This window comes from Mesoplodon mirus (genome assembly GCF_964341445.2).
Source record: "Mesoplodon mirus genome assembly, contig: HAP1_SCAFFOLD_968, whole genome shotgun sequence".
NCBI classification, from domain to species: Eukaryota; Metazoa; Chordata; class Mammalia; order Artiodactyla; family Ziphiidae; genus Mesoplodon; species Mesoplodon mirus.
The window spans coordinates 96,759-168,847 of NW_028295080.1; the positions used below are offsets into that span (position 1 = coordinate 96,759).

Here is a 72,089-nt window from a genome sequence, read left to right on the forward strand (position 1 = left end):
GACAGAGGCCAAACGGCAAGAACCGTTTTACATTGATAAACAGCATTTTAACTATGGAGAAGCAGAAAATGAAAAGAAAGAACTTTGCATTACATTTCATAAAAGTTTAGAGAGATCTTTGTGGTATATTAGTGAACTTATTTGTGGAAATTTAGCCATGTACATTGTGTTGGAGAGGCACCAAGAGTTCAAGAATTCTCACAATTTGAGTACACAGTTGCCTTAAATGTAGGCATGGTAGCATCCATTTACATAACAATGATTTGGAGGATGTTGTGTTAGTCAGCTCTTGCTGTGATAATGCTTTGGAACAAATCACACCAAAGTCAGTTACATAAACAAGAATTTATTTCTCTTGGACCTATGGGCTAGCTGCAGTGGCTCTCTTTTAGACCTCTAGATGGCTAGTTTTGCTCCGTGTTTTGGGTCAGTTTGAGGTCTGTCACACACCTCTTCGTCTGGAGCCCAACTGTGAGGCCGCAGCTCCCAGGCCCTGTCTTCTCTAAAAGTTCACTGAAACATAAGAGGTGAGCCCAACCGCACAAGCCCATTTAAGGCCTCTTCTGCTCTTTTAAGGCCATCATGTCTGCTCATACTTCAGTGGCCAAAACATGTCACAGATCTAAGCTGTATTTAGAATATGTGTATTTGTTTAAAGTTGGGTGCTCTCACAGAAGAATATTGCATTTTGGACAGTGTTAGCTTAGCATTTCCATTGGCATTTGCAAACGTGATAAACGTCGTGTGCACTTTTTCACCTTTGAGAACTTTTTGAAATTGTGGGACAATTTCTATGGGAAAAGAGGAAGGTACATTTTAGAACTCAACTCTAGTTATAGCAGTGTTGGGAGAAGAATTAATGAGATAAGGTCAATACAAATGAAAGATTTGGGATTCACATATTCATAATTAACATTAGCATTCTTCAGAACATTCCTGGAGAATTGTGATGCTTGCTTTACGTGATTTTATCATAAATCATTATAATCTGACCAAGCCACTTCAGTAAAACATACATCATACAGTACATCGCATTTTAGTTTTTCCTACCACTGCACAACTTCTCAGGTTCCATTTATGCCAGATGTCCAGCAGTGGCAGATCCATACGCACGGCAAATATTATACATTAGTGGTTGCCAGGGGTTTGGAACAGAGGGAAATAGGGAATGACTCCTTAAAATGGGTGTAGGTTTCCTCTTGGGGTGATGAAAATGTTTTTCAGCTGGATAGCGGTGATAGTTGCACAACATTGTGACAGTACTAAATTCCACTGAATGGTACAGTGAACTGTAAAATGATCAAAATGGTGAATTTTGTGTTCTGTTCATTTTGCTACAATAAGAAGGAGAAAGAATTAGGGAAAGACTTAGAGTTTGGGAAAGTAAGGTGAACTGGTCAAGAAAAAGACAGCTCTACTGTTCAGTTCTCTCTCAGCTCTCCCAGTGCATTAATCCTCAGCAAGAAGTAGCCTGAACTTGTAGATGATAGTCATTCAACACAGTGCAGGGAAAAGTAAATAAAATAAAAGCCAACTCTTCTTCTTTAGCACATCTGTGAAAGGTTAACTTCCTGCTCAGCCACATGGACATTCATGAAGACGTTTCACTTCAGGTGTCCTCTACTTCAGTACTTTACTCACAGCTCATTCACACATGTAGGCAACAGCATTCCTGGTTGTGATCAGCAGTGCTGGTTGTGATCAGTCTCATGAAAAGAAAAGGGAAAGAGGAAAAAGCCTCCACATTGACTTGGTGGTCTTGACAAAATGGATGCAGAAGACAGCTTGAGTGTCAAACTGGAAACTTATTTTCCTTTTCCTTTTCTTTTTATCTTTCCTATCAGGTCTTCTGCCCACTTCCCACCCCCTTCTTTCAAACAAGAGAGACACTAATTAGCTGCTTTTTTTTGTTTGTGCTAAAACAACTATTGTTTTGGGTTTCTTGTTGTTCGGTGAACATTTTTGTTTTTACTGCCAAATGAGCTTCGGTGGTTGGTGTAGGGCGTCTCTTGGGAACTTAACTTTTTCCAGTTTAAGTGGGAAAGCTTTTTTGTTTGAATGGGCTTTTACTGGGTGCTTCAAGGTTTGCTCTTGGCTCTTTGATGGGGGACTGGATAGCACTGTGTTTCCTTTGAGTCTCCGATAAATAAAGGATCCTATGTCCTCCTGGGCACTTTGTGTTGATTTTGCTGTGTGTCCTCTCTAATAGCCAGATGCAGATTCCAGGAAAATGACATATAAATGAATATAAGTAATCTAATATTTTTAGAATTTGCTTTGGCCATACTCCTGGTCTTATTCTACTTGTAGCAGATGGCTTTAAAGAGCATTAGCTATGTATATATTAGATATAATATAAATATACCAATATTAAATATTATATTGATATATAAATTTAATATACTAATATTTATATTAATGTATAACAATTATGTATTATATTAATATATATTTTTGCCTAGCATATATTATATACAAAATATATGGGTAACGAAATGTATTTATATGGTTAATATGTTCGTAATATTAATAGGATATATCCTGTAATATTGATTATAAAACAATTATATCATAATATATAAATTATAAATATATATATTTATATATATTATAAATATATAATTATTATTATCTGATATAATACACTATAGTTAATATATTCTATATAACACAATACATAATGTATGAGTATAAGACAATTATATTATGTAATATAAATATAATACATCTATAAAACTATATATATTTTAATTATACATTACACATACAAGTATGTATAGCTATTTATAATTTTATTTACATAGGAATCTGTTCATCCTAACAATTGATGTAAAAATATGCAATATTTTCAATCAAATGGGCCTTAACCTCACTACCTACACATAACTACTTTTATAATCATGAACCCTGTCTAACTCATGCTTCCATATCTCTCAACCTGCTTTTCTACACATGCACATAAACGACACACATTTATACACGATATATATGTATACTACCAGTTTTCAGTTCAATGTATATAACTATATAATTTATATAACTATATTCCTGTGTATGTATACAAATATAAATCAAAGGTATGTGTATAGGTATGTATTTCGTATGTTTATATAACTATATCATACAAATAATGTATGTGTATATAAATACATGACTATATACATACATACACAGAAATATACTTATTTAAACAAAAGGGACCTAAATAAACATAGTTCTCTAAGAATAAAACTAGTTATGTCTCACTGTTTCAATAAGAGTTTATAGTTTTCTACTGTATGTGCTTCTATAATTGTTATGAACAATTCCCATTTGTTGAATGTTAAGTTGTTTTAATTTTTTGCCATTATTAATGAAGCTCTAAAGAATACGGTGGGCAAGATTACTTGAAAAACTCTCCTAAAGGAAAAAGGTTAGGTATGCTAGGTTAAATGTACACAACTTATTTTTAAGTGCGTGGTTGATTTTTGAAGTATGCAGTAGAAATTTCCAGGACCCATGAAAGAAGGGTGGTACATGTATGAGAGTTATAGCTATATTAGGAGTGGATTGAAGATCTTGATAGCTTAGAACAGAAGCTGGAAATCCTGTTTTTATGGAGCCAAGTGGCAAATATTTTAGGCTTTGTAGACCAAAGAGCAAAATTGAGGATATTATTTAGGTACTTAGGTAACCATTTAAAATGTTACCAGTTAAAATGTGAAAATTATTCATAGCTCACAGGCCATAGAAATAGGCATCTGTCTGGATTTGTAATACAGGCCATAGTTTAATGACACACCTGACATAGAGACTTGTTTATAAATGGCCATAACCACGTGAGAGGCAGGAGGTAAGACTCCATCCCTACTAGATGGGAAGTTAGAACTAAACCTATCTCTCCCTAGCTTCACCTTCAATGAAAGGGTGTGCCAGGAGAAAAAATATCTGCTGGCAAAGGGAGACTAAGACCAAATTCTCTTGGCCTCTGCTCTGGGTAGGAAACAGGTAGGAAATCTTGAGAATTCTGAACCCCAGATCTGTGTTCCCAGTGTTTGGGTTGCAAATTTATGTGCGGTCTTGCAAACAGAAGCTAAGAAATTAACTTAAAATGCTCCCAAATCGGTGGTATTCCAAACACAAAACTAAACCCTTTCTGGAGAGGTAGACCTTCAACACAGGCCTATAGCATTCCCACAGAGAAAGTTTAGCTAAACATGAGCTCATGATCTAAATTTACACAATAATGAAGAAATCAGCTAGAAGTGGAGAGAATCAGCAAAAAAACAATCAATACCAGAATTATATTCCCAAGGCCATCCATCAGATGTTGGAATAATCAGGTGCAAGGCAGAAAATACACATAAAACTAGAACTGAAACAAGGAACAAGGATGTTTTAAAAGACTGGGTAGGATCTTTAAAACATTTTTCAAGTACATGTCATTGATAAAGCTAAAAACTCGAAGGTTGTGTAATACAGCAGATTAATCATGGAGAAGTGTGAATTTATGCTGTTTTTAAAAATATGGCAGGTCAGATTTTCTGCCTAATTATATAAGTAGATTTAGCTTTAAAAAATACACATTATTTTAAAGACTTATTGGCTGTAAAATAAGTTAAGGTTATTTCAAAGGGCTTCTCTCCAAAGAAAAGTGAGAAGTAGCAAAACACAGAAAGTCGAGGGGAAAAAATGTCAATATATCCATTGCGGTAGGGTGAACTAAGCCTTAGGCTAGCAACAGTGTGGACGAGCTGACCCTTAGATACTTACAACTAAGCTGGAATCTTCAAAAAGTTCAACTATTTATAACTAAAAAGATTTCTTAAAATTAATAACCAAGTGTTTTAATTGACATCAGAAGAGTAAAACAATAAACCCTGAGAACATAGAAAAATAGATAATAAATATATGAGCAGAACTTAATAAAACAGAAAAAAGTATAAAATTGAGGTGATTTAGTAAGTCAAAAGAATATTCTTTGAAAAGATTTTAAAAACACACTTTGATTAAGCAAAACAAAAACATAAGTAAATAATATACAGAAAGAATCAGGACAATGTTAGAGCAGAGAATATATGAAATGCCCGTAAATTTGAACATTTCTGTAAAGTGGACAATTTCCTAGCTCCTAAAGTTTACCAAAACTGACACAAGAGGAAATTTATAGCTGGAGCTCTTTCACCAGTAAAGGAATTATGTCAATAGTTTACGATCTTTCACCAAGAAAATACCAGACCCAGCCAGATCATTTGGGAGGTGAATTCTATGGAACTTCTATTAAACAGATAACATCAATATGAACAAAGAAAAAGTTCTAGAGATAGCGAAGGAAGAATGCTCCTTTATTCATCTTATGAAGTCTATATAATCCTAATACTGAAAATAGATTAGGACTGTAAGGAAAAAGAAACTTACAGGTCAAACTTACTTGTAAATGTAAAAGCAAAAATGTTAAACTATGATATTAGCTACCCAAGTTCACTAGAGTAAGAAAAAGCATGAGCAACTTAGGTAATCCAATGAATGAAAAGGTAGTTTAATGTCAAGGATATATATCAATAGATTGAAAACACCACATTTTATTTCTTTCATCTGTCTCTTTAAAAAATGATAAGTACTTATATTGATCTCTCTTGTACTAGGCACTGTGCTAAGTCACATATTTACTCCTTTAAACCTTCTATCATCCCTGCAGGAAAGTTCTATTTTGCTTCCATTTCTTAGCTGAGACTCTAACCCCCAGGAAAGTGAAGCAACATTTGTAAGTTTTTGTGGATGGTCAGTGATGGGACCAGTACAGGAACATCCAAAGTCTGTGCTTGGAAACAGCGCCCCATGTTGACACTCACATTACAGATGAAAGGAAAGGAACCATGCACTTACCATATAGATTAAGTCTCACATTACAGGTTAAAGGAAAGGAACCATGCACTTACATTATAGATTAATACCCCCATAACAGGTTAAAGGAAAAAGAAACATGTGCTTCCTCAAAAGTTGTAAAGAAAGCATATCCATTTCTTAATATATTTCCCAATTTCTTTTGCTTGTTTTCTGACCTTTGTAGTGCATTTTGCCATGAGGCAAATTTTATTTCTTATATAATTAAATGTATCCTTTTTTCTTTGTATCTGAGAAAGGTATTCCTCATGAATACTTTATTTCATGTCTCCCAGGTTTCTGATACTTTTACAGTTTCATTGTTTTTTAACTTTTAACTACTTGCTGTATCTAGAATTTACTAATGATAGCCATATTTTCCCACTTTTGTTGAATAATTTTTGCTACTGATCCAAAATGTGAATTTTATTTTAAACTCAATTCCCTTATGCTCTTGCATCTAATTTTAAGATGCTTCCTATTCCACTGGTTGTTTTGTCTATCTAAAACAAAATGCTACCTTAGTTATAATGTAATTATAATATAATAAATGTAATTAGTAAACATAATACGATATATAATAAATAGCATATATAAAATAACAAAATATAATTTACCATATAACAAGGTCCAAGGAGAGCAATACTATACAATCACTTGAAATATCCCGCAAAAGATAGTTTATAAAATTCAATATTCATTTGTAATTTAAAAGAAAGAGTAAAATAGGGATTGATGAATGCTTCCAAAATAAGAAGAAATTATATGTCTACAAGAGAAAGAGGTAAATGATAAACTTTAGTAACACTGGCAATAAATGCAGGACAAGAAGAGGATGCCTGATATAATGTTAAAGAAAAAGTATTATGTAACATTGTTTTTGCAGCACTGATGAGTTCAGTGAAAAGAGAATCTCATAGAAAAGAGTATCTCGTTCTTCTTAATGTCTGTACACTTGTCCATTGCATGAACATAACAGCTTATTTAGCCAATATGTTACTGATCTGCATCTGGATTTCTAGGTTTTCATAGAATTTTTTATTATGCACAATTGTTTCAAACACTAGGACTTCCTCTTATGTTTATATCTTTTGAAAGAAACAATATCTCCACAGATGATTCATCTGTGCTGGCTGCTAGCTGACTTTGGGTACTTCTCAGTTCTTCCCTTTACCTTCCTTGTCAATATGAAAACGGAAGGCAAGAAGGTCTCCTGTTTAGAGACTGTCAAGATAGATCTTGGTGATAAAGTCTTGGTGGTAAAGGCTAAAAGTATCAACCCAGAACAAACGTTTTTCCAGCTGTAACTATGTGTGATTCCCTTGGCTTGATTCCGTAGAGGATGTCAGACAAGACTGTAGAATCTGCCGTCAAAGTGCTTCCAGTAGGATGAGCTAAGTCAAGTATGGTGGCATATGTAATTCAAGACAAAATATAATGTCTCCTTTTCTCTCCTAGCAAAACTTGGTAGAGTGAATGTAGAAGTCACTGTATGCTTTGAATTAAAGGAACACAATAAATCTTGTTTTGGAAGGTAAGTATTCTGGTCTCTTTGTGGAGATGAATTGGAAATTGTCTAGAAGAAGGAAAATGAGGTTAACCAAAGTTAAACTCATAAATAATTGGGCATTAATTAAATATCTGTGGTCTATGTTTGTCTTTGATCATAATTTCTCCCAATTTATAGACCTCTTTGATACTTGATGAGTCCTTGTCAAAGATGCACTTAACAATGGTTATCACTTGTGTATTGGGTTTTGCCTGGGCCCTGAAGAAACTATCCTAAATTACCAGCTATGTATGATTGTCACTTGATTTCCTCACAGAGAACAATCAGAACTCCTTGTCTTAAGTGGCTTGGAATGTGAAACTAGTTAGTCTCTTAGATATTGTTAGAGGACCCTACAGAGCCCATTGGTGAAAGTTTGGAAAACATGGGGCTTCTTAAAATTGATTCTTGTAGTGCTATAGGAAAGATCACTGAACCAAAAGGATAACGGTGTTTCTGGTTCTGTTGTTAGCGTTCTCCATGGAAACATTGCTGAAGCTTCTGGACTCAATTTCCTTCCCCATGTGTGAATGTCACTGAAAATATCCAACTCCATTCTATCCCCATATAACTTCAGGAACTAAGCAAAATGAAGACTCAAAATTCATTTCAAATAGTGAAATGAATATATAACGTAGAATGGAACTGGGAAAATACCTGGTTTAAATTCTGGAAAGTACCAACTACACAATTCTGGATAAGTTGCTTACTCTTGCTTAGTCTAATTTAATGCCCATCTCACAGGATGTTATGATGATTAATTTAATATCTTTGTATAACACACAGTGTTATGTAATTTCTTCTTGTTTTTCTTGAGTAAATACACATCCTTAAGCAACTCACTGTAAACAATAGTTACTTACTTGCTTAAATGACTCTTATCTTCTATTATCACCTGAACTGTGTCCTGCTCAAGTTAATATGTGGAAGTCTTAACCCCCAATACCTCGTAATCTGACTGTATTTGGAGATAAGGCCCTTAAATAGGTAACTGAGGTCAAATGAGGTCAAATGGGTGGGCTCTAATTCAATATGACTGGTGTCCTTATAAAAAGAACATATTAGGACACAGACATGCACAGAGAGAAGACCATGTGAAGACCAAAGGAAAACATGGCATCTACAAACCAAGAAGAGATACCTCAGAAGAAATCAATCCTGTTGACACCTTATCTCAGATTCCTAGCCTCTACACCCGTGAGTGAGTAAATTTCTGTTGTTTAACCTCCTCAGTCTCTGGGACTTTGTCATGGCAGCTCTAGGAAACTAATACAACTTTTTATGGCCTCCTTGTCTCAAGTTGAAAGTTCAATATTTGGCATCATAGCTAAGAAACAAAAATATCATCTACATTCCTTGTTGTAGTCTTTCTTCCCCATTCTCATCGCTAGTAATTTCCATATTTGGGTCTGTTTTCTGTATCTTGTAAACAGAGCGTTACGCTCACTTCTTGTCTTACTGCTAAGATACAATAAATGTGCAGATACTGAATAGATTTTGGAGAAGTGCAACATATAGTTGATACATGTGTGATATGTGTGTATTCATATAATTTATACTTTTTCTCTATTTTCTTCCTTTGGTGTGAGCTAAGATTCTCTGCTTTTGTGACTAGCGCTCCTGAATACTAATCCCTGAATTTAATTCACCAAAAATTGTCAAAAATAATAATCATATGGGGAAAGAGAGAGTGATAGAGGGAGAAGAACAAATAATCAGGCAAAGGCAGTACTGTGAATTATTAGGGTCTTATTAATAAGATTATGTTAGTCTAGAGGAAATGACCGTAAGTACCATCAGTGAGCCCAGTTGGTCTTTACTGAGTGCTAGACACATCCCTGAGTTCTGTTCTTAGTCTCCAACTGTATGATGACTACTGTCTGGAAGTATTATCTGAACAACTAAAGTCACTTAATGGAAAAGGAATATGTCTTTAGAGAAGCAACAGTAATTTTTCTATCTGATTAAAAAGCAATGTTGACTGTCTGGAAACCTCAGTCATATTTGTAAGCAGAAAAGCATTGGCTATTAAAAGTGGATGATGTAAAGAGATGAGCAGAAACTTTGGCGATAGGTATACCTGGATTTAATTCTCACTTCTACCACTTGGCAGCTGGATAGCCTTAGGCAAGTTTCATACCTCCCTGAAATTCACTTAATTCAGCCTGTAAAATGGCATAATAACTTATTATAGCATCCTTTTAGGAATTTTAAATCAGTTATTGAAATAAAAGTACACACCATATAGACAAGTATGGATTCCTCAATAGGTGTTTGACCTTTCATTTCTCCAGTATCCCACCCCCATCAAATAAAGAAAAATACTTTTTAAAATTTACGAATATTTCATTATTCCAAAGTTAAAGCCATAAAAATAAAAATAATCAACTGGCCTACGATCATACCATTAGAAGAACAAAAAAATAGGTGTTCATGAGAGTTCCAAATTAGAATACAAGTTTTCATTAGGCACCTGTTTATGTATGCTATTCTACTCTTTAAAATAAATAATTAAATTTGAAAGACTTATTTCCTCACTTTTAAGACTTTATTAGTTCACAAATTACATATCGACCTATGCTAAATATTATACCGACCCATGCTAATGAATTCAGTACAGAAAACAAAAAACACTGCACTCAAGCAAACTACATATATATGTGTGTGTGTGTGTGTGTGTGTGTGTGTATCTATATATATATATATATAGATATAGATATATATATATATATAACTTAAATGCATTTATATCCTAGCATGTCCCATAAAGCATTGTGGTAACTCACCGGAATACATACAATCAAATATAATGGCAAAAGCACTTAATATAAACAGGGCCAAGGAAACATAGACAGAAGATGAAGAAAAGATGAGGGAAATGTGAACAGGAGGAAGTGTAGTTAATCGAGTTGTATGTTTTGACCTTAAGAGTCTCTGTGTGGGGACTTCCCACAGTGGTTGGGAATCCGCCTGCCAGTGCAGGGGACATGGGTTCGAGCCCTGGTCCGGGAAGATCCCACATGCCACGGAGCAAATAAGCCTGTGTGCCACAACTACTGAGCCTGTGCTCTTGGGCCCATGAGCCACAACTACTGAAGCCCGCGTGCCACAACTACTGAAGCCCCAGCGCCTAGAGCCCGTGCTCCGCAACAAGAGAAGCCACAGCAATGAGGAGCCTGCACACCACAATGAAGAGTAGCCCCCGCTCGCCCCAACTAGAGACAGCCTGTGTGCAGCAACAAAGACCCAACATGGCCAAAAATAAATAATAAATAAATTTATTTTAAAAAAAGATTCTCCGTGGATAAAACAACATGTAAATAATTGGTTACAAAGCCACATTATTTGAAGGTGCCAGACTGCACATTAACAGTCTGACACAAAGGGACAGCACAGGAAAACTATTCAAAGATAGAGATTTTTAACTATTTGCAGTTTGAAACCTTTTAGAGCACGTATAATGAGCTCGACACACATTTCAACACTCAACATGTTAATCACATGTTCAAAGTATGTCTCAAAGTCATTGGAAATAGCTGTTGTCTCTGTCCCTGATATCCAAAACTGATCTGTGATGTGTAAAACTCAGGAGGTATTGATATCCACTTTTTGGCATCTGAACAGGAAACAAAGTTGTTTCGCAGTGATAATAAAGAATGAAGTAAATGCAAAAGGATACAAAAGACAAAGTACTGAGGGAATGTATTAACAGAACGAGTCAAACTAAATTCTGGTGAGCTGGGGCCTACGATTGTACACACTCCATGGAAATACCCCAGCCTAAATACTGGCATAGGAGGAAGGGTACTGCGAAGCCCATCACAGTATAATCCTTTAAAATGTCCCTTTCAAGGTTGGCTCCACTCAACACTGAGTATAGGAAATCTTCCCATCAGGCAGAAACACTGGCTGCCCAATGATTGACCAAGAAATTAACACACTAATGAATAAATGATGCTAATTTCTTTCTATCCCTGACAATGGGAAACAGCACACACTCTGTGTCAATGGTATGTCCTCCTTCCCACTTTTCTAAGTGGGAAATTATGTTTTTCCCTTCATTGCTTTATATCATGTGTGGCAGGCATGATGGGAAATGGCTATCAATGATTCTGTTATTGATTTCTACCTTCATTTCACTGTGGCTAAAGAGGATACTTTGTATGATTTCAATTTCTTAAAAATGTATTGGTACTTGTATTGTGGCCTAACATATGGTCTTTCCCAGAGAGTGTTCCATGTGTACTTGAGAAAAATGTGTATCCTGCTGTTGTTGAGTGGAGTGATCTATATACGGCTGTTAGGTTTAGTTGGTTAAATGTGTTATTCAGTCCCCCTACCTCTCTACTGATCTTCTGTCTAGATATGTTTTCCACTATTGAAAGCAAGGTATTGATCTCCAACTATTATTTTAGAACTATCTATTTCTTCCTTCAATTCTGTCAATGTTTGCTTCACATATTTGGGGGTTGTTTGGTACATATATGTTTATAGGTGTTCTATCTTCTTGATAGATTGAACTTGTTATCAACATATAGTGGCCTCCTTTTCCTCTTGTGATAGTTTTTGATTTAAAGTTTATTTTGTGTGATAGTAACATAGCCATCCCAGATCTATCTTCCTTCCTTCCTTCCTTCCTTTCTTTTTCTGCCTCTCTTTCCTTCTTTTTTGTTACTATTTGCATGGGATATTTTATTCTATGCTTTAACTTTCAAGCAACTTGTGTCTTTTGAAATCAAGTGAGTTTTTTGCGGACAGCATATACTTGGATTATGGTTGTTTTTAAAGTCCATTCTGCCAATGTTTATCTTTTTATTGGAGAGCTTAATCCACTTACTTTTTCAAAAATTACTGATGAGGAAGAACTTAATTCTGTCTATTTCCTGCTTGTTTTCTGTATGTCTTATGCATTTTTTGCCCCTCATTTACTCCATTACTGACTTCTGTGCTTAGCCGATTTTCTTGTGGTGAACTCTTGATTCCCTTTTCATTTCTTTTTGCATATGGTCTATTGATATTTTCTTTGTGGTTATCAAGAAGATGACATTTACCATTCTAAAGTTAAAGCAATATAATTTCAATTGAAACCAACTTCAGTAGCACACAGAAACTCTGTTCCTCTACAGTTCCGTTCCTCCTCTTTACATTATTATTGTCACAAATTACACCTTTTTACTTTGTGAGCCCAATAACATGGATTTATGATTATTTTATATGTTTGTTTTTTCAATCATGTAAGAAATAAAAAGTAGAGCTACAAGCCAATAACACAATACTGGCTTTAGTATTTGCCCATGTATTTATCTTTACTGGAGATTTCTATTTCTTTCTACAGCTTCGAGATGCTGTCTAGTGTCCTTTCATTTCAACCTGAAGGTTCAATTTAGCATTTCTCATAGGGCAGTGGTAGGAAGTTGTAAAATAAATGCCCTCAGCCTTTGTTCATCTGGGAATGCGTTAATTTCTCCCTACATTTTGAAACCAGTTTGGCCAAATATAGAATTCTTGGTGGACAATTTTTTTTCTTTCAGCACTTTAAATATGTCTGGCCTCTTGCTTCCATGGTTTCATATAGGAACTTAGCTCTAATCTTTTTGAGGATCCCTGCTTTGTAACAAATTTCTTTTTTCTTTCTCCTTTGGGAGAAAAGATTCTTTCTGTGTCGTTTGGCTTCTGAGAGTTTGATTATACTGGTTTTTGCTGTGGGGTTCTTTGAGTTTCTCTTAGTCCTGAAATCAGCCAAAGATTTATAGCAACCAAACACATAGTGAACCAGGGAAGAGGCAATTTGAAAATGGCAGGAAAGCTTTGTGGCATTTTTACTTGCCCTTGCCCCATCCACTGTTAGTGTAGTGATGGTGTTAAAGTGGTGGAGTCTTAATGCAGTGATAGTCTTAAAGTAACAGCAGACCATTCCTAGTATGGGACCCTCAATCCTGCTTCAGGAGGGAGCAGAAGAGACCGTACTCTCAGATTATTATGTGTATCTGTTCTAACCTGTCTGGGAGCTACCTGAAGGACTGACACAAGATGCTTATCTCTGTCTTAGCTAACTTGGAACACAGTCTGGAAAAGCAGTGGTCAATGCTCAAAAAAAGTGCAAGGTGAACTAACAAAGCACAGATGGCTGGGGCAGAAGACTGTGCATTGAAATACAATAGACCACAGAAGATGCAGGAGACAAAGTTGGGGGAGATTCTTTGGGAAATTAGAACCTACAAGAAGTACACATGTGTCCAGAGAAATTAGGAAAGCCACACGCATACTCGAGATAAGATGCATGTTCTGAAAACACCAGAGGAGTCTCTAAGCTTTTACCATGGGCTGAGCCCTGAACTCAATGCAGGTCAGCTAAATGTTGAAGGAGTGATCCAGCAGTCTGCACAATGGGCAGGGGTGTGTGGTTTTGAGTGTGCATGTGGATGTGCTTGTGTGTATTTATTTTTGTTTGTTTTAGGTGCAGGAATTCAAGGAAATCTCTGTCAAAACATTAGCTAAACATGAACTAAAGGAACAGAGACTTCAGTGCGTACATACGATAAGGAAAACAGTCATTGCAAAAATAGTTTGGAAAGGTCCCTAAACAAACAGACTACTACAGCCTCCAACAATCAAAAGCCCAGGAAACCCTGGGAAAGTGGGAGAATCTGATTTCCATAGATACCACATTATAATATTTGAAAGACAAATTTTCAACCAAAAAAATCACAAGGTATACAAAGACATGGAAAAGTATGGTCCATTTAAGAAAACAAATTAATTGATGAAACCATCCCTAAGGAAGCCCAGACACTTCTCCACTGCATATTCTGGCCTCCTTTGTCATAGATTCATTGACCATAAGTGCATGGGTTTCTTTCTGGGCTCTCTATTCTGTTCCAGTGATCGATGTTTTTGTGCCAGTACCATACTGTTTTGATTACTGTAGATTTGTAGCACAGTCTGAAGCCAGGGAGCGTGATTCCTCCAGTTGTGTTCTTCTTTCTCAAGACTGTTTTAACTATTCAGGATCTTTTGTGTTTCCATACAAACTTTAAAATTATTTGTTCTAGGTCTGTGGAAAATGCCCTTGATATGTTGATACAGACTGCATTGAATCCGTCGATTTCCTTGGGTATGATGATCACTTTAACAATATTAATTCTTCCAATCCGTGACCATGGTATATCTTTCCAGCTGTTTGTGTCATCTTTAATTTCTTGTATCAGTGTCATATAGTTCCCTGGGTACAGGTCTTTTACCTCCTTAGGCAGATTTATTCTTCTGTATTTTATTCTTTTTTACGCGATTGTAAATGGGATTGTTTCCTTAATTTCTCTTTCTGATAGTTCACTGTTAGTGTATAGAAATACAGTAGATTTCTAGATATAAATTTTGTATCCTGCAAATTTACCAAGTTCATTTTTGAGCTCTAATAATTTTTGGATGGTGTCTTTCAGATTTTCTATGTATCATGCCATCTGCAAACAGTGACAGTTTTACTTTTTCCTTTCCATTTTGGAGTCCTTTTATTTATTGACTTTTCTTGTCTGATTGCTGTGGCTAGGACTTCCAAAAGCACCTTCAATAAAAGTGGTGAGAGTGGGCATCCTTGTCTTGTTCGTGAACTTAGGGGAAATGCTTTCAGCTTTTCACCATTGAGTATGTTAGCTATGAGCTTGTCGTATATGGCCTTTATTATGTTGAGGTATGTTCCCTCTATGCCCACTTTCTGGAGAGTGTTTACCATGAATGGATATTGAATTTTTTTCAAAAGCTTTTTCTTCATCTATTGAGATGATCATATGGTTTTTAGTCTTCAATTTGTTACTGTGATGATAAGAGACCTAAGAGAGCTACAGAGGCTAAGTGACCTTTCCTTCCCTGAATGGGTAGGTATCCTTGTTCTGCCTTCTAATTGAGTTAGTATCTGCGTAAAGAACTGCCAGGTGTCATTAATACAATACAATACACTGTTGTGGCAATATAGAAATGAATTTGCCTAAATCGTTTGGCTTTTCTAAATTATAGTCAATGAATATACTGAATGAATACTTCAACTTAAGGAAATGTTCTTAAAAATATATTAATGTAGGCACTTCAGCGGAGAATTGAAAACAAAACAAATAATTCAGGTAAAATTAAAGTACACTCAGTTGTATCCAGTTTCCTCTTGTAAATCTCTCTTTTTCATTTGAGTGGACAGTCACTGGAGAATATCTGACTTGGGGCTAAGGAAATCTAAGCCTTCTTGGCCACACTGTATTCTCTTATGTCGTTTAATAAAGACACCAGTTGGGTTGCTGAAAAAATAGTGGGAAAAATCAATGCCTCACATCCAAAGGGCAGCTCTTGAAAATATGTGGATTGTTGTAGTCATTTTGCTCTTCTGGCCTCAGAAGTTCTAATCTTAACCTTAGCCCCTCATGCAGAGAGACTTTTGAAACCAATTCGCACATTACTCATTATGTGACTGTTGAATAAGAGAAACCCAGCTCTTTTCCTGTGCTTTCAAGCAGTTATCTTCTTCAAAACTTTGTTTGGATTGTTATACTTTAATCTTGCCTGGCAAGGGACTTATGGGAAGGTTGTTATTGTTTGAAAGTTTGGTGCCAGTATCTGCAAAGAAAGAAGAAAGTAAAGAAGGAAAGGTGTGTTTATCAAACATCCCAATAGTGAAGGTGTGTGAAAGCAACTTTTGAAAAAGTGAATCTGTCAGAGTTTAGCCATATTATTACATTTTATATTATTCATTGAACATAAATAATTATCAGTGAATCCTTTCTAGATTTTCTAGTTTCCCAAAGTTCCCTGTATTCACATTCTAAGGTGAAAAATGGTATTTTAAGTCACTGCTCTCCACCTTATATTATGTATAATCACTCCTCATGACCTCTTCCTTCAAAGAAACGTGATCCTGAGAAGTGTCCTTTGTTTGTCTTTGTGGAATAAGTGATGGGGATGCATCCTGGAGACCTGTGAGATGTTTAAATTGTGGCCTAATGAAACTAGGATGGAGAGTTCTGGAAAGATCTGGAAAGATGGCTGGTAGAGTGTGGCCAGATGTGGGAGAAGAGACGCGTACAGAGAGAGGGAGAGGAAATTTTCAGAGGGAGGTAAACAAATAATTCAATAAGTTTTGTTGTGTGGTGTGGGATGCAAGCCTTTCTCTCCCCCTTTCCTTCACAATCTCTTTGTTAAAGACTGTGTTTTTCATTAGTTTTACTAAGATAGGGTTTGCCGTTTTCTTTGGATACTGAGAATGGACCCATAGAAACAGTTACATTTGGGTTATCTCTGACTATCTTTAATGAAGAATATAAATATTGGCCACACTATCTATGCACATGCTATCACCATGCCTTTTTTGTTCTCTGTTCATATATCTAAGTCCTCTTCTTTGAGGTCAATCTCAAACCTCATCTGAAATGTACATTTATTGATAGATTCAACCCATAATGAACTGTCCCTTCTTTGTGCTCCTTAGGCTCTGATTATTTATAAAAACTCATTTTTGAACTTAGACACTGTCCAATATGATATATTAGTTATTTCATCCGCATATGTTATATCCTCAACACAGTTATAAGCTTTTGTGGGGCTGGGATCATACATTCTGTAATTTTTCTCAGTACTTACACTTACTTTGATAGAAAGCGCATTCATTCATCTAAACATCATTTATTGAGTGTTAATTAAATGTCTCAACTCAGTCAATATTGTTTGAATGAATGCATGCATGAATGAGGGAGTATGCAATAGGTAGCCTAATGTACCGCCTGATGTGAAAAAACCAAAAGCATAAACACAAAAGCAAGCCGAAAAGTGGCCCAGGACTTTCTGTAAAATATCCTGCTTTTGTTGGATGAGGCCATGAAAATCAAAATGCTCCTGAAAGGTCTTAAGAGCTGACCAAGAATAGTAAACAATTGAAATTCTCTCAGGCTTATTCAACCCTATCACTGGACACATTTATACCTCTCAGGAATGTTATTAAAAGAAGAGATTAATAAAGCTTTTATAGATGAGTTGATAAATCTCTAAATATTTAAATCTTCATTTCCTCCTAGGTTTCTCTAGTTTGGGTTTCCAAAAGATTTCAAGAAACCACAAGATAATTAAAAAATTAGACATTATCTTTCTTACCTTCATGTTTTTTGATGGTAAACACATTTTATTTTCTCCATAGTGCTGCCCAATTTCCACCAGTACAGTTCTTAAGTGAATTTTGCTCTGGATGGTGGGATATATAAGATGTAAATGAATTGTTTGTATATGTTTTAGAATTCTTCAAAAGGGCCTGGCCATGGGAATGCATTGAATCTTACTTAAATAAGTAAAGTAACTTCCTCAGAATTATTATTTTGTTCTGGTTAGGATACTCTCTGCCCTGGTTTGTTAAAATTTCCCTCTAGAGTGGTTTTAATTTTGTTTCTGATAGGGTCCTAGGATTTATTGCCACACCCATCCTGCATCTGGTTTTCTTTGAATTACTCTCCTTGCAGTTTCTGATTCATACAGGGCCTTACAGGTTAGTGACAACCTGGCCATCACAACTCTGGGAAGGACAGGCCTACTTTTCAGAGGTGTTGATGTTTTCTGTACCTGAAGGATTTCAAGAAATATCAATCTTCCTCACCACCTCCCTTGGCCCTCTTAATGGACTAAGCAGTTCCTCATGAAAGTTCTGTAGGATATCTGTACTAACTTCTCCATATTGTTCCATCCTGAGTCTAAATTCCTGGCCTCAAGGTAATGTTAGATTTCTAGCTCCAGCCCCTATGTACATAAGGCCTATACTAAGGAACGGAACCCATACACATCAGTCTGCTCTTATTTCTCTGGATTTAATTTCTCTGTTACTTTCTGAAACATGCAGGTGTTCCTTTCTTTCTTTTAATCTCAGCTATGTGCTTTTAACATTTTCAAAACTGACCCAGAATTTACATGTGTCTCCAGTAAGAGTACATTAAATTGAGCTTAGTCTGCTCTTCTACTGGCATATTTGAGATCCAAATAATTTGCTACTTAACTGGATTCAGTTACCTGTATATTTCAGGCACCTAAAACTCACCATGTTCCAAATTTCCCCCTTTATAGTTAGTCATTTTCTTGGGAATCTGGATAACATTAGATGGAATAAAGTTAGTGAGTGGCCCAGGATTGCCTGAAATTTTGTTTGTCAGAGTGGCCAGGGAAAGTTAAGCAAAGAAGAAAACCAAATGAAAAACAGAATCACATTATTATGGCTGAGACAAGATTCCATGCAGAACTCTCTGTAGAGCTGGGTTGGGTCATAACTTATGCCAGAGCTCTAGGTGGGGTTGACACCATCTCATGCCAAGCTCTCAGTTCTGGGCTAACGTCATCTCTGGTCCACTCTATGGAGTGGAAACTTTGGAGGAATGGCCAATGTGTTCCACAGTGTAGGAAGAGGGAAACTGTGAACGTTACTTTCTAAATTGTGGAGGAACTAACCACTGTAAATGTGCCTTGAACTATGGTGTTTAATTTGACCAGTCAGATCAATGACTTTCCCCTTGAATGAAATGCTGCTACATATATGAGCAGAAAAACAAAACTGGTATAAGGAATAGATAGCTAGTGGGAAGCAGCCACATAGCCCAGGAAGATCAGCTCTGTGCTTTGCGACCACCTAGAGGGGTGAGATAGGGAGGGTGGGAGGGAGGGAGATGCAAGAGGGAAGAGATATGGGGACATATGTATATGTATAACTGATTTACTTTGTTTTAAAGCGGAAACTAACACACCATTGTAAAGCAATTATACTCCAATAAAGATGTTTAAAAAAAAACTAGTATAAGGAGATGGAGAGACTGGGAGTGTTATTTTCCCAGCAATTAACTTTTCCTCGACCATGACCTTCCCTTTCAGTCTCCTAGACCTTGGGGATGATCGCAACCCCTTGGGTTGGGTGATGGCAACCCCATCTTCACTAGAACCTCTATAGTTAACTTTGATTTTTCCCACTCCGTCTATCCATCCCATGTATGCAGTCAGACATTTGATCTTGGACTTTTACTGACAAAATATCCTTGAATATAACCATTTCTTTTCACTGCCACTGCTACTGCTTTTGTCACTGCCTTAACTAGGGCTTTATCTTTAAGTTCTTTATATAAATATATAAATATCTATATATAAATAAAATATACAAATAAATAAAATGTAATATTAATTCTGATGATTTTAAAGTCTTTTCTTGATAAAGACTTTTCCTGATAAATATACACAATATCTTATATAAATATTTGTGTATTATCTGTTCTTTTCTTAGAATTTTAGTCATATGATTCTATCTCTTGGTATGTCTAGAACTTTTTGATTGAATGCTGACTATTTTATTTGGCTTTTTAAATTTTTCTCAGTGGAAATGTTGTTTTGCTTCAAAATATTTTACTCTACCTGGAAGTAGCAAATCTTCAAAGTACAATTTTTTAAATGCTTTCAAATATCAATACTATAGGTGTCACAAAATCTAGAAAAATGACATTTGAAAATTAACTACTGCCAGATGTGTCTCTATAAAACTTTTTCCCCACTCTTGTAGCTATATATTCTTTAACTGCCTCCTCATATGACAGTTTATGTGTTTTAGAAATAAAATTTTAAGAAATAAACTTTGTAGTTTATAGACATAGATTTCTTTTCACATGGTTGATTAGAGTTTGCTTTTAGTTATTAATAGTTTAGAAAAGTTTATTTCAGCGTCACAATTTATTATTGATAATGTCGCATTAATGTTCAATGTTAACTTTGAGAAAACCTCTATGGATTACTTCCTCATAAGTATTTACTATTATAAATGCATTACTGATTTCAGTACTGCTATAGGTTTGTGCATTACAGGAATTCTGATAAACTACTCATTGACACCATTCCATTACACACATTATTGATGGGGTATATTCTTTTATTTCTTTCTTTATTTATTTTTGACTGTGTTGTGTCTTCGTTGCTGTGCGCAGGCTTTCTCTAGTTGCAGCGACCGGGGGATACTCTTTGTTGCGGTGTGCAGGCTTCTTATTGCGGTGGCTTCTCTTGTTGCAAAGCACAGGCTCTAGGCACACAAGCTTCAGTAGTTGTGGCTCGCAGGCTCAGTAGTTGTGGCTCACGGGCTCTAGAGCAAAGGCTCTATAGTCGTGGCACACGGTCTTAGTTGCTCTGCACCATGTGGGATCTTCCCGGACCAGGGCTCGAACCCGTGTCCCCTGCATTGGCAGGTGGCTTCCTAACCACTGTGCCATCAGGGAAGCCCCTGGAGTATATTGGGGTTTTTTTTTTTTGCAGTATGCTGGCCTCTCACTGTTGTGGCCTCTCCCCGTTGTGGGTCAAAGGCTCCGGACATGCAGGCTCAGTGGCCATGGCTCACGGGCCTAGCCGCTACGTGGCATTTGGGATCTTCCCAGACTGGGGCACGAACCCATGTCCCCTGCATCGGCAGGCAGACTCTCAACCACTACACCACCAGGGAAGCCCTGGAGTATATTCTTGACAGAAGGAAATTTCCGTTTTGACTAAGCATTGAAGAAAACTGAATCTTTGACTTATCTTTCACATGCCTGATGATTGAAATAATTTTCCACAGAATAACTTCTGGTTTTATACTTTTCAGTTCTTTTTTCTTCTTCACACGCACATGCTTTGAGAGCTGTGAAGTGCAAGACATGGCTATATTGTAAGGTGGTTTTTGTCCTTATGCTTCTGTGTCTTGTGCTAGTTAAGTCAGTAGAGTAGTCAGTAAGAGTACTGAAAGTTATTCCTGTAATGGGATATTATATAGTCAATTACATATGGTGGTGTCTGAAAATCACATAATAGCCTCACTTAAAACATCTCCTTATCCAGATTTCAAAAAAGCCTGTGACCAATCCAATATGATCCAACATAGCAGAATATGATAGAAGGAAAATTGACAAAGAAATAGACGCTGGACTTACCTGATGGAAATTAAAATATCTCACTTTTGACAATTTTGCAAAAACCTATAATTACATGAACTAATTTCTAGGGTTCTTCGTAGGACCTCAAAAGGAACCCATAGAGTTGTGGAACAACAATAGTAGCTACTGTGATGAGAAGCCCGGGCACCGCAACAAGGAGTAGCCCCCGCTCACCGCAACTAGAGAAAGCCTTCACGCAGCACTGAAGACCCAACGCAACCAAGATAAAAATAAATAAATAAAAATAAATAAATTTATCTTTTTTTTTTTTAATTTCTTTTATTTTTTTGCTTTATAACAAATTTAATCAGTTATACATATACATATGTTTCCAAATCCCCTCCCTTTTGCGTCTCCCTCCCACCCTCCCTATCCCACCCCTCCAGGCGGTCACAAAGTACCGAGCTGATCTCCCTGTGCTATGCGGCTGCTTCCCACTAGCTATCTACCTCACGTTTGGTAGTGTATATATGTCCATGCCGCTCTTTCACTTTGTCACAGCTTACCCTTCCCCCTCCCCATATCCTCAAGTCCATTCTCTAGTAGGTCTGTGTCTTTATTCCTGTCTTACCCCTATGTTCTTCATGACATTTTTTTTTTCTTAAATTCCATATATATGTGTTAGCATACAGTATTTGTCTTTCTCTTTCTGACTTACTTCACTCTGTATGACAGACTCTAGGTCTATCCACCTCATTACAAATAGCTCAATTTCATTTCTTTTTATGGCTGAGTAATATTCCATTGTATATATGTGCCACATCTTCTTTATCCATTCATCCGATGATGGACACTTAGGTTGTTTCCATCTCCGGGCTATTGTAAATAGGGCTGCTATGAACATTTTGGTACATGTCTCTTTTTGAATTATGGTTTTCTCAGGGTATATGCCCAGTAGTGGGATTGCTGGGTCATATGGTAGTTCTATTTGTAATTTTTTAAGGAACCTCCATACCGTTCTCCATAGGGGCTGTACCAATTCACATTCCCACCAGCAGTGCAAGAGTGTTCCCTTTTTTCCACACCCTCTCCAGCATTTATTGTTTCTAGATTTTTTGATGATGGCCATTCTGACTGGTGTGAGATGATATCTCATTGTAGTTTTGATTTGCATTTCTCTAATGAGTAAAGATGTTGAGCATCCTTTCATGTGTTTGTTGGCAGTCTGTATATCTTCTGTGGAGAAATGTCTATTTAGGTCTTCTGCCCATTTTTGGATTGGGTTGTTTGTTTTTTTGTTATTGAGCTGCATGAGCTGCTTATAAATTTTGGAGATTAATCCTTTGTCAGTTGCTTCATTTGCAAATATTTTCTCCCATTCTGAGGGTTGTCTTTTGGTCTTGTTTATGGTTTCCTTTGCTGTGCAAAAGCTTTTAAGTTTCATTAGGTCCCATGTGTTTATTTTTGTCTTTATTTCCATTTCTCTAGGAGGTGGGTCAAAAAGGATCTTGCTGTGATTTATGTCATAGAGTGTTCTGCCTATGTTTTCCTCTAAGAGTTTGATAGTGTCTGGCCTTACATTTAGGTCTTTAATCCATTTTGAGCTTATTTTTGTGTATGGTGTTAGGGAGTGATCTAATCTCATACTTTTACATGTCCCTATCCAGTTTTCCCAGCACCACTTATTGAAGAGACTGTCCTTTCTCCACTGTACATTCCTGCCTCCTTTATCAAAGATAAGGTGACCATATGTCCGTGCGTTTAACTCTGGGCTTTCTATCCTGTTCCATTGATCTATCTTTCTGTTTTTGTGCCAGTACCATACTGTCTTGATTACTGTAGCTTTGTAGTAGAGTCTGAAGTCAGGGAGCCTGATTCCTCCAGCTCCATTTTTCGTTCTCAAGATTGCTTTGGCTATTCGGGGTCTTTTGTGTTTCCATACAAATTGTGAAATTTTTTGTTCTAGTTCTGTGAAAAATGCCAGTGGTAGTTTGATAGGGATTGCATTGAACCTGTAGATTGCTTTGGGTAGTAGAGTCATTTTCACAATGTTGATTCTTCCAATCCAAGAACATGGTACATCTCTCCATCTATTTGTATCATCTTTAATTTCTTTCATCAGTGTCTTATAATTTTCTGCATACAGGTCTTTTGTCTCCTTAGGTAGGTTTATTCCTAGATATTTTATTCTTTTTGTTGCAGTGGTAAATGGGAGTGTTTCCTTGATTTCACTTTCAGATTTTTCATCATCAGTATATAGGAATGCCAGAGATTTCTGTGCATTAATTTTGTATCCTGCAACTTTACCAAATTCATTGATTAACTCTAGTAGTTTTCTGGTAGCATCTTTAGGATTCTCTATGTATAGTATCATGTCATCTGCAAACAGTGACAGCTTTACTTCTTCTTTTCCAATTTGGATTCCTTTTATTTCCTTTTCTTCTCTGATTGCTGTGGCTAAAACTTCCAAAACTAGGTTGAATAAGAGTGGTGAAAGTGGGCAACCTTGTCTAGTTCCTGATCTTAGTGGAAATGGTTTCAGTTTTTCACCATTGAGGACGATGCTGGCTGTGGGTTTGTCATATATGGCCTTTATTATGTTGAGGAAAGTTCCCTCTATGCCTACTTTCTGCAGGGTTTTTATCATAAATGGGTGTTGAATTTTGTCGAAAGCTTTCTCTGCATCTATTGAGATGATCATATGGTTTTTCTCCTTCAGTTTGTTAATATGGTGTATCACGTTGATTGATTTGCGTATATTGAAGAATCCTTGCGTTCCTGGAATAAACCCCACTTGATCATGGTGTATGATCCTTTTAATGTGCTGTTGGATTCTGTTTGCTAGTATTTTGTTGAGGATTTTTGCATCTATGTTCATCAGTGAGATTGGCCTGTAGTTTTCTTTCTTTGTGACATCCTTGCCTGGTTTTGGTATCAAGGTGATGGTGGCCTCGTAGAATGAGTTTGGGAGTGTTCCTCCCTCTGCTATATTTTGGAAGAGTTTCAGAAGGATAGGTGTTAGCTCTTCTCTAAATGCTTGATAGAATTCGCCTGTGAAGCCATCTGGTCCTGGGCTTTTGTTTGTTGGAAGATTTTTTATCACAGTTTCAATTTCAGTGCTTGTGATTGGTCTGTTCATATTTTCTATTTCTTCCTGATTCAGTCTTGGCAGGTTGTGCATTTCTAAGAATTTGTCCATTTCTTCCAGGTTGTCCATTTTATTGGCATAGAGTTGCTTATAGTAATCTCTCATGATCTTTTGTATTTCTGTAGTGTCAGTTGTTACTTCTCCTTTTTCATTTCTAATTCTATTGATTTGAGTCTTCTCCCTTTTTTTCTTGATGAGTCTGGCTAATGGTTTATCAATTTTGTTTATCTTCTCAAAGAACCAGCTTTTAGTTTTATTGATCTTTGCTATCATTTCCTTCATTTCTTTTTCATTTATTTCTGATCTGATTTTTATGATTTCTTTCCTTCTGCTAACTTTGGGATGTTTTTGTTCTTCTTTCTCTAATTGCTTTAGGTGCAAGGTTAGGTTGTTTATTCGAGATGTTTCCTGTTTCTTAATGTGGGATTGTATTGCTATAAACTTCCCTCTTAGAACTGCTTTTGCTGCATCCCATAGGTTTTGGGTCGTCGTGTCTCCGTTGTAATTTGTTTCTAGGTATTTTTTAATTTCCTCTTTGATTTCTTCAGTGATCACTTCGTTATTAAGTAGTGTATTGTTTAGCCTCCATGTGTTTGTATTTTTTACAGCTCTTTTCCTGTAATTGATATCTAGTCTCATAGCATTGTGGTCGGAAAAGATACTTGATACAATTTCAATTTTCTTAAATTTACCAAGGCTTGATTTGTGACCCAAGATATGATCTATCCTGGAGAATGTTCCATGAGCACTTGAGAAAAATGTGTATTCTGTTGTTTTTGGATGGAATGTCCTATAAATATCAATTAAGTCCATCTTGTTTAATGTATCATTTAAAGCTTGTGTTTCCTTATTTATTTTCATTTTGGATGATCTGTCCATTGGTGAAAGTGGGGTGTTAAAGTCCCCTACTATGATTGTGTTACTGTCGATTTCCCCTTTTATGGCTGTTAGTATTTGCCTTATGTATTGAGGTGCTCCTATGTTGGGTGCATAAATATTTACAATTGTTATATCTTCTTCTTGGATCGATCCCTTGATCATTATGTAGTGTCCTTCTTTGTCTCTTCTAGTAGTCCTTATTTTAAAGTCTATTTTGTCTGATATGAGAATTGCTACTCCAGCTTTCTTTTGGTTTCCATTTGCATGGAATATCTTTTTCCATCCCCTTACTTTCAGTCTGTATGTGTCTCTAGGTCTGAAGTGGGTCTCTTGTAGACAGCATATAGATGGGTCTTGTTTTTGTATCCATTCAGCCACTCTGTGTCTTTTGGTGGGAGCATTTAGTCCATTTACATTTAAGGTAATTATCGATATGTATGTTCCTATTCCCATTTTCTTAATTGTTTTGGGTTCATTATTGTAGGTCTTTTACTTCTGTTGTGTTTCTTGCCTAGAGAAGTTCCTTTAGCATTTGTTGTAAAGCTGGTTTGGTGGTGCTGAACTCTCTCAGCTTTTGCTTGTCTGTAAACGTTTTAATTTCTCCATCAAATCTGAATGAGATCCTTGCTGGGTAGAGTAATCTTGGTTGCAGGTTTTTCTCCTTCATCACTTTAAGTATGTCCTGCCACTCCCTTCTGGCTTGTAGAGTTTCTGCTGAGAGATCAGCTGTTATCCTGATGGGGATTCCCTTGTGTGTTATTTGTTGTTTTTGCCTTGCTGCTTTTAATAGGATTTCTTTGTGTTTAATTTTTGACAGTTTGATTAATATGTGTCTTGGCGTATTTCTCCTTGGATTTATTCTGTATGGGACTCTCTGTGCCTCCTGGACTTGATTAACTATTTTCTTTCCCATATTAGGGAAGTTTTCAACTATAATCTCTTCAAATATTTTCTCAGTCCCTTTCTTTTTCTCTTCTTCTTCTGGAACCCCTATAATTCGAATGTTGGTGCGTTTAATGTTGTCCCAGAGGTCTCTGAGACTGTCCTCTGTTCTTTTCATTCTTTTTTCTTTATTTTGCTCTGCAGCAGTTATTTCCACTATTTTATCTTCCACCTCACTTATCCGTTCTTCTGCCTCAGTTATTCTGCTATTGATCCCATCTAGAGTATTTTTCATTTCACCTATTGTGTTTTTAATCGATGCTTGATTCATCTTTAGTTCTTCTAGGTCCTTGTTAACTGTTTCTTGCATTTTGTCTATTCTATTTCCAAGATTTTGGATCTGGGAAATAGAATCTTGGATCATCTTTACCATCATTATTCTGAATTCTTTTTCAGGTAGACTGCCTATTACCTCTTCATTTGTTAGGTCTGGTGGGTTTTTATCTTGCTCCTTCTCCTGCTGTGTGTTTTTCTGTCTTCTCATTTTGCTTATGTTACTGTGTTTGGGGTCTCCTTTTTGCAGGCTGCAGGTTCGTAGTTCCTGTTGTTTTTGGTGTCTGTCCCCAGTGGCTAAGGTTGGTTTAGTGGGTTGTGTAGGCTTCCTGGTGGAGGGGACTAGTGCCTGTGTTCTGGTGGATGAGGCTGGATCTTGTCTTTCTGGTGGGCAGGTCCACGTCTGGTGGTGTGTTTTGGGGTGTCTGTGGACTTTTTATGATTTTAGGCCACCTCTCTGCTAATGGGTGGCGTTGTGTTCCTGTCTTGCTAGTTGTTTGGCTCAGGGTGTCCAGCACTGTAGCCTGCTGGTCGTTGAGTGAAGCTGGGTGCTGGTGTTGAGATGGAGATCTCTGGAAGATTTTCGCCGTTTGATATTATGTGGAGCTGGGAGGTCTCTTGTGGACCAGTGTCCTGAAGTTGGCTCTCCCACCTCAGAGGCACAGCACTGACTCCGGGCTCCTCAATTTGGGATGTTGTGTTGTCTATTCATGTATTCCGCAGATGCAGGGTACATCAAGTTGATTGTGGAGCTTTAATCCGCTGCTTCTGAGGCTGCTGGGAGAGGTTTCCCTTTCTCTTCTTTGTTCTCACAGCTCCTGGGTCTCAGCTTTGGATTTGGCCCCGCCTCTGCGTGTAGGTCGCCGGAGGGCGTCTGTTCTTCGCTTAGATAGGACAGGGTTAAAGGAGAAGCCTCTTCGGGGACTCTGGCTCACTCAGGCCGGGCGGGAGGGAGGGGCACGGAGTGCGGGGCAAGCCTGCAGCGGCAGAGGTCGGCGTGACGTTGCACCAGCCCGAGGCGCGCCGTGCGTTCTCCCAGGGAAGCCGCCCCTGGATCCCGGGACCCCGGCAGTGGCGGGCTGCACAGGCTCCCGGAAGGGCGGTGTGGGCAGTGACCTGCGCTCGCACACAGGCTTCTTGGCGGCGGCAGCAGCAGCCCCAGCGTCCCACGCCTGTCACTGGGCTCCGCGCTTTCAGTCGCGACTCGCGCCCGTCCGTGGAGCCCCTTTAAGCAGCGCTCTTAATCCCCTCTCCTCGCGCACCAGGAAACCAAGAGGGAAGAAAAAGTCTCTTGCCTCTTCAGCTGCTCCAGAGTTTTCCCGGACTCCCTCCCGGCTAGCTGTGGCACATTAGCCCCCTTCAGGCTGAGTTCTCGCCGCCAGCCCCAGTCCTCTCCCTGCGCTCTGACCGAAGCCCGAGCCTCAGCTTCCAGCGCTGCGCGCCCCGGCGGGCGAGCAGACAAGCCTTTCGGGCTGGTGAGTGCCGCTCGGCACCGATCCTCTGTGTGCGGATCTCTCCGCTTTGCCCTACCCAGGTATGTGGGGAGTTTCTTGCCTTTTGGGAGGTCTGGGGTCTTCTGCCAGCGTTCAGTAGGTGTTCTGTAGGAGTTGTTCCACGTGTAGCTGTATTTCTGGTGTATCCGTGGGGAGGAAGGTGATCTCCGCGTCTTACTCTTCCGCCATCTTACCCGGAAGTCCCATCTGACGAATAAATTTATCTTTTAAAAAGTAATACTCAGGTTTGAGGCATGAGAAGTTTGATGAGGAGAAATTAGCTAATGTTTGCAGAACTTTTAAAATATCAAACTCAGTCTCTAAGATTTTAGCATTCTATACAACATCGGTTACTTATTAGTGGTTTGGGAAGGCCAATTTAAAATTTTCTCATCTTACTGTATTGAAATTCACGGCCCTAATGTTTTCCACGTTGACTATATGAATGATGAAGAAAAGTCAATCATGTATTTCATTTCCAACTGGACAGAAAACAATATTTTAAAAAGTGTTTGGCCTACTGACTTTTGATTTCTTCTAAGGCAAATGGATAGGTAATTTTTATTCCCTGATTAGGAGAAAAATGGTGGAAGAGGGCAGGGTTAAGAATTAAGATTTCAAGAGCATGAGAGGTAGATGGCCAACCATAGTTCCTAAGGTTCGGTGCCTGTAACTGTTGCCGCCGCTTACGCGTGCCAAAGCAGTGGTACGGCTGCTGCGCTCGTGTTTGCTACCACTAGAAACATTCTTGCCAGTAGTGGCGGCAGCGGGACTCCATTACCCCCTTTTTTCACTCTCTCCAGAAGCTCCAGATGGCGTCTTCCGTGGGCAACGTGGCCGACAGCACAGAACCAACGAAACGTATGCTTTCCTTCCAAGGGTTAGCTGAGCTGGCACATCGAGAATATCAGGCAGGAGATTTTGAGACATCTGAGAGACACTGCATGCAGCTCTGGAGACAAGAGCCAGGCAATACTGGTGTACTTTTATTACTTTCATCTATACACTTCCAGTGTCGAAGGCTGGACAGATCTGCCCCCTTTAGTACTCTGGCAATTAAACAGAACCCTCTTCTAGCAGAAGCCTATTCGAATTTGGGGAATGTGTACAAGGAAAGAGGGCAGTTGCAGGAAGCAACTGAGCATTACCGGCATGCATTGCATCTCAAACCAGATTTCATCGATGGTTATATTAACCTGGCAGCCACTTTGGTAGCAGCAGGTGACATGGAAGGGGCAGTACAAGCTTATGTCTCTGCTCTTCAGTACAGTCCTTCTTTGTACTGTGTTCGCAGTGACCTGGGGAACCTGCTCAAAGCCCTGGGTGGCTTAGAAGAAGCCAAGGCATGTTATTTGAAAGCAATTGAGATGCAACCGAACTTTGCAGTAGCTTGGAGTAATCTTGGCTGTGTTTTCAATGCACAAGGGGAGATTTGGCTTGCAATTCATCACTTTGAAAAGGCTGTCACCCTTGACCCCAATTTTCTGGATGCTTATATCAATTTAGGAAATGTCTTCAATGAGGCACGGATTTTTGACAGAGCTGTGGCAGCTTACCTTCGTGCCCTAAGCTTGAGTCCAAATCATGCAGTGGTACATGGCAACCTGGCTTGTGTATACTACGAGCAAGGCCTGATGGATCTGGCAATAGACACCTACAGGCGAGCTATTGAATTGCAACCACATTTCCCTGATGCTTACTGCAACCTAGCCAACGCTCTCAAAGAGAAGGGCAGTGTTGCTGGAGCAGAAGATTGTTATCATACAGCTCTCCGGCTGTGTCCCACCCATGCAGACTCTCTGAATAACCTAGCCAATATCAAAGGAGAACAGGGAAACAGTGAAGAGGCAGCTCGCTTGTATCGTAAAGCATTAGAGCTCTGCCCAGACTTTGCTGATGCCCATTCAAATTTAGCAAGTGTATTGAAGCAGCAGGGAAAACTGCACGAAGCTCTGATGCATTATAAGGAGGCTATTCGGATCAGTCCTACCTTTGCTGATGAGTACTGTAATATGGGAAACACTCTATGGGAGATGCAGGATGTTCAGGGAGCCTTGCAGTGTTATACTCGTGCCGTTCAGATCAACCCTGCATTTGCGGATGCCCACAGCAATCTGGCTTCCATTCACCAGGATTCAGGGAATATTCCAGAAGCAATTGCTTCTTATCGCACTGTTCTGAAGCTTCAACCTGATTTTCCTGACGCTTATTGTAATTTGGCTCATTGCCTGCAGGTTGTCTGTGATTGGACAGACTATGATGAGCGAATGAAGAAGTTGGTCAGCATTGTGGCTGACCAGTTGGAGAAGAATAGGTTGCCTTCTGTGCAGCCTCATCATAGTATGCTCTATCCTCTTCCTCATGGCTTCAGAAAGGCTATTGCTGAGAGGCATGGGAACCTCTGCTTGGCTAATATAAGTGCCCTTCATAAACCACCGTATGAACATCCAAAAGACTTGAAGTTCAGTGACGGTCGACTGCATGTAGGATACGTGAGTTCTGACTTTGGGAACCATCCTACTTCTCACCTTATGCAGTCTATTCCAGGCATGCACAATTCTGATAAATTTGAGATATTCTGTTATGCCCTGAGCCCACATGATGGCACAAACTTCCGAGCGAAGGTGATGGCAGAAGCCAATCATTTCACTGATCTTTCTCAGATTCCATGCAATGGGAAAGCAGCTGATCGCATCCATCAAGATGGTATACACATCCTTGTAAATATGAATGGTTATAGCAGGTGTGCTCGAAATGAACTCTTTGCTCTCAGGCCAGCTCCTATTCAGGCAATGTGGATGGGGTACCCTGGTACTAGTGGCATGCTTTTCATGGATTATATCATCACTGATCAGGAAACGTCACCTGCTGAAGTTGCTGAGCAGTATTCTGAGAAACTGGCTTATATGCCCCATACGTTCTTTATTGGTGATCATGCTAATATGTTCCCTCACCTGAAGAAAAAAGCCGTCATCGATTTTAAGTCCAATGGGCACATTTATGACAATCGGATTGTGCTGAATGGCATCGGCCTCCAAGCATTTCTTGATAGTCTATCAGATGTGCAAATAGTCAAGATGAAATGTCCTGATGGAGAAGACAACGCAGACAGCAGTAATACAACTCTTCCCAATAGTGTACTGTGGCTGTTGCATTTTCCAGCAGCAGGAGAAGCTAATATTCAACAGTACACACAAAATATGGGCCTTCCCCCGAACCGTATCATTTTTTCCCCTGTTGCTCCTAAAGAGGAACATGTTCGGAGAGGCCAGCTGGCTGATGTCTGCTTGGACACTCCACTCTGTAATGGCCACACCACAGGGATGGATGTCCTTTGGGCAGGGACCCCCATGGTGACTATGCCAGGAGAGACTCTTGCTTCCCGAGTTGCAGGTTCCCAGCTCACTTGTTTAGGCTGTCTTGAGTTGATTGCTAAAAATAGGCAAGAATATGAAGAGATAGCTGTGAAACTGGGAACTGATCTCGAATACCTGAAGAAAATTCGTGGCAAAGTCTGGAAGCAGAGAACATCTAGCCCTCTGTTCAACACCAAACAATACACAATGGAACTAGAGCGGCTCTATCTACACATGTGGGAGCATTATGCAGCTGGCAACAAACCTGATCACATGATTAAGCCTGTTGAAGTCACTGAGTCGGCCTAAATAATGACTGTGTGCCCAGGAGAATTACCCCTGTAGCTGAGCCTCAACCTTCTGGGGGAAAGGGAACTACTTTTTCCATATCATGGTGCAGATGGGTGACAGACAATGATAAGAAATAGCACAGCCAGACTTGCTTCCTGCATGATCACGATAGGGAGAGACCCAAGAGATGCGAAACTGCTGTTCCACAAGGAGTCTCCATCGAATTTTGCAGCAGCCAGGTGTCTGGAGGGTCTGGAAGGTAAGTCTGGAAGGTCTGATCTCCCTTGGTCTCCCAGGGGATGGATGGTTAGTGTGGAAGGGAGATAGAGATTGCCCAGCCGTTTTGTGATTATCACGGATTGATTGAGTCTTCTGAATTAAGTTTTTTCTTTATATTTTGGGTATTGGAGCTTTTAAAAATGTTTGGTTTCAGGTATTTTTATTCATGTGAAGTGTATATGATTCTCTTGAGATAAGGTTTTAAGCTAAAATATTCCTTGTTTTAGTTTCTGAACTCTACCGATAAATGGGGACTTTGCTGGTGTAGTCTTTTTATAGGTTTTATAAACCACTTGAGCCTCTATCAGTCACTTTAGTGTCTGACATAATGTTTGGAACTCTCAGTGCTTTGTTGGTCTGTAGATGATGGCTTCAATTCTTTTTCTGGTCCGTTTCCTTCTTCCCTTCCCCCCACTTTAAAAATTCTCCTGTAACTTGGCTAACAAAATACCAAGTGTGATTCACAACCTCCCAGAGTGTTTCTCTTCAACACATCATCTGGTGCCAAATGAAGATTCTTAGGAGTGCTTATTAATTATGAAGGGCAGAGTTGTGGTACTGTCACTGACGATAATAATAATGGATTTTTGGCCTAGAGTTTTGACCTATTTCACCAGTGTTTTACCGTTGACTGCCCCTCTATGCTGCTTCCAAAAGTGAGAGTGTGTGATAAGATTTTTACTTTCATTTCTAAAGATTGTTTTTTTTTAGGTGAGTCCTGTTCTTCCTTTTTCTTTCAGCAGAAATGAAATCCCAGGTAAGTATAAGTATTCAAATATTTGATCAGTAAGTCACAGTTATCTCCAGTACATTAAATAACTTTCATCAAAAAACATGTTATAGGTGAAAAGCTCTGAAGGACCAGCTATGTATATGATAATTATGTTTCAGGCCTTCTAGGGTATTATATATAATAACTTGTCTTCTGGTCGTGGTCTTGAAGTCTTTATGGATTCAGCCTCAGTAGTAGCGAACTGCACTGCTACTTGGTTTGGAGTACAAATTAGACTTTAGCCCTCCTGGAGGTTGAGTTTTTGGTATTGAAAACCATAGGAATGAAATTATTGTATTTCCTCAAAGGATCGAGGGCTTGAGGCTTAAACAAGCCAACATATGTGTGGGAAGCAGTCAGCCTTGAGAGCAGGCTATGGACATGCCAGGCATGCCGCCGCTGCTCGAAGGGACTGTCCCTACTTGTTCCCCTCCTTGTTCCATTCCATGGGAGATAAATCACCAGGGCCCAGAAATCAGAAAGAATGGAAAATGAGACAAGCCAATCTGTCTCCACCCTGCACGTGCAGGTTATTTTGGATGATTCTGGGTTTATGGGTTTTCTCCCAGGGAAGTTAACCTTGAGCCGAGACAGTCATTAGATAATGTAAACCACCGTCTGGCAACCTTCCCTTTTCTAGTCTATATAATCTGCAACTGTAGCATAATAAAACTTGCCTTGCAACCATCAGTTGTCTTGGTCCTTCTGACCCCATTCGTCGGTGCTACTTCAGTTCCTTACCCCGTCCCTTCTGACCCTGGGCGGTGAAATCCTCTTTCTGAGGCTGGTCCGTGGCAAGTGGCGCCCGAACAGGGACCTGAAGCGTGAAGCCAATGAAAAGAGAAAGAAAGTGCAGGTAAGAGAACCCTTATGCAAAATATGTGTGGACACGAGTAAAAGTGAAACTAATAGAGGCATAAGGCAACAGTCAGAAGTAAAATAAGATGGGGCAAAAGGGCTCAAAGGAGCGTGAATTATTTGCTCCGGTTTTACTTTTGATGCTTCAAGCTCGGGGTAATAAAGTTTCTACCTCACAGTTGACTGAATTTTTGCAGCATATCCATGATGTATCTCCCTGGTTTCCTGATGGCGGCTCTGTGACATAGAAATCTGGCAGAAAGTTGGAGAAGATTTAAAAACTTATTATGAGTCTCGAGGGCCTACTCATACTGCCGTTGTTACATTTAGTTTGTGGAATCTGATAAAAATATGTTTAGGTTCTTCTCATGATAGTGTTGATTTGAATGTAAAGTTAGAAAAACATAAGCCTCTGACAGAAGAAAAGACTGTATTATCAGCTACTGTGTGGCCACTTCCTAAACCGAAAGAGCTAATCAATTTAAATATTTCAGATGAAGAGGAATATTTTGACTTAACAGATGAGGCTTTTAAACATAAAAGAGAGAAATATCCTGAGGATGATTTTCTAATGGCTATAATAGATAAGTCAGTGCAAAAGCTGCAAATTAGTAAGGACTGTCTTCCTCAAAATTCTCCATCTTTAAAAATGCTCAGTCCCTTGCAACGTGCTGTACAAGCAGCAATAAAACGAGGAGAAGATCCTATTTTCTGTTGTCCTGTCACGGAAAGACCTGATCCTAATAATCCTCAACAGGCTATTAGGGAGCATCAGGCTCTTCCTTTTAAAGTTTTGAAAGATTTAAAATCTGCTTGTGCTCAATATGGGCCCACTGCTCCTTTTACTACTGCTATGGTTGACACTATTACAGGAGAAGCTCTTCCCCCTGCTGATTGGCAGTCTATTGCACGAGCTTGTTTAAATGGTGGAGATTATTTAATATGGAAGTTTGATTTTTATGAACGGGCTGCTGAACAAGCAGAAAAGAATGCTACCCATGATATTCCAGTTGATTATCATCTGCTGATTGGGGAAGGACCATATATTTCTTTACAAGATCGATTAACTTATCCCTTTGTTGCTTATCCTCAAATAAATCATTTGGCATTACAAGCCTGGAGGAAGTTATCTTCTACACACAAAACTGAGGATCTTTCAAAAATTAGACAGGGACCTGATGAACCATATGCTGATTTTGTAGATAGATTGTTACAGCCGGTGGGGAGGCTCATTGTGGATGGACTCACTGGTACAATTGTAGTTAAGCAACTTGCTTTTGAAAACGCTAATAATGCATGTCAGGCTGCGATTCGACCTTGGAGAAAACGGGGAACATTGGAGGATTACATTCACCTTTGTGCAGACATTGGGCCTGCTTATATACAGGGTGCTGCTATGGCTGCAGCATTAACTAAAGTGGGGTTTAAAAACAATCCAAAGAGAACAAAGACTAGTTTTAAATGCGGAAAGGCAGGTCATTTTGCTGGAGAATGTAGATCTTTTCACTGTAACCCTGGTCCTTCCTTCCCTACTCAAAACCCTCCAGATGGTCAGAAAATCCCTGGTTTATGCCCTAAATGCAATAGGGGAAAACGTTGGGCATGAGATTGTCGCTCAGTGGCCCACAAGGATGGAACACCACTGTTGGGAAACTCCTCCCGGGGCCTTCCCCGGCCCCAACAGATAATAGGGGCAATGTCTGTGTATCCTCCTCAAACTATCAATCAGACATTAACCAAAAACAAAAACATTCCATATATTTGCTCTCCAGAGAAACAGCAGGAAGCGCAGGACTGGACCACAGTACCTCTGCCTGATATGTATTAACTCCTGAAATGGGTCCTCAGGCCTTCTCTACGGGCATCTATGGACCTTTACCCAAGGGTTTGATGGGACTATTATTGGGAAGAAGTAGTGTCACCATGAAGGGTTTAACTATTATGCCAGGAGTCATAGATTGTGACTACAAAGGAGAAATAAAAATCATGGCACAAACTATTAAAAATATAATAATGATTTCTCCTGGGGATAAAATTGCACAATTGCTACTTTTGCCCTTTGTACCTCATGGACAAATTTTACAACATCAAAAGAGAGACACAAAGGCTTTTGGATCATCTAATGCTGCCTACTGGATTCAGAAGGTAGGGAAAGAACGTCCAGAAAGGAAATGAACCATTAATGGAAAGGTTTTTTCAGGTTTGTTAGACACTGGAGCTGATGTCTCTGTTATGACACAGATTCACTGGCATAAACATTGGCCCGTTAGTCCTACTATTACAGAACTTCAAGGAATAGGACAGAGTTCTTCTCCTATGCAAAGTAGTCAGTTATTATTATGGCAAGATAGTGAGGGCCATTCAGGATACTTCCAGCCTTATGTTTTGCCTAGGCTGCCTTTAAACCTCTGGGGCCGAGATATATTAAAAGAAATGGGAGTATTACTTTATAGTCCAAATTCTCAAGTCTCTAATATGATGTTGGATCAAGGATTTCTTCCCACAAAAGGGCTGGGAACAAATCAACAAGGAACTGTCTATCCTATTGATGTGAAAATAAAAAATGATAGACAAGGTTTGTGTTTTTCTTAGGGGCCTTGGATTCTCCTCCACTCACTGCTGATCCAATTACTTGGCTGAGTGATGACCCTGTATGGGTGGGCCAATGGCCCCTCACAAAGGAGAAATTAGAAGCTGCAGAACAATTAGTACTGGAACAATTAGGGCATTTAGAAATTTCCAATAGTCCTTGGAATACTCCTATTTTTATTACCAAGAAAAAATCTGGAAAATATAGGTTATTACCGGATCTAAGAGCTGTTAATAAAACTATGCTAATAATGGGAGCTCCTCAAGCAGGCCTACCCTCTCCAACAGCCATACCACACAATTATCATCTTTTAGTTATAGATTTAAAAGATTGTTTTTTTCACTATTCCTTTGTTTCCTGAAGATAGAAAACATTTTGCTTTTAGCTTGCCTTCCTTAAATTTTAAGGAACCCATGAGGAGATTTCAATGGAAAGTATTGCCTCAGGGCATGGCAAATAGTCCTACATTATGCCAAAACTATGTGGCTCAGGCCTTAACTCCTGTGAGAAAAAGGTTTCCAACGTTATATCTCATACATTATATGGATGATATACTTTTAGCCACAGATAATATTTCTTTATTAGAGACTGCTTTTCAATTTTTACAACAATCCTTACAATCATTTGGCTTGGTCATTGCCTCAGAAAAAATTCAAAGACAATCTCCATTTTTCTATTTGGGAAAATATATTGATAACACTACCATTAGGCCTCAAAAACTGCAAATTCGAGTTGATAATTTAAAAACATTAAAGGATTTTCAAAAATTACTTGGAGATATTAATTGGCCAAGGCCTTCCTTAAAACTTACTACTGCTCAATTAGAGCCTTTGTTTGATATTCTTAAAGGTGACTCAGATCCTTCTACTTCATGCTCTATGACTCCAGAAGCACTTCAAGCTTTACAAATAGTTAATAGAGCTATCAGCTCTGCACAATTAACTCGAATGCATACTCACCTGCCAATTTCTTTAATTGCTTGTCCAACACCTCATGTGCCTACTGCCATCTTATGGCAAACTGTTGGAATTATTGAATGGATTCATATGAAAACTACATCCTCTAAGGTTATTAACCCTTATTTTGAACTTAGTAGTAAGCTAATAATGCAAGGTAGAACTAGATGCTTACAACTTCTGGGTATAGAACCTTCTCAAATTATTATCCCTTATTCAGTTAGTCAACAAAATTGGCTTTTTCAACATAGTAATGAATGGGGTCTTGCTCTTGCAGGATTTTCAGGTACCTTGGAATGCCATTACCCTGCTGATAAATTGATCCAATTCGACAAAGTTAACTGTTATATCTTTCCTTCTATAATTAGGCAACAGCCTATTCCTCATGTACCTTTGGTTTTTACAGACGGTTCTTCTTCAGGAGTGGCTACTGTAATCATTGACGACGGAACCAAACTCATTAAACAAACTTCCTTGACTTCAGCTCAACGTGTTGAACTGTATGCTGTCATTATGGCTTTTAAACATTTGCCTTCTATATCTTTTAATTTGTTTTCTGATAGTAACTATCTTATCAGCTTATTATTTCTTCTGGAGACTGCGACCAGAGGACATACTAATGACCCTGAATTATCATCCTCTTTTCGTTTGCTTCAACAGCTTATTCGTTCCCACGATGGTCGTGTTGCAGCTCTGCATATCCGTGCTCATTCTAACTTGACTGGTCCATTGTCTAAACTTAATGCGACTGCAGATGTTTTAACTCGATCTACACGTGATCTTTATCCTGTGTGTTTGCCTCCCAAAAATAAAGTTAAAGTTCCTCTTCCTCCTCAATCTCTTTTCCCTAAAGCAGGACATATCCCAATTTACCGTCCTCCTCCTTTCCGTTCGTCATGCTGTCAAGAATGGCTACGGTATTGCATTCATTATCTTCATACTGTTGATACTCATGGTCCATGTCCTGGACACCCTCATATCATGGTAAGTTATGATCAAACTGCTTCACAAGCAGCACAGCAATCGCATGCTTTACACCATCAGTCGGCGGCTACGTTACGCAAAGAATTTTCCCTTACTCGTGAAGCCGCCCGACAAATTGTTAAGCAATGCCCACAGTGCTTACCTCACCTTCCTGTTCCACATTATGGTGTTAATCCTCGTGGATTATCACCTAGTCATTTATGGCAAATGGATGTTACTCATATCCCGTCTTTTGGGAAATTACAATTTGTTCATGTCACTATTGATACTTATTCTGGTTTCCTCTGTGCTACAGCACAGACCCGAGAAGCTACTAAACATGTTATCACTCATTTATTACACTGTTTTGCTTTCATGAACCTTCATTTTACAGGAACCAACATGACTCTTACAGGCCCGGCTACCAGCCGACGAGAGGATCTTAAGGATACCATCATTCGGTATAAAAATGGGCAAGCTATTAATATTAGAGGTCGAATCTCATATGCCTCACCACTTCGGGATTCCGCTATTACTATAGCCAAGGTTCCAGGTGAAGATTCAGGAAATTATTTCTGTATGAAGCATTTACTTGGAGGACAAGGGATACTTATAGTTGGACATAAGGTTACTATTCTTAACAGAAAATCAAAACCTCAATTTCCTCCTTTTATGACCATTAACTTTGCTGGATCCAATTTTGAATGTTGCAATGCATCTTGGAATAATAACCAAATATGGTGTACTACAGATCATACCAAGGGGTCAATTCTTCTCTCTTCTATTCCCATCATAGATAGGTTTATCACATTTCAAAAGAACTGGGATATATGGAAACTAGCTCTAACTTATTCCAATACACCTGTTATAACTTGTGTTGCTCCTCCATATACACTTTTGATTGGTTCTATTAACATTGGTAATTCTTCCAAAGGAGGATATAATATTAGCTGTGTTCATTGTATTTTTAGCAGTTGTATGTTCCCTTCTGCAGGAACACAATCTGTGCTTATACTAAGGCAACCCATATATGTTATGGTGCCTGTACATCTGAGAGAACCTTGGTATGAAGATACGGGAGTACAGGCATGGGTGGAACTCTCCAAAGCCTTGCAGAGAAGGAGACGCTTTATTGGGTGGCTAATAGTAAGTTTACTTGCCTTGGCTGCTCTGTCTGCTACCGCGGCTACTGCCCGTCTTGCTCTTTCACAGAGTATTAATCATGCTCACTTTGCTAATCAATTATCTCAAAATACCAGTCTTGCTTAATCTTTACAAAGTCACATAGATTTACAGATTAATAACAAGTTAGATGAATTTAAAAATGCAATTTTGAGGATTGGAGATCAGATGGCAGCATTAAAATTGAGGATGCGTTTAGCTTGTCATGCAAAGTATACGTGGATTTGTGTTATTTCTTACAAGTACAATGACTGTGTTTGGGAATGGGAAGAAGTAAAAATGCATCTGCTGAGTGTTTGGTCAGATAATATTAGTCTTGATCTTAAGAAATTAAATGCTGAAATTCAGGATATACAAAATGCACATCTTGATGATATTTCACCAGAAGATGTAATTCAAACTTTACTGGATCATTTAAAGTGGTTAAACCCTTAGTCGTGGATTACTAGAGGATTGTCAGGATTTATTACCCTGGCCATAATTTGCCTATTATTGATAATAATCTTCTCATGTCTGTTTCGTATCCTCATGCAACAGTATACTACTCTCGGCACTAAGGTTCATGGAATTATTTTGCAGCAAAACTTCAAAAATAAAAAAGGAGGACCTGTGGGAAGCAGTCAGCCTTGAGAGCAGGCTATGGACATGCCAGGCATGCCGCCGCTGCTCGAAGGGACTGTCCCTACTTGTTCCCCTCCTTGTTCCATTCCATGGGAGATAAATCACCAGGGCCCAGAAATCAGAAAGAATGGAAAATGAGACAAGCCAATCTGTCTCCACCCTGCACGTGCAGGTTATTTTGGATGATTCTGGGTTTATGGGTTTTCTCCCAGGGAAGTTAACCTTGAGCCGAGACAGTCATTAGATAATGTAAACCACCGTCTGGCAACCTTCCCTTTTCTAGTCTATATAATCTGCAACTGTAGCATAATAAAACTTGCCTTGCAACCATCAGTTGTCTTGGTCCTTCTGACCCCATTCGTCGGTGCTACTTCAGTTCCTTACCCCGTCCCTTCTGACCCTGGGCGGTGAAATCCTCTTTCTGAGGCTGGTCCGCGGCACATATGAATATGTTTCTGTCTTGCTGTCCTGCACACATGCTGTCTAGTAACAGATATTTTGTCTGCTATTAGTGTTTTAGATTATGTCTTTCCAAAGCGCTGAGGCAGTGCACCTATTTTGAAGTTGCAGCTGATGCCTGAACGTATCCTAGCTGACAAATTATTGATTAATAAAAACATGAATTTCTGAAAGATTTGTACTGTTAACCAAAATCTGGGCAAGGAGTCTCAAATGTAATTCTTAGCCAGAATTACATGTTAATGAACCATTTAACAGTGTAAATCAAGGAACATCAATGTAGGGATTTCTTTTCATTTATTTCTTACCTGCTTGAAATAGCAGTTAAAGGTTGCCAGCTTGGTTGCAGATGAACGGACGTTTGAAGTTCCCTGAACTACTTAATGTGGAATAGGATACTAGACTTCCAACGCCCTCAAGGCTGTGACCTTGCAGCCATTTTACATAGCACATCATCCTCCTATAGGGATGAACCTTTCCCTGGCCCGAAAAGTAGCCACTCCGTTGAAGCTTTGCTTATTGTAACAGGCTTTTGTTTCCAGGTTACATGTCTGTGGAAGACTTAATTCTGAATAGAGATATAGATATTACTGGAAACTAATTGTTTTTGCTATTATACTCTGCTTATACTCTGTTTTACTCTGTAAAACATTTAAATTGTGCTACAAAAATTCAGATGTTGTCTTGCAATCTTTAAACAATAAATGAATGAATTGCCCTTAAAAAAAAAGAATTAAGCAGTTAGTTAAGCTGTTGGTCCCACATCAGACAAATTATCCTTATACCTCCTGTCAATATTGTTAACAGAGACTGTTATTTTATTAATCCTTATGATCCCGTGATTCTTTCTTTCATGTTTCAGGGCACAGCAGGTGAGAGAGTGGGTTTGTTAAGCTGGGTGGGTTTATCCTTCTTTTATGCGTTCATTCAATTTTCTGTTCATTTACTTATTGTATACATATGGCAATAGAAGCTGCTAAGGCAATCATTGCTATTCTGCAAAACAACAAGGCACAGAAGCAGATGTCTTATTTCCGAGATTTCTCCCCCCAGGATTATTATTATTATTATTATTTTTTTGTGTGTGTGTGTTCACTTACTTTAATAACACTACATTTACCATGTTATCACCATGGAATGTAAATTCAGGTTAGACGAGAGAATTTCACAAGTACAACAAAGCATTCTGTAGTATACCAAAGTTTGTATAGTGTCTGACCAAACCAGCTTGCTCATAAATCACTTCCATTACAGGCAATTTATTTAGTTTAACATTTATGATTCTTTCAGAGAAAATAAACAGACTGCACACATTTAAAAAGTATTTTTCATTTACCTTTGCATTAGCACTTAAAATACACATTTCTATTTCAAAATGCCATTTAAAAATTATTCTAATATAACAGCAGCAAACTATAATTCTGCAATTACAAAACAGCTAAACGGGGATCTACAGTTAAGTTATTCTCATGTTTACAACTATGATTCTGAAACAGATACTACTTCAAAGCAGCTGTTACCAGCTCTTTAGGTTTGGTTTAAACACACACACATAGTTGCTGGGAGGTTTATAATTATTCCGTGCAGTGTTCTGAAAGGGTCCTTCAAGAGCCAACCAGACCTTAAAAACAGTACTCAGTCCACAAGGCAGTCAGAAAGAGTTAAATTAACTGGGGTAAATAGGATTCCTACATTACATCAAAAGCATATGATATTCTGCAACAACTGGGAGCATTTTCAGGTTTGGCATGTTGTCCTCTTTACAAGCAATTTTATCAGAAGAGTTTAAGAAGGTGGACACTGTACCACTATCAAATGCATTTAAAAGTGACATGTTTTTCTGCTAATCTGACTCCCCTGAATGACCTAGCGAGTGAACTAGTCACTAGGCAAATCAAGCCTACAAGAAAGGAAGCCAATATTCAAATTACTATGTTATTGTCCGACCCACAGAATTTATTTTTAACATAAACATATAACCTCAATATGAGATGTCTAAGTAAAGCAAGCACCACCAAGACCAAGACAGCATCTCCTCTTCTAAGGTTTAGGTTTTGCCCAGAATTCTTGATACATGGAATAGCCCATACCAAGAGTCATTGCTCCCACAACAAAGCCTTGGGCTGCCACGCGCATGTGGATCAGGTGAACAGACATTTTAGTATTGCCCCTGCTCTTCAATTTATATAATCCATATGCAACGATTGCTGCAAAACCTGCCACTCCAATGGGGACAAATGGTGCCTCTCTAGCTTTTCGGATAAGTTTAGATCCCTGATCTTCATCATATGAAGAAAGAGAAACATCTGTGTCACTTGACATAGTGATTGAAGAATCTTCAGACAACTAACTGCACGACGTCCCAGGATCCTACCGGCTTCTCCCCCCAGGATTATTATGATTAAAGATCCTTTCCCCCCACTCCCTGGAGAGGACAAGGGGCTGCTCGCTGGAGGATTTTTAATGACTTGGGGAAAGACTCAAATATCCCCCCATTAGGGTAATCCACCCCAGGGGCAAACCACACAAGAATATTATGAATTTATTTTATTTTTCTATCCTTGCAAAGGTAATACTCAGCGCATTAGAATATGAAAACTATACTGTCAAATTTCAGAATTACATGGATGAAGAAAACCACCAAAGTGGCATCATATCATGTGTGTTATAGTTGTATTTACTATATTGACTATATTAAATATGTTGTGTTAACAATGTATTGTATAACTATATATTGAAAAGGCAAAATGCTGTAACGTATTTCAGAGAAAATAATGTTGGCCAACCCCAAATTGTACATTGTAGACGGGTCCTAGGAAAAGAAGATTTAATTCATAGTGAACAAGAGGTTAGCTTCTGTTTTCAGCCATGTGCTATTTCAAGAATTAAACATCATGAATAATACAGGATATAAGAGGAATAGTCTAAAGATGGAAAAGCACATTTTGATTAGGAAAGAGAATTTAAGGCTTAAGTCTTTTTTTTTTAAGGAAAACTGCCTTATTACTATGAGATAAGAAAATTGTTTCCTTCTTTTCTTCCTTGCTTTCTTCTTCTTTTTTTTTAACCTTTTTAATTTTGGATATTTGACCTCTAAGCTGAGATGACTGAAAATGCCTCCTCTGGGCATCAACCTTTTTGAAAGACTTTTTCCCCCTCCCTGAGGCCTATTTGTCTCTTGGAGGCTTTGTCTACATTACTCCTCAAGAGGCAAGCATTTGTCCTTGCACTAAATGCTGACATCTCCTGATAAGAGGGAAGCTGCAAAGTAGAAGAATTGAAGGTCAGTATGTTGATATTGGTCTCAAGCGCATTGATGCACATTTGTGTATTGGGGAACGGGAGTGAAGCTTGAGAGTGGGCCAGTGGGGAGGGGTAAATATTTTGTGATGCTGTCTACCTATGGGCTTATAAAGTTTACAGCTGCATTAGGAGGACAAGCATTACCATTAGCATGAAACCTCAGTTGCAAAAGCTTCTAGCCATACACATAGGGCAATACGTAAATGATACACCTTATTGCATTCACCCATTCACCCTCCCCTGTTCACGCTAATTGGAAATTTCCATCCATTTCAGAGAAGTAACACAACTATCAATCATTTTCCCTGGCACGAATCTTCCAGGAGGAAGAAAATGGAATACACCTAGCAACAGAGCTCACGCACTAGTAGTCCATGTGTCTTAGATTTAATATCTGATGACTAGCTGCATTGAAGCCAAGAGGTGGTTCACAAAGTTGCTGCACATTAGAATCACCTGGGGAACTCTGAGACCTCCCCGTGCCCAGGCTCCTCCCTAGACCTACTGAATCAAAATCTCTGGGGCTGGGACCCAGACACCAATGTTTTTCTTCCAAGCTCTTTAGGTAATTCAAACGAGCAGCAAAGCTTGAGAACCAGCCCAATAATGGGAACAAACTTATTTCACACAGATAAAGTGGGGCAATTCATATGTTAAAAGAACGTGAATATATGTATATATTTCTTTTTTTCGCTTTGTTGTGTTTGTATTTCAAATAGGCTTTTTTTTCCTTCTGCAAAAAACGTTACTGTTTCCATTTGGTCCAAGGCTTGGGAGAGGGCTCCAGGGCGGTTACAAAGCTGCCTAGTGGCTGCAGAGCGGGGCTTCAGGCAGAAGCTCTGACGCCAGAGGGTCTCCTCAGACGCGGCTGGACTTCAGAGACTCCTGTTTGGCTCAAGGGTGAGCCTTTCAAAGAGATACTCGCCCAGCACAGCCTGCGGACCAGCCAGCCTGCGGAGGTTGGTCAGGTGGTCGCCCATCTTCTGGATGAGTTTCACCTGCTCCTCCAGGAAGCGGCTCTCCAAGAAGTCACAGAGCTGGGAGTCTGCACGGGCAGGACCCAGGGCGCGCAGATCCGATAGTGCCTGGTTCAGATTCTTCTCCCTAAGAATGGCGGCTTCCACAGCATCCTGGGTTTTACCCCACTCATCCTGAGAAGGCTTCCGCGCCTCCTGGAAGAGGGCGCGGCCGCAGCACTGGTTTTGCATTTTCAAGAGGCGCTGGGCGCCCTCACACTTCTCCTCAGCCAGTTGGCGAAAAATGTGGCCCATACTGTCCAGAGTCCCATTGTTGCTGTCGAAATAGATGCTCAGAGAGAGGTAAGTGTCCACAGATGCATGTTGAACAGGCGGTGGGTGGCGGCTTCCACCTCGGTGGAATAATTCTGACGAACCTGGGAACTCGTGGTTGATCAGTGATAAGGAGCTAAGCTCAAAAACTGGTGTTGGCCTGTCCTGGAGGCTGAGGATAGCTGAGTGTCTGATTCCAAAGGTTGCAAAAGGAAGAAAGGTTGGAGGGTGGTCGGGGGCTGGAGCAAGGAGCGTCCCTGGGTCTGTTCATTCCAAACACTGTTGAAGCAAAAGACAGATCTGCAGGACTGCCGAGTGCACTGCCTCAAATAGGCTTCGATATAAATGAACAAGAAGTCCAAGCAAGGACAAAACTTACCCTTCCTCCCACCAAAATAGCTGGTGATACTAGAATCTAGATCTGGGAAGGGATTCTTCCATTACTTTCTTAACATTCCAAGCCACTAGAGCAGTGGTTCTCAAAGTATGGTCACCTTGTAACCAAGCAGTACCCTATGGGGCCTTCCTAGGACAGACCCATCCCCCATATCCTCTATTGTAGTTTCTCTCTGAAGTACTCAGATAATAGTATCTCAGGCATATTTCTTGAGTTTTCAGATGCTAAAAACCACCACCCAATGGAAGAAATGAACTCTTTGATGATCATGAGCATGTAGCCCCCAGACCTTCTGGCACCTAAGGATGGATAATGTTACCTGTCTTGTGGCCTCAACATCAGCCAGTCAGAGGATTGTGCACGAGCTGATCACATGCCCTGGGATGTCCCTCCCTCACCTGGCCTTTAAAAATGCTTTGCTGAAATCCTTTGGAGATTTCAGGGGTTTTGGAACACGGACCACCCCTCTCCTTGCTCGATCCTGCAATAAACCTTTCTCTTCTCCAGACTCCAACTTTTAGGTTTTTTTTTTTTTAATTTAATTTAATTTTATTTTTTTTTTTTATTAGTTTCTGCTTTATAACAAAGTGAATCAGTCATACATATACATCTGTTCCCACATCCCTTCCCTCATGCATCTCCCTCCCTCCCACCCTCCCCATCCCACCCCTCCAGGCGGTCACAAAGCACCGAGCTGATCTCCCTGTGCTCTGCGGCTGCTTCCCACTATCTATCTACCTTACGTTTGGTAGTGTATATATGTCCATGCCTCTCTTTCGCTTTGTCACAGCTTACCCTTCTCCCTCCCCATATCCTCAAGTCCATTCTCAAGTAGGTCTGTGTCTTTATTCCTAAAAAGAAATGAAACTGAGCTATTTGTAATGAGGTGGATAGACCTAGAGTCTGTCATACAGAGTGAAGTAAGTCAGAAAGAGAAAGACAAATACCGTATGCTAACACATATATACGGAATTAAAAAAAAAAAAATGTCATGAACAACCTTTAGGTTTGTTTGGCCTCACTGTGCTTCAGACACACGAACCTGCATTCGGTAACAACCTGACCAGCTTTACCAGCGTCCCCTGATAATGTGTCAGATATTCAAGTTTTAGGGCCCTATCCCAGCCCTATGGAATCAGCAACTCTAGAGGGGCTCAGTGATCTCTGTTATAACAGGCCCTCCATATGATTTTTATTCACCTTAAAGTTTGAAAATATCTGCATTGTCAGCTGGCCAAAGCGTCCACCAGCAGGTGAAGGGGAGTGACGCCTGGAAAAGATAGGGAGTAGCCAAGGCAAGTACAGCAGCATTTGCCGTGGTAGTAATGGAGAATGCCTTTTCTCCACTGGTTGGCACAGACTAGTATCTGGGAGCAGTGGCAGGGTTACTTAGGATGCTTTACAATTCAATGTAGAGTGACCGCTGTCCTGGTTTGCCAGGGACTTCCCTTGTGTGAACACTTAAAATCTCATCCTGGCAAACCCCTTAGCCCTGGGTTTGAAAAACTTAGGGAATAACATGAAATTTAGGGGAAACATGATCTAGGATTTGGGCAAGTCACAAGTGCTAATTAAAGCTAAGCAAGTATGGACAACATCTAGCCTTCTTTACCCCTTTGTGGGAAGGTAAATCTGATTGGGTGAAAGGACTTATTGTTAAGAAATCTTTGTAGAAACATCCCCTTCTGCTTAGTCTGCTGGTTCTCAGTTCTGGCTAGACACTGGCATCGTCTGAGGAGATTTAAAGTTATTTTATTGGTCTAGGATGACCAACAGTCAGTGTGAGGGTTTTTAAAAAGTGCTTCAGATGATTCTAATATGCAGCCAAATTTAGGTGCCACTGCTTAAGCTTTTGAACCACTGCTACTTTTTTCACCTCATCTTCCTATGAGAATATCCAACTGTAGTTGAGGTGTGTTGTTTTTTCTTTTTCTTTTTTTAACTCTCTTATTATAAGATTTACTGTCTTAAATAAGATTGAATGTACAGAAAATCCTGCTAGTCCATCTGGTATAGCTAGATACTTAGAAAAATATCGTTAAGATATATACCATTTAAGTACTGTGACTGGCCTTTTTAAAATTAACATATGCATTGAATTAGTACAATCTCTTTTGAAGTTGTCATGTTGGGGAGCTATACCTGTAATCTGCTGCCATTGCTAAATATCTGGACAACTCTTATTAGGAATTGTTTTTTAAAATCTTTAGGGATTAAAACCAAGAGTGCTGTATTATTTGTACTGGGACCACAAAAACCTCACAAAGTTTCCCCACTGTACCTTCTACCCCCATCTCTAACCCTTGGCAACTTCTAATCTGTTCTCCATCTCCACAGTTTTGTTATTTTTTTTTCAGTTTTGTTATTTTAAGAATAATATGTAAACATAATCATGAATTACTTAATCTTCGGAGATTGGCTTCTAAAAACTTTTTCTTCGGCATCATTCCCTTGAAGTTCATTTTAATTTTTGCATATATTAATAATTTGTTCCTTATTGTTGCTCCGTAGTATTCTATCATAAGATTTTATCACAATTTGTTTCAACATTCATCCATTGAAAGACATTTGGGTAGTTGCCAGTTTTTGGCTATTATAAATAAAACTGCTATGAACATTTATGTGTAAGTTTCTGTGGGAACTTAATTAAGTTTTTGTTTCTTTTGGATAAATGCTCAAGAGTACAAGTACTGCGTTGTAGGGTGAATCTACTTTTAGGATTAAAAGAGACTGTCAAGCTGTTTCTCAGAGTGGCTAAACCATTTTATTTTCCCACCAGTGACGTGATATAACTTTTCTACGTACTCGCCGGCATTTGATGTTGTCACTATAATTTTAGTTATTCTCTGATATCTCATTATGGTCTTAATTTGCATTTCCCTAATGCTAATGATGTTGAGCATCTTTTCATGTGCTTCTTTGCCATGTGTATATGCTCTTCCATGAAATGTCTGTTCCTGTCTTCTGCCTATTTTCTAGTTGGATTTTTTTAAGTTGTTTGGAGCGTTCTTTGTATATTATAGATACAAGTCATCTGTCTCATATGGGATTTTCAAATATGTTTTCCCACTGTGTAATTTGAGTTTTCATCCACTTAAAAGGATCTTCTATGAAGCATTTTTAACTCATTTTGATGAGATCCAATTTATTAGTTTTTGCTTTTATTGATCATACTTTCGGTGTCAAGTCTAAGAATTATTCACCTAGTTCTAGATGCCAAAGATTTTCTCCTATTTCTTTTTCTAAAAATGTCCTGCTTTTACATTTAAGATTATGATCCACTTTGATTTAATTTTTGTGTAAGGTGTGGAGGTTTAGGTTAAGGTTCATTTTTTGTTTTTGTCGAGGGATGACCAACTGTTTCAGTACCATTTTTTGAAATGTCTATTCTTCCTTGATAGCTTTTGCACTGCTGTCAAAATCAGGTTAAATGTATTTATGTCAGTCTATTTCTGGGTTCTCTATTCCATTCCATTGATCTATGTATCTACCCTCCAAAATTACTGCAAAGTTTTGAAATTGGGTGGATTAATTCCTCCCATTTTAATCTTCCTTTACAAATTGTTTTAGCTATTCTTCAGCCTCTTCTTACCATATAAATCTTAGAAAAAGCTTGTCTATATCCGCAAAAACCTTGAGGGCATTTTAAGAGTAATTGTGTTAAGCCTCTTAAATTGGGGAGAATTGACATCTTTATTATGTTGTGTTCTCTAATCCATGAACAAGGTATGTCTCCCTATTTGTTTGGGACTTTAAAATTTTTCTTCATCAGCATTTTGTAATTTTCAGTATAGAGGTCCTATAAATGTCTTCTTGGGCTTGTATTTAAGTACTTATTTAGGTCAGTTGTAAATGGCATCACATATTTTAATTTAAGCTTCTACACATTTGTTATTAATATATAATGTGATAAAATTGTGTTGATCTTGTACTCTAAAACATTTACAAACTAATATTATTTCTCAAGCTTTTTGTGGATTCCTTGGTATTTTCTCCATTTAGATTATCATCTCATCTTCAGACACAGACAGTTTTACTTTTCCTTAGGCAATATAATAGGATATATTACTCTTCAACATTCAGTAGGATATATTCCTTCCTATTCAACATAGTAGGAATAGTCCTTTTATCTTTTAAATGAACTTTTTAAAAATTTAACTTTTAAATGTATGTATTTATTTATTTTTGCTTTATTTTCTTACTAGAACCTCCAGTAATATATTTAATAAAAGTGGTGAGAGCAGATATCCGTGCCTTGTTTCTGATCTTACAGAGAATGCATTCAGTCTTTCACAGTTAAATATAATGTCGGTATAGGTTGTTTGTAGATCATCTTTATGAGTTTCAGTATGTTCCTTTTCTATTCCTAGTTTGCTTGGAGTTCTTTTTCCTTCTTTTTTTAAAATCATGAATGAGATTGGATTTTGTCAAGTGCTTTCTCTGCATTATTGGATAGGATCACATGACTTTTCCCTTTAATCTATTGGTTATGGTGGATAACATTGTCTGATTTTCAAATATTTAACCAACTTTGCATAACTAGAATAAATGCCACTTGGTCATGGTATATTATTCTTTTTGTATATTTCTGGATTTAATTTGCTAATATTTGGCAGAGGATTTTTACAGCCAATTTCATAAAAAATATTGGTCTGTAGTTTTCTTCTTTCTATACTATCCCTGTCCAGTTTTGGTATCAAGGTAATACTGGCTTCATAAATTTAATTAGGAACTGTTCCTTCTACTTCTCTTTCTTATCAAATCATGTAAAATTGGTGTTAATTCTTTATGTCTTGGGTAAAAGTGAAATATCTAAGCCTGAATATTCCTTTTGGGAGTTTTTAAATGAAAAATCAGTGTTTCTAATGGTTACAGGAAAATTGAGATTATCTATTTCATCTTGGCTGAGTTTTGGTAGTTTTGAGTGTAGAAGCATTGGCCCATTTCATCTACATTTTTGAATTTATAGTGTAGACTTGCTCATAACAACTTGTTCCTCATTAACCTGCAGGATATGTCATGGTATCCCTGTTTGCATTTCTGATATCTGTGATTTGTGCCATCCATCTTTTTATCTTTATCAGTCTTGCTAGATCTTTATTGATTTGATTGTTTATTTCCAAGAACCAGCCTTTTGTTTCATTGATTTTTCCCCCCTATTTTCCTGTTTTCAGTTTCATGGATTTCTATTTCATCTTTATTATTTCCTTCTTTCTGCTTGTTTAGTGTTTTTTTCCTCTTCCTTTTTTACTGTTGTAATATAGAAAATTAGATTATTGCTTTGAAATACTTTCTTTCCCAATTTAGTGCTATAAACTTCCCTTTCAGCATTGCTTTCACTTCATTCTGCAAACTTTGATCTGTTATATCTCCATTTTCTTTTATTCTATGCATTAAAAAATATTTCCTTGCTGCTGTCTTTTTTACCCATGAGTTATTTGGAATTGTGATGTTTAGTTTTCACATGATTGAAGATTTTCCTGTTGTCTTTCTGTTATTGATTTCTAGTCTGATTCCATTATGGCTAGAGAACATACTCTATGATTTTAATTCTTTTAAATCTGCTAATTTTTTATGAATATATAAATGAAAGAAATAAGAAATCCTCTGAGTCTTAGCATCCAACACTTAGGCACATTACAATTTAAATCTGCTAAGGTTCTTTGTATTGTCCAGTGAATATTCCATGGACACTTGAATATGTATTCTGCTATTACTGAGTGTGTTCTTTAAATGTCAGTTATATCCTATTGATTGATGATGTTTTCATTTCTTCCATATTCTTGCTGATTTTTCTCTCTGGTAGTTCTATAAATTGCTGTGCTGAAGTCTCAAATAATAATTGTGGATTTAAAATTTTCTCCTTTTACTACTTTTTTCAGTGTTTGCTTCATGTATTTTGAAGTTCTGTTGTTTGGTGCACACACATTTAGTATCATTAGGTCATCTAGGTGGATTATTCCTGTTATCTTTATGTAATGACCCTGTTTGCCCCTAATAATTTCCTTTGCTCTGAAGTCGACTTTATCTGATATTAATATAGCCATTCCTACTTTTTCTGATTAACATTCACATGATATATCATTATCTTCCTTTTACTTTGAACTACCTATATCATGATGTTTAAAGTAAACTTCTTATAGACAGTATATAGTTGGATCATGCTTGTGAATTTTTAATCTACTCTTCCAATCTCTGTCTTTGACTTGGTTATTTAGATCATGTACAGTTAATGTAATTATTGCTATGTTAAAGATTAGGTCTACCATTTTATTTTTTGTTTTGTCTTTTACCTTAGTTTCTCAATCCTGTGTTTCTCTTATTTTGCCTGGTGGGTTACTTAAACATTTTTTAATAAGTCCATTTTAATTTACTTTATTTATAATCATTTGTGTATACTGTTTGTATAGTTTTCTTAGTGGTTGCTTTTGGCATCACAGTATACATATGTAACTTACCATAGCCTACTGGAATCAGTGTTTTATTACTTCAAGTGAAGTTCCAAAATTTTACTTCCATTTAGTCTCTTAATATTCCCCAGTTTTAAAGTATGATTTTCTGTAGTATTTCCTTTCTCTACATTGAGAACCACATCAGATGGTGTCATAATATTTGCTTTGACCATCAGATAGTATTTAAGAAACTCATGAGGCTAATGATAGTCTCTTATATATACCCCATTTGTTTTCACCCATTCCATTGTTCCCCTTTTCTTTCTGAAGTTCCCAGTCTTCTGTTATTGTTTTTTTTTTAATGTTTTCATAACATTAGGTGATATCTGGGCTTTCCAGTGCCTTTGGATATGAGTTTCAGGAAACACTGAGTCTGGCTCACTTAATGCTGCTGAGTTGGAGGGTTTGTATATGTTGGGCCTGTTGGCGCAGCAGGTGCTAGCAGATTAGACTAATGTTGATGGGACTAGTGCCACAGGAGGATGGGTTCCCATTCAGGCTATGCTGCTGCTACAGTAGATCGAGTCCCCCTCTACCCCAAGTGTGGGGCAGTGACCTGCTGCTGTCACTGCTTTGTATTAGGCTGCTTTTGCCTCAGGTGTGTGGTGGGATCCCTTGGAAGCTGCTGTCAATCACAAGGTTAAATTCATTTCAGAAATACTTAAGTATAAATATATAGCCTGGCTCCTGTAGGACCCCTGTAATAGTTTTTTATTGCTTCCATACAAATGACCACAAATATAGTGACTCAAAACAATGTAGATTTATTACCTTACAAGTCTGACATTGGTCTCAATTGAGTAAAGTAAAAGTGTTGGCAGGATCTACAGATGAATGGATAAAGATGTGGCACATATATACAATGGAATATTACTTAGCCATAAAAAGAAATGAAATTGAGTTATTTGTAGTGAGGTGGATTGACCTAGAGACTGTCATACAGAGTGAAGTAAGTCAGAAAGAGAAAAACAAATACCATATGCTAGCACATATATATGGAATCTAAAAAAAAGAAAAAATGGTTATGAAGAACCTAGGGGGCAGGGCAGGAATAAAGACGCAGCCATAGAGAGTGGACTTGTGGACACAGGGAGGGGGAAGGGTAATCTGGGATGAAGTGAGAGAGTGGCATGGACATATATACACTACCAAATGTAAAATAGATAGCTAGTGGGAAGCAGCCGCAAAGCACAGGGAGATCAGCTCTGTGCTTTGTGTCCACCTACAGGGGTGCGATCGGGAATGGAGGGTGGTAGGGAGATGCAAGAGGGAGGAGATATGGGGATATATGTATACGTATAGCTGATTCACTGTTATGAAGCAGAAACTAACACACCATTGTAAATCAGTTATACTCCAATATAGATGGTTAAAAAAGAAAAAGAAAGTGTTGGCAGAGCTACATTCTTTTCTGGAGGCTCTTAGGGGTGTTTCTGTTCCCTGGACTTTATCCGCTTCCAGCGGTCACTTGTAGTCCTTGACTCAGAGTCCCCTTTCTCCACCTACAAAGCCCAAAATGTTGAATCTCTCTGATTCTGCTTCTATTAGGACATCTCTCTCTTTCTCTTTCTACAGTTGGGAATGGTTTTCTACTTTTAAGGACTCATGCAATTAGATTTGTTCCATGAGGTAATCCAGGATAATCTTTCTATCTCAAGGTCTATAACTTCAGTCATATCTGCAAAGTCCTCTTCACCATGTAAGGGAACATATTAATAGGTTCTAGGGATTAGGGTGAGGGCATTTTTAGGAGCCATTATGCTCCCTACCACACCCTTAACAAGTGACCTTGAGAAAATTACTGAGATTTTTAAAGCCTTACTTTCCTCAAACATAAAATGGAAAGAAAGCTAACTAGTTAACATCATGAAAGTGAAACAGTATATATGAAATCAACTAATTCAAAAAATAAGATTTCTTCTTTTTCTTTATGATTTACATGATTCTCAGAGTTCAGTTACTTGAAGAGTTACTTTTTTTTAAACAGAACTAAGGAATTTCAGGGTTCAGGTGCTGTAAGATTGTCTGAATTATCTGAGTAACAATTAGCTAAGCACAGGTGTAAAGCATTTGATTTACTCCCTGGTTTTCTTTATCTTCTCATCCCAGTAAATGCATATCCTTTTCTAGCTCCAGCCAGTAGAGTCAGAGCTTGTTTTACTGTTTAACTAAAGTTGAATTTAAATTCTCTCTACATCTCCAGATTCTCAGCCCTGGTTGCATATTATAATCACCTGGGGAGATTTCAAGAACTACTGATGCCAAATTTCTACCTATCATGGATATTTGAGGAGGGACCTGGAATGAAATGCTCTAGCTTATGGTTTTTGGAACCAAATCATAGTCTACACTGAGCCAAATTATTTGCGAGATCACCTCTAAAAAGGAATTTATCTGTGGTAACTAATGCTCTTCCTTTGTCAGTATGCTTGATTTGTCCCTCTTTGGGGGAAAAAAGAGGGGGAAAAAACCCCCAGCACTTGTGCTCCCTGAATTATAACCTGATGCTGTGGAATTAGTGTTGGCTTAGAGCACACATCTTCGGATACCCATTCTCTCTCCTGCTTCCTTGCATGAACTTATATCCTTGGGCAGTGTTTCATCCACCACCCTCTTTTGCTTCTAATCTTAGCAAGTAAAGTCTCCCCTTAATGAAATAGCATTTCATGAGGCTTACTGGGAGCATAGGTCTGTTCCAGACCTATCCTATGTTAGCTAAAGCAGATATAAGTGATGTATTTTTGGCATTCATCCTTGTGGGTTGGAAAGAGAAGACAGAATTTTATCCTTTAGGTGTCATCTGACTGGACAAATGGGCTCTTTCCCTCTGCTGCCTACCATGTAAAACCCTGAGGGTGTTACCTCTAGACGGTATCTTCTAGTTATCAAAATAGTTCAGATAAGTCAAATTTCTCAGTAAAAGATGACAAAACTATGGCTTAGGTGGTTAATTTTCTATGTCAATTTGTCTGGGCCACCATGCCCAGTTATTTGGTCAGATATTATTCTGGATATTTCTGTGATGGTGTTTTCGTGTTTTTTACAATTTTTATTGATTGATTGATTGATTGATTGATATTTTTGGCTGCGTTGGGTCTTCGTTGTCACACGTGGGCTTTCTCTATTTGCAGCAAGCGAGGGCTACTCTTTGTTGTGGTGTGCAGGCTTCTCATTGCGGTGGCTTCTCTTGTTGCAGAGCATGGGCTCTAGGTGCACGGGCTCAGTAGCTGTGGTGCACGGGCTTATTTGCTCCACGGCACATGGGATCTTCCCAGACCAGGGCTCAAACCTGTGTCCCCTGCATTTGCAGGCGGATTCTTAACCACTGTGCCACCAGGGTAGTCTCTGTGATGGTGTTTTTGGATGAAATTCATATTTAAATTGGTGTTGGACTTTGAGTAAAGCAGATTATCCTCCATAGTATGGGTGTGCCTCATCCAATCAGTTGAAACTCTTAATAAAACAAAGACTGACCTCCCTGTCGCAAAAAGGAATTCTGCCAGAAGACTTACAGAAATTGAACTGCAACTCTTCCTAGAGTCTCTAGACAGCCTAACCTGCAGATTTTGAATTGACCAAGCCTCTATTATTGTGTGAACCAATTGTTTAAAATATCTCTCTTTCTCTATCTTTATATAGATATGGATATTGATCTAGGTATCAATATTGATATCTAGATCTAGATCTATCAATATATATGGGCACATTGTATACACATGCTGTTGGTTCTGTTTTTCTGGAGAAGCTTGACTAATATAGTGGCCCATATAAATAGAAGGATGAACTCAAGTTCACCCAGGTAGAAAGTAGTACAATGAGAACTGGAACTTAAGGCCTCATGACTCATTCAGCTGTGAACACTGACCCAGAACTGGGGTCCGCAAACTCTGGCCCACTGATCAGATCTCGCTTGACTCCTGGTTTTATACATAAAGTTTTGCTTGAACACAGCCACACCCATTCATTAACGTATGGTGCATGGCTGTTTCTGTGCTACAGCAGCAGATAGGCAGTTGCAACGGAGAGGTATGGTACACAAAATCCAAAATATTTACTATCTGACCCTTTACAGAAAAGATCTGCTCACCCTTGCTCTAGGATGCCATCTGATTTCTGATAACACAGAGGAGAATAATTCATGCACATTGGGGTTGATTGTTAATCTCCTGTCCTCCTTAGGTCAAAGATCTCTTAAATGCTCACCCTTGCAATAGCCAGCTTGGGGAGCATTGTCTGAGGATGCAGAAATATTTCTTGCCAGGTCTTTCCAATCCACACTGCTCCCTGACTATGGTTCTTAAAACCTATTTTTTAAAATAATTTTATTGGAATATAGTTGATTTACAGTGTTGTGTTAATTTCACGTGTACAGCAAAGTGAATCTGTTATACATATACATATATCCACCTTTATTTTTTTTTAGAGTCATTTCCAAATAGCCCATTACAGAGTATTGAGTGGAGTTCCCTGTGCTAATAAGAAGAGCAGGTTCTTATTAGTTATCTATTTTATGTATAGCAGTGTGTATATTTCAGCCCCAATCTCCCAATTTAGCCTCCCCACCACAATCCCCTGGTAACCCTAAGTTTGTTTTCTACATCCCTGCCTCTACTTCTAAAACCTGTCTATTTTAACCAACTACCACTCATTGCTTACTGTCTCTGGCTTCATGTACTTCATAATAAATCTACCTCTTGTTCAATCCTGGATGACATGTTCCAAAGACTGGGATAATATCTTATTCTACATAACTTGTCCTTGATATTGTCTAACTTGGGGTCTTTATCTATGTCCCAAAGAAGACAGTCACACTCTGTCTTCTAGTACTACTAATAATACCACATTTTAGGGCATGAATTTGACCCAATGCACTGAACTATCCCTTTAGAAACTGTATGCAACCTGTCACTGGGTTTTAGCACCGGGATAGAGCTCAAATTAGTGTTCATATTTAAACAAATCTACTTGACCAGAAACTTTTTGTCTCACCATTTATTTTATTACACAAGTAACTTCTCTCTTTGCATCTATGATGTAAATATTTTTAATTTCCTAAATTATCTGAAAAATTATTTAGAGCTTCCATTTCAGTAGGCATTGGAATTGCTGTGTTATGACTATTTCATTATTTTATTTCCAAATGCTAAATTAGGCTTCAAGCTTTGGCCAGGAGTAGACAGGAAAGGGTTTTAAAAGAAATGAAGAATGGGAAAGACTTCTGATGCAACGGAGACTTAATAAAGATTTGCTTTTGAATCAAGAATTTATAATAAAGGTTTGATTTTGAATCAATAAGTTATGTCATTGCAAAATAGCTCCCTGGTAAAATTCCATTCTTTTGTAATCATTAAGTACAGAAATTAACCATCAAAATATGCAGTGATCTTTTTCATTTTCTAAAAACAAACCTATATCTAGATGAGAGGAGAATTCATTTCATAACTCAGGCTCTGGACTTACGACTCCAAGTCCTGTTTTCTTTCAACCATGCCTGCTAAGTTTCTGTCTAACTTCTTGAGCATGAGGTAATGGCTTCAGCTTTCATCTCCTTACTCAGTATATAGCTTGGTGACTAAGAGTAAGGGATCTAAACCTTGAGAACTTGGGTTCCAATCTTGACTCTAAAATTTACTTGTTGAGTACTCTTGAGCATGTTATCTGTTTCTGCCTCAGTTTTCTCATCTATAATATAGAGATAACATTACTTCTCTCAGCGAGTTGCTATGAGGGTTAAAAGAGAAAATTCATACAATGCAAGAATTTATCAGTTCTTGGAACACAATAAATACTGAAAAGAAATGTTAGCCATTATCAAGGGCCCCTCATTTTATGGATAATATAGATTAGTTTATATAGGTCTAATATTTACATATACATAACTATTTTGTACCTATATGTGTGTATACGTTCTTCTTAGAAATTGAGCAGTCAACATTCACATCTAAAAGTATGTGCTCCAGGGAGATCAGCTCGGTGCTTTGTGACCGCCTGGAGGGGTGGGATAGGGAGGGAGGGAGGGAGACGCAAAAGGGAGGGGATATGGGAACATATGTATATGTATAACTGATTAAATTTGTTTTAAAGCAAAAAATAAATAAATAAATAAAAGTATGTGCTCTGTGAAATGTAGATCTCCTGTGTACAGACACAGTGCTGTAGTTATCTATTGCTACATAATAAAGAAGTCCAAACTTAGTGGTGAAATAAACAAAAATTTTAATATGTGCCCAGATTCTGTGGGTCAGCAATTCAAACAGTACGCAGAGGAGATGGCTTGTCTCTACTCTGTGACTGATGTCTGAAACCTCAGCTCAGGAGGATTCAAATGGCTGGGGCTGCAATCATCTAGATAATTTTAATTCACATGTCTGGCCCTTGAGATGGGATGACTTGAAGACTGGGCCCAACAAGGACTGTTGCCTGGAGTGCCTATAGATGGCTGCCCATGTGGCTTGGACTTCTCATAACGTGGTAGTTAGGATTCAAGATAGAGTATCCCAAGAATGAGCGTTCAGGGTTGAAGCATTCCAGGAGAATCATGCAAAAGCTGCATGACCTTTGATGACCTAGTCTTAGATGTTACATAGCATCACTTTATACTATTGCAGGCGTTGGAGACCTTTTTCCCTAAAGTGTCAGGCGGTCAGTATTTTAGGCTTTACACGCCATACAGTCTCTTTTGCAACTACTTAGCTCCGCTGCTGTGATGTGAAAACAGACACAAACAATACATATACTAAGGAACATGGCTGTGTTCCAATCAAGCTTCATTTATAAAAGCCGGTAGAGGCCTAGATTTGGCCCACCAGCCATAATTTACTGACCCCTGCTCTACTGTTTGAAGCCATGGAAAGCCTGCCCAAATTCAAGGGGAAATGCCCATGTCTGGATGTGAAGAATGGCAACGAATCTGAAACCCTGTATTAAAACCACTACATATGGGATGCTTAGAAGAAGATCTGTCTGCATACCTTGTTTCTCCCATGTATGGTGGATATGAGGTATTGGCACATGTTACATCTCTGTAAGCCTGGGTCAAGGTCAAAGTTGGAATCTGAACTCAATGACCTTGATTTCTGGAAGAATTGGTAACTCTACTTATGATATCCTTACACTCCTTACCCATATAAATACACCACAAAAGATAGATTTCAAGTAAACAGTTGCTTTATGGCAGATTTTTATTATGTCTCCATTGACTGAATTATTCCATTTTGGTTAGAAACATGAGTTTTGGTTCTTTCCTAAAGAGATCTGCAACTTTTCAGATGTGGCATTTCATTCTAATGAGAGGATGATGTAGGTTTTTATAAACGGAAAAAGCAGGGCAGGCTGAGTTCACTCAGATCATACCAATGCTTACAGGAATAACCGAAACTGGAACACAGGCTTCCAGGTTTTCCCGTCCTGTGCTCTTTCCGGTAGGTGCCATTGTCTGCTGGGCCTGGCAGTAATAACTCTTGACCTTTACCTCTCTACACTCTTGTGAAGTGGTTTTGGGCTTTGTTAGCTTTCTTATGAGTTTGTACTAAATTGTGTCCATAAAGTAGGCTGAATTCCTCAGGGAAGGATGATAGCTGTTACTGTGTTATTACTGCAGATGTTGTGTTGGTTACTTTTTTTTTCTTTTCTTTTGTCCAGTTGTATCCTGAACTTAAAAGTTATATTATCTGAAATGAACGATGTGCCTCTGGTGGAAAACACTAATTTAAGGGATGAAAATTCCTGATGATTGCTTCAGTCAACCCTTAATACACACTGAGCTTCATTAGTAAATAGACAACTCTCAGACCTTTCCCTTGGAAGAGGTCGCATAATCAGGCTTTGTGTTGATTTCGCATTCTGTTCGTTAGAGACAGAACAAAGTAGAATAATTGGCTGGTACAGGGAAAGCAGAAAGAACTTTCTTCTATTTTGGTGATGCATCCCGTAATAAGGGTTGAAAATGAGACTGGAGGTAAAAACGTGAAACTCAGAAGAGCAAAGGAGAGAGGATATTGTTTCTTTGAAAATATTCTTTCAGTGTTGGCCCAGATGAAATATGAAGCTGAAGAAATTTTTTTTAAATGATGATTTTTGTGTTAACAATGTGAGTGTGGAATTAGTAAGAATCAGAAAGCAAGCATCCTTTTCCACCAAGGACTTGGGAGCAAGTGAAACCATAAATACTCCCGGTTCTTGGAAACCCTTTTGGCGCAGTAATCAGAGAAGGGTAAAGGCAAAGCCTCAGAGCAGAGGTGTTCAGAGCAAAGGGATAGGAGGAGAACAAAAGGAGAGTGGATATTTTTAGAGCTGTCATTTTGAAATTTACCTGCTTCTGATTCAGTGCTGCTTTGCTACTGTGTTGATCCCGTGGAAATCCTCAAAGCAGGAGCAGCCCTATTTTAAAATAATAAGGTTAGAGCAAGTGACTTGAATCCAGGTCTCTTTAGCTCAAGAGCACAGAGGAGAGTGTGAGGAAAGAGTGAGGCCACAAGGAATTGTTCACTGGGTACATTTTCCCCAAACCTCACTAACTGGGAGAAACTGACCACTGGATTATGTGGCTTGAAGGAAAGCAAAAATGTTGAAAGCAAAGAGTGTGGAGCTTGTTTAGAAAGCAAGCTCTATCGTTTGGTCACCTGCTGATGATAATAGCATTGGCTGAGTCCTGACCATTTACAATGAAGGCACTTCTGTAGGTCATAAGTTCCAGGAGGGCCAGATCTGAGTATGTCTGTTTCAGCATTTAGCATGGTTTAGCATCTTAGAGCCCGGTACATTATTGGCATATAGTAGACTTAAAAATGAATATTTGTGGATTGTCTGAATGAGTGGATGGATGTGTGTGATTCATATCCTATTTGCAGGTCCTATGCCCTACAGTGGATTTTCAGTGTCAGATTGGGAACGTATTTATGATGGGGATTGGCATTGTTCCCTATCTAATGGATAAAGATTACACATCAAAGGACTTTACATTGACATCCCAAAAACCTCATAGGAATTACTTAACAAAAAAATAAACTTGGATTCTGTATAATTTCTAATTTATAAGCTGGCCAGACCACTGGTATTTCTGCCAGTCCTCTGGTAGTTCCGATGATGTCCCCATGATGACCCAGGCATAATCAGAATGGCTTTAGGATTTGGGAGCCAAAATGTTCCTCAGTATTTACTGCTTTGCTAGTCCATTTAAGAAAATGGACTATTGAAAAAATAGCTTCAGACACAATATGGCATTTTATGATTTAGCATAAAATCTGAGAAATATAGAGGTTATCTGAAGCCTGCAGTGGTAAAGTTCCCTCTGCTATTGAAGTTATTGTCTTTAAATAAAGATTCTACATCAGTAATGCTATATATATATATATGTTTTTTTTCTGATATTCAGGTTAATTTCCTATTCTCTATAAGGAAGTAATTAGTTGGTTGGTATGAGAGATAGTGTGGCTTCCAAAAGTGAAAAGTATTATTTTGTTGTAATTTCCAGCTACCTAAGGATGGGAGAGGCCCAGGACACTGCAGTCAGTATATTATGTGGAGCAGGTTATATTGTGGTTTATTTATGACCTTTTACATGTTTATTTTCTATGCAATTTTGTGTGCTCCTTTTTGAGTTTTGGTAGATAAGTGTTTTGTAACTTCAGAATACTTGGAGTTATATATATATATATATGACATATATATATATATATATATATATATATATATATATATATTATCATAGTAGTTAAAGCCGTGGACAGTGTACTAGTCTACCTAGGTTCAAATTCTGGCTTTACCCTATGACTTCCCTGTGGCTTCCTCTGCTCACCTATTTAAAAGGAGTATAATAAGACTGCTGTGGTGAGTTATATACTAAGTGCTATTTAAGCATTTGCTATAATGATTATGTATACTCGAAGGCAAGGAACTTGCCCCTTGATTGTCTCTGTATTCCTAGTGCTTAAGAATTCCTAGTGCTTTCCTAGTGCATTGTCTTAGGATAGAGATAGCTCAGTATAGTTCTTCTCACTATAAAGTACTGTTACGTTGAAAGTCTTTGCTTGTGTACTAATAATCTATGACATATCTGCTGAGGACAAGGAAAGGAATAGTTTTAAAACTTCAATGGATAACAAAAGATTGTATGATGTAATGCCTTTATTATGTAATTATAAAACTAACAAATGATCATGGTAGAAAATTTGAAAAACTCCTAGACAAAATAGAGATCAATAAAATTTGGAGTAGCGTTCAGAGTGTAGAGTTGTCCATGAATATTAGTGCTTTCACATTTTCCAGGACTTTAAGTAGACTCTGCTTCTTAAGAGTCTGTTCATGATATTTTATTTTAATGATGTTTTCATCATGGGGACACACACACACACACACAGAAATCTGTTAAAAAAAAAGAAAGACATGAAAATCACTGATGTTTCAGATAGCCACATGAAATAAAGTGAGAAAGGTCAACAAGCTGAAAGAATGTGGAGTAGCATCTCCTTAATTGCTTACATAATTCTGATAATTACCTCTCTGTGGATAATGTAATTAATGGGGAATCTAATTCAAGAAAAATGTATGAACTTCAAGCCTTCTCAAAGCCACGTATTTCTTTCCACAAAAGTTTAATTTCCACGGTCGTGCTTCCTTATTACCTGACAGGGAAAGTGTATTGTATGGCAAAGGATCTTCCCGAAGGAGGGTGCTTCCCACACTGATCGTCATAAATGACTTCGGAATTACTGTTGCTATATTACCAAAATCTTAAACTAGGGTATTTTTGACAAATGTGGTCCTTAGTTAATTTTTAGAGCTACAAACTGTCAGATGGCTCTGCAATAACAATTGTCTGGCTGTTCTTCAGGGTGATCACAATATGGTAATGACCTTGAGGTACCACTAAAAAGCAGGAAGGTGTGAGTCTTCCTTTGGTTCCAGAGTGAAATGCGAGTTGGAGTTGGAGTTGGAAAAGAGGCCGACAACCAAGTGATAGAGAAGGAAATGTGAGGTCATTAATGAAAATCCAGGTTTAAGTTAAGGTGAAGAGGCATGAGGATATGGTCAGCTGTTACAGTATTACAAAGATCAGGAAGAAGCATATCCATGAATGTGGTTTGTATTGCAATCTGCTGAAAAAGAGACAAGTATCCTGGCCTGGCCTTCATGGAGATTATTTTTATTGATTCTGATAATAGATTATTGTTGAAAAGGGCCTCCTATAAATTATAACCATGCAAAGGCAGCAAGATAATTTGTTTTTTCTTTATGTATGTGTTTCTCATTCCTACTCACTTCTCTCTTAGGGGAAGAGAAAATCACAAAACACAAAAATGTCAAATCTCAGCTATTCTTTTTCAAACTAATTTCTTTTCCAAATTCCAAAGGAGGCAATAGGTTAACTGTTAAGATTTGTAAGCCTCAAAAAACTAGATTTTTACAAAGTGTAGCCAAATTTTATTCCATAAATAGTAGCTTTGGAAAGAATATGTGATGATGCAAAGTTGGAAAAAGCTGGTTTTTCTTCCATAAATGACTTCACCGTGTGGGAGAAGAGGCAGAGAAGAAATCAAAGTAATTAAACATGGGGTGAGTTTTTCTGATAGGGGACTCTAGTGCTTTAAAATAGACTAGATAATCCTTGGGATAATCTGAGGGTAGAACAGACCAGTGCCTCATTTCCAATCTGGTACCCTGGAAGAAAACAGTGTATTTCCTTTGAGGTCTTGAGAGGTTTTTCTTCTTCTTTGTTTTGTTTTTGGTTCATTTTGTAATCAACTTTATTAAGGTATCATTTACACACAATAAAATGCAGACATGTTTAGTCAATGGTTCAATGACTTTTAATTAATGTACACATTTGTATAACTACCACCCCCATAAGATCGATAACAATTCTAAAACCCTAGAAAGTTTCCTCCTAGGCTTTTGCAAAAGTATCCCCATCTCCCACCCCAAGGCAACCACGGATCTGATTTTTATCTTTAGAGATGAATTTTGCCCAGTTTAGAATTTCATGTAAGTTGAATAATACAGTAGGTGCCCTTTTGATCTGGCTTCACTTGCTCAGCATATGGTTTTTGAGATTCATTCATGTTGGGATGTTTTAAAACCAGGACTTTAGCCTGGGTGGCCGATGTTGTCTGAAGGCACCTATAGGTACATCTGAGTCTCTGGCATTGTCACTGTCTGTTCTTGGCTCAGTATTTTCAACTTTACTAAGAAGCACAAGGTTGAAGTAAGGAAGATCATTGTCAGTATAATGGAGGTGAAGTGGGTTCTGTTATATAATATTCTCAGCATAAATTGACCTGCTTGGAATCATTGTGTTGATAATCGACAAGAATACTCTTCCTCCAAAAACCTTGATACTATAAAACTTCTAAAGGACGCTGTCCTAGGACTCTTTTAGTTTTCATTTTTTGGGAAACATTTCTGGAAAATTGAAATGCTCACAACCTGAAAGAAGCAATTATTCACCTGAAGGCTAACTCTGCTAAAGTTGAGTTGTCCGACCTTTACATGCTGATAGAACCCAAATAGCCTTGCAAAACAATGCTCTCTTATTGGATATAAGCATATAGATTGTTTAAGACGGACGTGTATATGCAGTAAAGTGAAAAAACAAAGAATCTTTGAGTTTTCCTTGCTGTTTTTTTTTTAATTTTTCATTTACGCTTCTATATCATACGCTAATAGTTTAGGGTAACCTCAGGTTAGTTTTAGGTCCACTCTTTACGTAAATGTTGATGTACTCCATACGCAACTTTTTTCTACCTTCCTTCTTTTCTTCCATCTTTCCTTTCTAACTTCTTATAATCCATTATACTTAATCCTGCACTTGTTGAGGTGGCAAGTACTGTAGGAAAATTGAAAGCAGTGTGAAATTTTGCTGTTCAGAATGCATGTTGACCAAATTCTATATTGAGAAAAGGTCTGAATTTACCCACAGTATCTGTTTCTCAGCGTCTCTGAATAAAGGCCATAGAAACTGGGCTCTATATAATATCCTGACAGGTATGTAGAATTCATAGCAATTGCCCTCAAAGAGCTTACCTAGCGTAGATGCACATGAATGCATTTAATGATTGCTTTATTGGCATCAGTGCCAACATACACAGTCTATTTTGTTTTATATCATTATCATTACCTGCTGTTTACCACTGTATACATTGCTAATGGTGTGGTTTCTATGGCTTGTGAATTTCACGGCCCAATATTATGTAATTTATTGCACACTTTAGTGTAGAAGATGGAGACTCCATAAATTTTCGTGTGCTCTTTGGCCCTTTGGAATGTATTACACTGAGATCAGGCAAAGTAATAAATTTATTTCAAATGTGCGTGATAGCTAAACATCAATTAGGACTTGATGGGAAATATTTCTTCTTCCAGCAACATAACAGTTTTTAAAGACTAAGCCATTGAGCGTGGAGTTCCTGAACATGGGACTCAGTTCACTGGGATCCCTTCTTAGAAAAATAAAGGAAAACTTGAATTGGATATGTGTGGCTTATTCAAGTAGTAACTAATCAGCTACATCTTTGTTAACTTAATTTGTCACAATGGTTTGGTATTTTATTAACTCTCTTCCCCTTCTTCCCCTGACTCTCACGAGAATGGATCATGAGTATCTTAAAACATACTAAGTCGTCTTCCATCCCTGTTAATCTAACTACAAAAACACACTTTCCTTATCCAATGTAACATACTGTCTTTTAGAGTAGCTGTGGTTTTAATTCTCTACAAAATTAAAACCAGCAAAGAGAAACATTTTCAAGGAGCCACCACATTGTAGAGCTTTAGAAAGAAGACTTTAGAATTAAGGGCAACTATATCATTTTATAGCTAAAGCACCTGAGACCTAAAGTAGGAAGGTAACCATCGAGGTCAGGGAAAGGGGTTGAAGATCAGGTTTCAAGCTGAGAAAGAGTCTACAGGGACTCAATCTGAGCAGGTCAAAAACTGAAATGAGACCACGAATGTTCTGGGAAGGGTGGCACCTGGCCTCGAGGGTGGGATTCAGACAGGGAGTGGGCCTGGGGGAACTGAGCTTCTGCAGTAGGCAGAGAAGTCCACCTCATCTGTGGAAAGTGCCACTGACATCAGGGAGTTGAGGGGAAAGAGCAGTGAATTCCAGTCCCCCTGAGAAAGCAGGCCAATCTGATTAACTCTGAATTTAGGCTTATTTCAGATACTTCTCGAGAAAGAACTTGGACAAGAGCAAGTCCCACACAGCCTCTTTAAATCCATGCCCAGTATTTTCTGGTGGAGCTGCTTAAACCCTCCAAGTGACTCCAGTATTTTAATTTCACGTTATATTTAATTCCGACAGTTCTATGATCGATTATTTAATGGGCAAATAAGTAGGGTCACAAAAGAGTGTGAATGTATTTTACAGGATGAGGATGGGCGGAGTGGAGCAGTCTGGAATAGGACACCAATAAAAAGGGATCTTGGTAAATAAGAACGTCTATTAGAAATGGAGAGGAAATTGCAAGGAAATTAGTGCCTGACACCACGCCCTTCTCTCTGCATGTTTAGAAGCTAGTTTCTAATTTTATTTTCATAGGAGATGTCCCTGTGATGAATTGTCTTTTACTTCCACACTATTTATCACGTGACATATTGTGAAGTTTGTGTGAGAGAAAGTAAGTATTAGCATTTGTCTTGGAAGCAGCTATAAACATTTCCTGGAACAATCTAGGGTAGAAGGAAAAGGAAAGGAAGGTGGAAACAAAGGAGAAAGACAGCTAATGCTGCTGGAGTCTCTCGCTGGGATTTGTGGTGTCTCTTTTTGAAACTAAGTACAGAAAGTCAGAACTTGACCGATTGTTTCTTGATCACGGTTTGTTTTCATTTTTGTTTTTTTCTTGCTCTCTCATCAGTTATTCCAGCCAGTGCTATGTCATTTTCAGTTTCATTAAGCATGCCTGTCTTGTTTCCATTTGCATTATTCATGCAAACGTTGATTGAACTGATGACCCCGAGTTATCACGGAAACATTAGATACACCAGTGGATACATTTCTTAATTTTAGAAAAAAATTACTGAGTGAAGGTTAAAATAACTCCTCTTAAATTTGTCATTTAAAAAAAACTTCTCCTAACATACAATACCTCATTGCCTAATAATGTCAGATAAATGAAGAATTCCTATGTATTCATGAATGTAGGCTAGTCTGTATATTTTTCGGCAGGTATGACCATTACCGAGGGTAACGGCCTGGTTTGCTAGCCATGTCCTGTCTCCTAGAAAGTTGTAGTTTCTGTTGTCTTTCAGTTGGACCATTGGATATCAGAGGTGAATTTATAAAACTATACTTCCCTTTACACTTACTTTGTTTTGTTTTGTTTTTTACTTGAAGTATAGTTGATTGACAGTGTTGTGTTTCAGGTGTACAGCCAAGTGATTCAGATATATATATATATATATATATATTTTTTTTTCTTTTTCAGATCCTTTTCCACTATAGGTTATTACAAGGTATTGAATATAGTTGCCTGTGCTATAGAGTAGGACCTCGTAGTTTATCTACTTTATATATAGTGTACACTTACTTTGTGTGATCCAGGCTGGTCAGACCACATAATTATTTTCACTTCTGATATAATTTTTTCAGGTTCAACCTCAAATCTTTGATAAGAAGATATTTTAAAATAAGGTTAGCATGTGTGTGCTCTAAATCCAACAGTAGTTATTAGAGATATGGTTTTGCACTAGGTATTCCTCTCTTTTTTGTTCTTGGCCAACCAATTGAAAATTAGCTTTTATTTTCTGGTTGGTTTGCTAGATGTTTATGACTATAATAAAAGTCTTAAATTTTGTCTCATATCTTAAAACACAATCTGAATTAGCAATGGATATTGTGCTATACATAGGGGCTGTGATATAAATATAGTTTCTAACTTCAAAAACATATAACCTAGAAGGGAACACAGACACATATGCAGCAATTATGGCAACTGCATTTGTTTACTAAGTGAAGTAGTACTGAGATGGATAAAGTGCTAGCAAGCCTTGAACAGACAAATCAGCTTCAAAAATAGATGTGCAGTTCTTTAAAAATATTTTTAACATTTTTCCAGCTACATGTAGAATATAACAGCATAAAAATGGTATGGGTTTTATTTTAAGTAATTAAGCATTTTGACATCCTCATAATGAAATTAAATCCAGAAGGAGGTTTCTCTCCATGATCTCTTGAAATGGTCCTTGATCATCCACAATATTTCCCATCATCACAAAGGTGATACCAATGGCAGGGAGCTCCAACATTATTAAAGTTTCATAAAGCAAAGTCAATTTTAAGAATATAATGTCCCCAAACTGATAAAGGTCTTGACAGATAATTTCAAGGGAAGCATAAATTATTTTCTGTTTGTCAGAGGGCAAAAATATTTAGATTGAGTTAATGAATGGTAGAGTTTTTGAGTGGAGAGTGTCCTTAAAATATTATGCAGATCTGTACTGTCAACAGATGCTCGCTATGTGGCATTATTTATATGTAAACAAATTTAAAAATAAGATTAAAAATTCAGTTCCTCAGTTGCATTTGCCATATTTCAAAGATGTTTATTAGCTCCATGTAGCTATTGAATACTGCTTTGCATAGCACAGATATAGAATATTTTCATTATCACCAAAAATTCTATTGAGCAATACTAAAATTATACCCAGGTATTCACAGAGAAGGCAACCAAGTCTCAAGGAAATAATATAACTTCCCCAAGGTCACACAGCTATGTTTTTAAAGAAAAACAAAATGACACAAAGGAAATAGTAACAGAGGCATTAAAGAAACCTAGTAAGTTTCTGGAGCAGTCAAAGTAGGGTTTAAAAGTGCATACTTAGCTGTTAGCAGGGTTGAAGCTCTTGATGGTTGGTAAGATCTACCTGCCTGAATTTGGACATTAGCATTTTATGCAATGAATTAAAAGCAAAAAATCATTTCAACGTGTGGCTGCCAGTTCCATATTTTTAGCCACTGCCATGCTTCCAGATTATGTTTATCACTTTCATATACAGGGCACCACTGTGAAATGTGATGGTTTATCTGACCCCAGAGAAATCAAGAAATCTTGTGGGGGCTATGGCTCTATTTGAAAAGGTTGATTTTTAAATGCATCATGCAGACTGGCCCTGTTTTAAAAGGGATTCCTGCCATCAATAATCACAATGTAAACTCTCTTCTCACCTTGAAAAAGTCAAAGATAGTCCCTGCATCTTTATTATTTCATTGAAATCCAAATATTATTTTTCCATTCTCTAACTTGTTTTCCTCACAGTGTGATCAACTATTGCCAAGGAAAGAAAGGTTAGATTTATCAATCAAAGTTTGCTGAAGGTCCCCTAGGTAATTGAACGCTCAGGAAAAACAATCCTCATGTATTCTTTTTCTGTTGTTTCAATAGCTTTGTTTCAGTATGTTTTGTTCTATAGCAGAGGTTCTGTGACGTGCTTATCTTCCTCAGAGGTCCAGAAAGCGTGCGAGTCTGTGGGTAAAGAAGGGTAAGGAGAGAGAGGGAAGGAGGATAGAGAGAGGCTCAGGGCTGAGATAAGGACAGTGATCTACAGCCTCCTGGGGGTGAGGCTGGGGTGCACAGACACCCACGACTAATCTAGACAGAAACTGAGTAATCAAGGGGACGACCACTGTGAGGTCATGTGGTCACCTCTCCCTCTAGAAATAAACATTGCCTTCAGTAAGTCTCCTCCCACCCCAGAAGAGAATTAGGAAGGTCTGGAGAGGGGGCTTATTGGCAGAAATGGAAAAAGCAGGTTGAAGGGATTAGCCTGGAGCAGAGAGACCAAGAAACCCAAGCCAGTAGGTGGAAGGCAGACTTTTCATGGAAGTCTCCAAGCCCAAGTCAAGTTCTGGGACCACCAAGTACAAGTCAAAGAGTGCTCATTTAGCCCCTTTGGGCCCCCATGGGAGTGGAGGAAGACTGGACAGAGAGGGAGAATTGGAGGTACAGTATATACTAAGGGATTTAACTCCTGAAAGTTCTCCCAGTAGCTTCAGATCTGCTCAAGAATCCTTCATGTCCTGCTGGTTTGCAGTGAGTGGCTCACAGCTTCAAGGCCTCCTCTGCCAGATGGAGAACTATTTCAAATATCCTGCCTCTATTTTGGACTGTAGCAATGCAGACAGGAAACCTGACCCCATTTTCAGGTTCTAAAGAGAAATTCTAAGTACCTGAAAGACTGAGGAACATGGTGGCTTTTATTTAAGATGGGGAGCTAGAGAGCACATACCTGGACTTGGGCCTGCAGCAGCACCAAACTGCACCACGAGTTCCCTTTAGTTTCTCTCGCATCTGTTTCTCCTTTTCTCTCTGCTGGATTAGCCACGGGGACTCCAAGTTCTTCATTGTGTGGTCCTGGTACCAAGATTCTCCTGGGAATTGTAAAGCTATTCACCTTCTACATCGAGCACTTATTTTTTCCCCAGCAAAGTTAAGTCATCCTTAAGAGGAGTCAGGGTGCTAGCTCTTAAATATATTTTAGTCATCCCTTTGTACATTAAATGCTCTTTCTTGGAGACTGCTCCTGATGTGGCGTTCACCATGCTCTCAGCTGGCCTCCTGAAGTTCTGCCCTGCCTTCCCCACCAGGTACAGTTCAGGAGCTGCCTACCTCAGGGTTATAGGTTATCTTCTAGTTGCTTTATTCCTTTCCCTTTTACATTTAGAAAATATAATTTGAATACATAACCTTCTCTGTGACCACAGCTTTATTTCTAACCCACAGGTTTGGTTATGGCATATTTTCATTATCATTCAATTAATAAAATTCTAATTCCCATTGTGACTTTATCTTTGACCTACATAATGATCAGAAGTATGTTTTTAATATCCAATTATTTGGTAAAATATTGGTTATATATTTTTAAATTTCTTGCTTATTCGGAGTCTTGTTTTATAACTGGAATATAGTCAATTTTATAAATGTGCCATGTGCACCTAAAAATTTCTGCGAAATATATATATTCCATCATTGTTGGTGCAGTTTTTTATGTAAATATAGGCCAAAGTTATTAATGATGGTATTCAGATCTTCTCTAATCTGCTGATTTGTTGTTGTGGTTCTATATTACTGATCTAGGTAATTTAGATTTTTCTATTTCTACTTAGATTTTTGGAATTTCCCTTCACCTATTGCATTGAAGTTTAGATTTATAATATATTCCTTGTAAAGTAACGGTGGGTTTTATTATCCTGCCTTATCGCCAGTGATACTTTTTGCTTTCAAATCTATGTTAACATTAAAAAATCTTCTTCAATTTTACTTATTGTTGTTAGGACATAAGCTTTGAATCCTTTGATTTTCAATCTGACTCTTGTCTCTTGTAGGTGGCATAGAATTAGGTTTTTTGTTTGTTTCAATAATGCTTGTCCTTTAATTTGAGTGTTTACAGTTAATGTATTTTCTTATAGACCGTTTACTCCTCGTTTACTATTTGTCCCACCTTGTTATGTTCTTTTTCCTCTTCTTTCTTCCTTTTAGATTTCTTCAAATTCCATTTTCCCTTGTATTAGCTTGTTATTTTTACATAAGTAGCAGTTACACATGTACCATGACTTATTAGCTCTTTTACTGCTTCTCAAGCAATGCTGAGATCTTAAATTTCTTTTACTACTTTTCCTCTTCCATTTGTTTTAATGCATTCTAATTTTTGATATATTTTATTATTACTCTTTTGTGCAGTTAGATTTTATTTAGGTTTATCCACTTATTTATCCTTTCTGTTATACATAATTCTTTATAAAGTCCTTATTTTCATCTGTGATAATCTTCCTTCTGCCTGCTGGTCTCTCTTTATAATTTAATTCAGTCAGTTCTGCTGAGAACATATTTTCTAAATTTTCTTTGTCTGCAAATTTCTTATTTCATCTTTCCTTCCAAACAACATTTTCTCTGCCTCTAGAATTCCCAATGGGCAGTTCTTTTCTTGAGCACTTAAAAATGTTATTCCATTATTTTCTAGTATCCAGTTTCATTGAGAAGAAAGCTGTAATCTTAATCCTATTGTTCCTTTGAAAGTAATCTCTCTCTTTTTCGTTGGGCTGCTTTTAAGATGTCATGTTTTTCTTTACTATTCATGAATTGTACTGTGGTGATCTTAAGTGTGCTTTTCTTTGTATTTGTTCTTGTTGCATTCTTTAGTGCTTATTGAATTTATGGCTCCACATATTCTTTTTAGTTTTAGAGAACTCTCAGCTGTTAATATTTCTGAAATATTGTCTTCATCCCAATCTCTCTCTCCTTTTTTCTGTGGACTCCAGTTTACACATATGATAAAAATGTTTACTGTGGCCCATATGTC

At 38.2% G+C, this 72,089-nt stretch overlaps 1 protein-coding gene and 1 pseudogene across 2 annotated transcripts; both read right to left on the reverse strand.

The window, feature by feature from the left end:
* Positions 1-41,449: 41,449 nt before the first annotated feature.
* Positions 41,450-42,699, reverse strand: LOC309797774 (HIG1 domain family member 1A, mitochondrial). Its single transcript, XM_082646197.1, has one exon. It carries the CDS (start codon positions 42,676-42,678, stop codon positions 42,397-42,399), a length of 282 nt encoding a protein of 93 aa, XP_082502323.1. The 5' UTR covers positions 42,679-42,699; the 3' UTR covers positions 41,450-42,396.
* A 1,835-nt stretch (positions 42,700-44,534) lies between these two features.
* Positions 44,535-45,052, reverse strand: LOC309797775 (ferritin light chain-like; annotated as a pseudogene). The gene has a single exon. The product of its transcript is annotated as a ferritin light chain-like (transcript).
* Between the last annotated feature and the right edge of the window lie 27,037 nt (positions 45,053-72,089).

Bases quoted from the DNA above. Each gene is read 5' to 3' on its own strand.
- LOC309797774 (XM_082646197.1), bottom strand. From the start codon at position 42,678: ATGTCAAGTGACACAGATGTTTCTCTTTCTTCATATGATGAAGATCAG.